Source organism: Mustela nivalis, assembly GCF_964662115.1.
Source record: "Mustela nivalis genome assembly, chromosome: 4".
Taxonomy (NCBI): Eukaryota; Metazoa; Chordata; class Mammalia; order Carnivora; family Mustelidae; genus Mustela; species Mustela nivalis.
In genome coordinates this window covers 122,660,710-122,732,798 of record NC_139023.1, presented here as the reverse complement: position 1 = coordinate 122,732,798, position 72,089 = coordinate 122,660,710, and positions in this window count along the sequence as shown.

The window sequence follows — 72,089 nt, the reverse complement described above, 5'->3', positions numbered from 1 at the left end:
AAGAGGAAGACCATATGACAATAACCAAGGCACTAGTCAAAATAAAAAAAGCTCTAAATGCAAAAAAAAAAAAAAATCTATTTCATAAGGTGGTTTTAAGTCTTTCAGTTGAGGGACACCTGGGTGGTTCAGTTGATTAAGCATCTGCCTTTAGTTCAGGTTGTGATCTCAGAGTCCTGGGATCAAGGCCCACAGGGTCAGCCTTCTCCCTCTCCTTCTGCCCCTCTCCCCATTTGTGTGCTCTCTCTCTCATAAGCAAATTTTTAAGAAATTCTTTAAAAAAGTCTTTCAGTTGAGCGGCTCATTTTCTCAAATGGTAGCCCATTTAGAAGACATATTATTAGCAGGACTTCAGGGGGAAAAAAACTATAAGAAAACAAAATATTTGAAATATTTCTTAAATATTTCATCAGTTCTAAGGATGTGTTTTCTTTATCTTCACATCACACAGTTGTGTCAGTTCCCTAGGGCTCCTGTAAAAACTACCACAAATTGGGTGTCTTGAAACAACAGATACTTATTCTCCCACAGTTCTGGAGACCAGAAGTCTGAAATTAAACTGTCAGCAGGGTTGGTTCCTTCTGGAGGCTTTGAACAAGAATCAGTTCCAGGCCTCTCTCCTCACTTCTAGTGGCTGCCCACAACTCCTGGTGTTTCTTGGCTGATACATGTGTCGCTTGAATTCTGCCTCCTGTGTATGGCCTTCCTCCCTGTACCACTGTGCATATTTGCCTCTTCCCTTATAGGGCCCACTCTGATCTGGAATGATCTTCTCCCAAGGGTCTTACCATAATTACATTTAAAAAGGCCCATATTCCAAATAAGGTCATATTCACAGGTTCTGGGTACAAATGTTTGGCAGGGGGGCATTCAACACACCGAGGCAGTAATGGTTCCTTCTCCTGGTAATCCTTGAGATTCATAATCTCACTTTCATCTCTAATCTCTTTCCTTTTCTCTTTGTTTGTTCTACTTTATACTTCCCTTCTCCTATAATACACGAAACAAAGTTTGTAACTTGATGACTCCTGCTCCATGACAGTGGTAGACAAATAGGAAGAAGGTATAGAAACCTATAAAATAAAAGACTCCCAGTATTGAATTTAACTATTTTTAATCTCATTTAAATGTGCACAACACAGAACTAGGCTCAAAGTTCCTTGGCATAAGGTTCTCAGTCAATCATGAAACAAGAACAAATCTATAAATTAATAAAACAAAAGCATAAAACCAATAAAATTTAGGGGCGCCTGGGTGGCTCAGTGGGTTAAGCCGCTGCCTTCGGCTCAGGTCATGATCTCAGGGTTCTGGGATCGAGCCCCGCATCGGGCTCTCTGCTCAGCAGGGAGCCTGCTTCCCTCTCTCTCTCTGCCTGCCTCTCCATCTACTTGTGATTTCTCTCTGTCAAATAAATAAATAAAATCTTTAAAAAAAAAAAACAATAAAATTTAAATGTAATCATTCCAAAAGGTTTTTATTGAGTGCCTATTATGTGTCAGACACTGTAAGAGGTGTTGGAGATACAGCAATAAACCAAACTGGCAAAAATACCTGCCCAGGTGGATTATATTTCGGTTATTTTAGCAATGAATGAAGAATCAGATATCAGTCATATGACAAAACCAAATTCTATTCACAATGTGACTATATATGACTAATTGCTACAGGGTAACATCATTTGAGTCCAGCATCTTTGCTACTGTTTACCATATGAGGACTCAATTCTGCAATCTCTTTCCTCTATTTTAACAATTATGAACATAATCACTCTTACAGTGAACTCCAACAACATTTGGCATAATTGTATCATCTACATATTAAGCCTACCTTTTTCTTTTCTCATTGGCCTCAACAATTAAACAGTAATTACTCTGTCACACCATACCACTTTCTTGTGTCCCAAGTCAACATATCAATATATTAAACAATTTAAGAAAGCAAAATCTTGCCCTATGGAAGCTCCTTTCAAGTACAAATTTCACTGCAAACAAATAATTTTGTCTTTGGAAAGGATTAAAAGAATTTGACATTCACAGTCTGGGATGGGGTTTTTTTTGTTTGTTTGTTTTTTGGGTTTTTTTGTTTGCTTGTTTGTTTGTTTGTTTGTTTTTGGTATGTCCAGACATAGAGCTTGATTGAGATTCCCTGTATTTCTAGAACCTTAGACCTAAAAGCATAGCTGCATGGAGAAACACTTGCTCCACCCCAGTGGTTCATGAATGCATCCTCTTGTCCTTTTGTTCCAGTATTTAGTTTAAGAAATGGGATACATAAACATATTTGCCCAAGTTCACTTTAATACTTTAATACTTTAGCTCAGTCGTTTCCTGCCAAAACTTGAACAACCCAGAACCACCACAACTCCATCTTATTAGTAAGGGGGGAAAGAAAGAAAAGGAGGAAGGGAAGCAAGGAAGAACATGACGGTCTCACAGTGACCATTTATGGCCATTCACATATCCCTTTTGCCCCATGCTACGTGGGCATCTGAATTCTCAAGGCCATCCACTAAAGCAAACACACTAGAGCTAATCATTCTTTATTGCCATAGAGATTTTTTTTTAACCATTATTTTAAAATCATTTAGAACAATTTTGTCCTTTGGGCACTTCCAGTGTTTAGACTCCTGGATAAACAAAACTTCTGAAAAGCAGTAAGTGAGGAATGGTTATTGGGATTTTCACATTAGAAGTTGCCAACCTAATAGCAGCCAGACATGCTTACCAGCATATTTAAAACTTCAATGCTATCATTTTGGTAATTATGTGGTGCCAACATTCAACCACAAATGCAAAGAAAACACAACACCTAAATCACACGGCAGGGTTCAGTTATAATGTGGTCATCCAGATGATCAAAAAGAAAAGGCAGCGTTTTCAAATTTTCAGTGAGAGCTTGCTGACCCTAAGAATATGCCTATAGACCCTGTTGCAAAACAGAGAGCTACAACATGCCTGAGACTTTCTTTGTCCATTACCATTGCTCCTGTCATGCCCACTCTAGACCCTTATCTCCTACTCGTGGTCACATATTCCCTCCTGTCTTTGTTCTCATCCATTCCAACCTGCCTCCTACATGACAGCCTGACTGGTTGCCCCATTTCAACCAATATTTTTGAGACCTATTTTTGGCACCTGTGTGCAGGTGCTATGCAAGGTCAGGATTACAAAAGTGAAAGATACATAATTTCTGTATGCAAGAAACTTATATCCCCTCAAAGGTTTCCTCTTTTCCAGTAAGTTTATTAGAAATAAAGTAACATTTTGTTTACTTTATTCATTTTTTCCCAGATTCATTCCTCCAGATCCCACTTCCAGTAACATGTTCAACAGTTCTTCTAGCCATGCGATAGATCTCTAACCCTCAGGGTTCACATGCAACTTCATTGTTATATTTATATTTATATCTACCTATACTTGTATACACACACACATATACACACACACACACACATTTTTTTTCTTGGAGTTTGTGCTCTCTTTTCTTCAGACTGTGAGCTCCTGAGAAGTCAAGAAGTCATGGGCCCTAGATTCATACTTTAAATAAATATTCCTGGTGCCTATCACTATTTCCCAGCAGGCAAACACTGTTCTCCTCTGCTCTTAAAATGAACTCTTTGCCACTCAGTTCAATCTGAAAATCAATCCAAGAATCTTTCAAAAGACAAAGCTCTTTGCTTCTGGAGCAAATAACATTTGAGATAAGCCAAAGGAGGCTGAGACCAGGATCTGGAATTTTAGAAGCCAACAGTCTAAGAGAGCTAGGCTGGGACTTCAGTGCACCCGAATCTCCATGTTGCTAGACCAGAGCCACCCTGTAGAGGCCCTTGTTCTTCTAAGAGTCTGAATCTAGGACTCCAGGCACAGTGGTCTGTGTGCTCTCTTTTACATTTGGTCAACCTTGGGACTGGAACCTGAATCACACCCTCCATTAGCTCTGCTTGGCTCCTTCTGTTCTGTTTATATTTTATCATCTAATAGGTAAAATGGACCCAGTTTTACACTATGGCTGCCTGGCATGATTCAAAGGCTTTGTAACTCCCATAATGTCCAGAACACAACAAAGTCAAAACCATCTGAATTGCTAACAGAGTAATGTATAAAATAACCCATGTCTCCAAGCAAGACAATTTGTAATGATAGAGAGCAAATGAACTGTAGAAGCACTTACTTTAATTCATTACATCCCAGAAATCATTCTCCAAGATTCTAGCCATGGCATAGGAGCATTGCACTCATGTTCATGCACCCACACATGAATTAACAGCAACACTCTTCTAAGACCCCTCAGTAAAATAACTCACTTAATCCTCATAACATCCCTATGAGGTAGATACTATTATTACTCACATCTTGATGGACATGGAGATGTATCACCAAGATCCCTCTTCAAGAAAGGACTTACTTCTCAACCACCGTGAAGAGTAGTCTGCAATGTCCATCAGCTGCAGAGCTGCCCTGTATGTGGTCATGCTCTTCTCCTAGGCAGCCTATGTCGGGGGTGAGTTGGAAAAGAAAGGCCAGCCCCATCAGCCTGCTGTGGGATAACTCTGGTAGACACTATTCCCCCAAGGCATCCCCATTGGGTCAGCTTCCACACTGCCAGGCTCGCATCGCTATTGGAGCTCTCCCTTTGCCCAGTATACTTCCTACCTCTTCTTTTTACAGGTGCTGACCTCTAACTAATACCCTGCACTTCAAACTATTCCTCTTCTGCTTCTGCAGATCCCAGCTCAGGACAGGCTGCCCAGAGATTCCCTTCTCTAGGTTAAACCTTCAACACTCAACCCACACTTCCCCTCCTCCAAGAAGCTTTTTCCAATTCCATTGACCTGGAGCAACCTGTCCTCTGAAGCCCCACCAGCCTTACATTCCACAGTCCTAAATTATATCCTGTCTTATGAGTCTCCTCTTTATCTGCATTCCTGACTCCTAGCTAAAATGAAGGCACCTTTGGCAGTGTCTTCCATAAATATTCTTTTTTATCATATTTTTAGAAATTTAAAAAATGCAAAAAGTACAAAGCTTTATGGTCATATCACTCAGAATTAACCAATGGCTCCCTTTCGAGAAATTGCTTCCAGTCTCTTAACACCACCCCATCCCATCACCCTCCCCATAGACCAGGAAGTTCCTGTCACATGAGGCTGATATGTCTCTTCCACACATGCAACATTGTATAAATGTTATTTGGTATTTTATGACTGAATAATTGCATTTCACATAGGGAGCATTATATTCTCTAATTGTTCTGGAGCTTGCTTTTTCTGCTCACCATGATGATTTTTCTACTGCTAACTAACTGCATTCCTAATACAAATATTGAACACCTAAAAATGTTATTGATAATAATGATGATGGTGAAAAACACACTGAATCTGGAGAGTAACTAGATATTCATGACCTTAAATTTTCATGATCTTAAGAACTGAGAGCTAAATGTAGACTGCAGAAAAGTGTGTGGCATGTAGTACGTATTCAAAACATTGTATTTAAGAATAATCATACTAATGATATTATCATAGCACACCAAGTATGTTGGCTCAACAAATTTGAATGATACAGATTTTGAACCTTAGAAAAATAGAGAAGAGAAAAAAGTCATTAAGAAGTTTATTATATTATAAACTGTCATTAGTTCTATCATTAATATTTGCCCAAAAACCCCAACTCTTAAAAGCCTAGGCATTTTGCTTCTTTTACCCAGTTAGCTTCAGGCTTATGGCCAATGGGCTGTCCATTATTTTAACCTCTTAACCTAACTCCACAGAACAGAATATTCTTAGAGAAATATGAAAAGTGAAATTGTTGGCTGCATCTTCACCTGCAGTTTCTCAGCTTGCACTTTAAAGAAATCTCAGTTGGTAACAAGAAATCCCCTATAAGCCATGTGACTAAGTTATTCTAGAGCTTCAGCAGTTTTTCTTTCTTTTAGCCAGGTTTTTGAAAACAAAACAAAACAAAACAAAAACCTGTTACCCTTACACTCTCTCTATTTATTTATTTTGGCCTTGGCAGACTAGACCACAGCTAAAACTTAATGGACCTCATAAAATTCCCAACATTCTCAGACACGGGTCGTGATGTTTTTGCACTGGGCAGAAAACAAAGGGGCATTTATGAGGAGAAGGGACATGCTCAGAGATTAATGAACTGAGGTAAGGCTCAGGCTGCTGCTACACTGCTTCACAGGCAACATGGGGCTTGAGTGTGTCCCTCTCTTTCCGTACTCCCTCTCCTATCCTCTATTCCCTGCAAGTGATGGGGCCCCAGTGCTGGCGCTATTCCTCGATTACCAAAACCTCCCACCATGACGCTGCCCATGACACTGTCAAGGGTTTGTCCTGCCTGAAATGAACGATGTCTGGAATTTTCCATCCTGCCCTCACGCACTCACTTCAAAAATTGTCTGTCTTGTGTCTCCTTTCCTCACAGCTTGGCTTTCTTGTAGGTGAAAGTTGGCTAATCTGATAAAATAAATTAATTTGTTACCCTATCGTGTAGGGAAGGTCTTTCAGCAGATGATTCCTAGAGCCAGGACCTCAGTCTGAAGCAGTGGTTCCGTTGTTGAAGAAGTGGATAGAGCTTGTAGCACTTTCAAAATTACATCATGCCTCATTTACCCACTACTATAGACTGAATGTGTGTTTCCCTTAAAAATTTATATGTTGAATCTCCATCCCCAAGGAGATGGTATTTGGAGGTGCGGAGGTAATTAAGGTTAGATGAGGTCATGAGGGTGGGGACTGCATGATGGGATTGGTGTCCTTTTTAAAAAGGAAGAGACACTGGATCTCTCTCACGTGCTCTGAAATGAAGCTTCTCAGACAGAGAGAGAGATGCCGTGGAAGGCCCTGTGAGGATATATCCAGAATGAGGATCCTCACCAGAAACTGACCATGCCAGCAACCTGATCCCACTTCTGGCCTCCAGAACTGTGAGATATAAATGTTTAATGTTTAAGCCCTTCAGTTTATGGTACCTTGTTTTGGTAAGCAGACAGATTAAGACACCCACCCACAGCACTGGCCCCCAAATCTTGCAGGAGTGGGCAATACTGTATCTCACTGAACCTTTGCACAATTAATCAGACATCATAATTTCACTTTTTACTTTATGTGCTTTATAATTTTCAATACACTTTTATATCACTTGATCTTTAGAATACCTCTCCTTTGCTAGATAACATAGCTCTTAACCAATTAGTTTTCTCTTACCCATACCAAAGAGAATTTCTCTTACCAAAAGGATTGCATGATACCAATTATTTAAGAGACTATATTATATAGGCTCAAAAACACAAAACTTCCCATAGGTGATTAATATGGAAAAGAAATAAGAAGTGGTTCTTAGTCCCTTGTAAGGATTAATGATTTACTATTTCGGTAAGAGTTACTGTTCCTGAAAGTATAAATACTCAGATGGTCAGTGTATATGGGGCCTTTCCATTTTTTAAGATCCAAAACCTCTGTGGGAATATATTACAAGATTAATTATGCCCAAAGCAAATAAGCATTGCTGTCAATCTTCAGATAAGATTAGGGGTTTTGTTTTGGTTTGGATTTTGCTCAAAATAATTTCGTCTATGCACTTTCTATCATGCATGATGTTTTTAAGAACTGCTTTCAGCATTAACATCTTGCCATACTTCCTGTCCCTATATTTTCTCCCTGGTTCCTTATGTCTGCACAAGTTTTCAATTTAGATTATATTTCCAGCAGATGTTATATCTTCTAGAGTGTTTGCTTTCTCTTCATTAAAAGAGACTTGTAACACATTTTATTATTTTGAAAGAAAATAGCCTGAATAAAGATGTTCAGAAATCCTGAATTATTGCTTCTTAATTGTGTGTGTGTGTGTGTATGTATGCACGCGCGTGCAGGTGCACAACGTTTCTGAGAAGAGGAAAGCTACAGGAAAGAAAGCTTGTTTCACAAACATTGAAGGAGAAGATTATCTTCCACTAGTTCCTAAAATTGTGATATAGACAAGCATTTAAAAACAAAATAAAGACCTGTACTAAAGAGTATTTTCAATATTCAAAATCATGTATGTGTAAAACAGGATGTTTATATTTTCTAAAGCATTCCCTTGATATAAATACTATAAATATTAGCTCATGATGCAAATGAACAATGCTATTGGGATTCTAAATATGTAAAAATCTGCATGTAGCTGTATTAACACAAGCTTAACTACAATTCATTTTAATAGGCTGGTAGCTCTTGAGTGAAACTGGCTGCATTGAAAATTTTGTTTTTGCCTTCTGAGTAGAAACTTTCACCCAAATATTAGTGCCTTCCAGGCCCTCCCTTCCCTCTCTTTTCTAAAAAGGGAAAGATTTCAGTTATTAACACCCTTTTTAGATTTGACTCTATGCTCTCTCTCTGAAGTAATTTGGATTTTTAAGCATCCCTAAAATACGTAATGACCTCAGTTTCCACTCGTAAAATCTTAGACATCAGTAAGCAAGGGTGGGGCGAATTTGGAGAGTCAGGAAAAGGGCACTTTCCCTTAGCTCCTGAGATCACCTAGGTTGCTTATTCATTTCCCAGAAAGACTGACCTTGTTAACTGTAACACAAACAGCAAAAAGCACTAAATGACAACAGAATCTCCATAGTGCTTGGACTATAAAAGTCTCTTAGTCTGTGAAATTGGCACACAGAATTATTCTTGCTTTCTCACCCCTCCTAAGCAGGAAAGCCATTTTCCATACATGTGGGGTATGTTATTCTGATTATCTTACTTTGGACTAGGTGACCACTAAGGTTGCCAACAATTATGAACTTCTGGGATTTCATGCAGTTTAGTAAAGCTGACAACATATAAATATCAAATGCTTGACTGATACACTAAACGAATGAAAGAACAAATGTCCATATCTGAGATTAAGCTGGGGCTGTAGTTCCTGGAGACAAGAGCTGGATTCACAGACTAGGGAAAATACCTGAAAGAACATTTTGAAGACTGATATAATTTGATAACCTATTATCAAATTAGCACTCTTTGGAGTGGTGAGAAGAATTTAGGTCCCCTGGGATTTTATGAAGAGTGTTCATCAATAAACATTCTCTGAAAATGGGATTATGGGATTGAATTTCCTTAGCAAACTATTGATGCAGCTTCTGAGCAAGGAATATCTATTCCATTACAGGAATAAGACAGAGAAATTGTTAGTTAGAATATGCTGTAATGAGATTTTCTGTTCTGCATAGAAAAATCCCAATTAATCACCCGCACAACTCATCCAGCACTTCAGCTGGAATTCCAGCACCTCAGAAAACCGTATTTTAGGGATTTACAACTTAAATTAAGCTTTTTAGGTTACGTAACAGTCTAAAGTCCACCAAAATAGACAAAACAAGCCTTTATCCCCCGCCCCATACCTCTTACTTGGTTTGATTAATAGCATACAAAGATTTTCATTTCACAATGAGAACTAAGTCTTAAAATAGATCTACCACCTCCCCCTAACAACAACAACAACAACAAAATATATATATATAGATATAGATATAAATATAGATAATAGATCTACCACCTCCCCCTAACAATATATATATATATTTATGTATATATATAATTGATATTAAGTTCTTTCCTGGGATTCTACAGATTGAGCAAGAGGAAGAGGACCTGGGGACTAGGAGTTGAGAAAGAAGTGTTAAAAGGAGACTGGAACAGATAAAAAAGTGAGAGACCTGGAAAGCAAAGTAAGGGGTCTGCTTACCCTTGAGTAGCCAGGGGAGTTAAATAGGATATCTCAACATCTGAGCACTCTTCCTCCCCTGAAGTTTTAGCAAACAACAGTCACAAGCTACAGCCAGGGGAATGGTCAAGAACCACTGACTGGAGACTCACAAGATCTATATCCTCCATCAAGGATATCAGCATCAAGACGCCAGCCCTAGTGCTGCCCACACCAATACCTCTCTCCTGCTCCCTACTTCAGGCCCACAAGAAGTCAGAAGAGCTAAACCTGTAAGAGATCTCCAGAAAGCCAAAACACTCTTCATAAAATCCCAGGGGACCTAAATTCTTCTCTTGTTGGCCCCACTTCATCACACCCAGCTTCAGAAGCCAGCACGTCAGGGAATAGGAAAGAGATCTACTGCCCAGGGCTGAGCACCATCTCAAGAGTTCCACAACTCCTCTTGTAGGTTTTAAAGTCAATGAGATGGCCATATTCCATGTGCTTCCCTGCCCTTCATAGGCTTTCTCATTTGCCCACAAGTACAGCAGCAAATGAAAGATAAATGATTATTCTCAAAGCAGAAAGGAAAATATATTTTTCAAAGGAGTTTGATGGTTGGTTTGATTTGAGAAAAACTGTTCCTGATTAGTTTATCTAGAAATTCTTAAATTTAAATTAAGCATTCATGAGTTAGGGGTTAAGGACAGATTTATTTGTCTATATGCTATAACCAAATTACTCCACTAAATTAAAAATTAATATTTTTACTAAAAAAAAAATTCAAAAACTTATATGAGACTTTTTCCCCTGAGATACATGCCTGTGTGTATGTGAGTTCTCCTTGATAACTGTATGATGAGTGTATGCTTACTATTAGAGAGTTATTAGACTACTATTAGAGAGTTATTCAAGTATTATCTTCAAATATTTTAAAGCCTTGATACCCTGCCTTCAATCAAACACGCTTTAATAAAGCCATAGGAACAAAACATGATTTATAAAATTTTAAAAAAGAAAAGGATTACTTAAAAATAATGAAATAAAGCCCAGGGGACAAGATGGCAGCAAAGTAGGAGGAGACACCGTTTCAACCTGTACCCTAAAATGAGCTGATTACCTACCAAAGAACTCCAATCACCCATGAAATCAGCCTGAAATTATAATTATACACATCTGGATCTCTACAGGGGCAGAAGAGGCCAGTGGGCAGTGTTCCAGGGTGCACCTTGACTGCACCACAGCTACATTGATTCAGCCATCTCTCACCAAAATGACTAGGAGGAGGAATGCCCAACAGAAGAAAAATTCAGAGTATGGGCCTTCTGCAACAGAGCTAATGGCTATCAATATTGACAATATTTCAGAAAGGGAATTCAGGCTAACAATTATTCAGGCAATAGCTAGGTTGGAGAAAGCCGTGGATGACAAAACAGAATTGATTAGGGCAGAACTGAAAGCCATGAGGGATGATGTTCACAATGTTAGGGCAGAACTGAAAGCCACCAGGGATGATGTTCACAATGCTCTCAATGAGTTCCAATCTAATCTAAATTCTCTATAAGCTAGGGTAACTGAGGCAGAAGATAGAATTAGTGATCTAGAAGACAAACAGATAGAGAGAAAGTATCAGGCGAAAGCCTGGAACAAACAGCTTAGAAGCCACGAAAACAGAATCAGGGAAATAAATAATGTCATAAAATGTTCCAACGTCAGAATTATTGAAATCTCTGAAGGGGAGGAAAAAGAAAAAAGTCTAGAAGATATAGTGGAACAAGTTCTCCATGAAAATTTTCCCAATCTCTCGAATGGAAGCAGTGTTCATGCACTAGAGGCAGAACGGTCTCCCCCCAAGATTATAGGTTCTCGAAAGTCCTTGAGACACCTAATAGTAAGAATGAGGAATTATAATTGTAGGAAGGCCCTCTTGAAGGCAGCTAGGAAAAAGAAGCTCCTTATGTACAGAGGAAAGCCCATCAGAATAATGTCAGACCTGTCCACAGAAACCTGGCAAGCCAGAAAAGGCTGGCAAGATATAGTCAGGGCACTAAATGAGAAGAACATGCAGCCAAGAATACTTTATCCAGCAAGATTCACATTCAAAATGGATGGAGAGATAAAGAGTTTCCAAGACCGGCAAGACTTAAAAGAGTATGGGACCACCAAGTCGACACTGCAGTAAATATTAAGGGGGGTTCTATAAAAGAGGAGAAATCCTAAGAATATCATTGAACAGAAATATAGAGACAATCTACAGAAAGAAAGACTGCAAAGGTAACACGATGTCAATAAACATGTATCTATCAATAATCACCCTCAACGTGAATGGCCTAAATGCGCCCATAAAACAGCACAGGGTTGCAGACTGGATAAAACAACAGGACCCATCCATATGTTGTCTAGAAGAGACCCATTTGAACTTAAGGATACACCCAGACTGAAAGTGAAGAGATGGAGAAGCATCTTTCATGCCAATGGGCCTCAAAAGAAGGACGGGGTAGTGATTCTCATATCAGATAAATTAGATTTTAAACTAAAGACTGTAGTCTGAGATACAGAAGGACACTACAGCATTCTTAAGGGGACTATCCACCAAGATGATCTAACGATTGTAAATATCTATGCCCCCAATATGGGAACAGCCAATTACATAAGAAAACTGTTAATCAAGATAAAGGGTCACATTGATATGAATACATTAATAGTAGGAGATCTTAAAACACCTCTCTCACTAATAGATCATCCAAGTAGAAAATCAATAAAGAAACAAGAACATTGAATGACACATTGGACCAGATGGACCTCATAGATATATACAGAACATTCCACCCTAAAACAATAGAATACTCATTCTTCTCAAGTGCACATGGACCCTTCTCTAGAATAGACCACATACTGGGTCACAAATCAGGTCACTCAACCAATACCAAAAGACTGAGATTAGTCCCTGCATATTCTCAGATCACAAGGCTTTGAAACTGGAGCTCAATCACAAGGAAAAGTTTGGAAAGAACTCAAACACCTGGAAGCTAAAGACTACCTTGTTTAAAAATGCTTGGATCAACCAGGAGATCAAAGAATAACTTAAACAATTCATGGAAACCAATGAGAATGAAGACACTTCAGCCCCAAACCTAAGGGATACAACAAAGGCAGTCTTAAGGGGGAAATACATAGCCATCCAAGCCTCCCCCCCAAAAAATTGAAAAACCCAGAATACACCAGCTGTCTCTACAGTTCTTAAAGAACTGGGGAATCAACAACAAATTAAACCAACTCCACACATAAGAAGGGAAATAACCAAGATTAGAGCAGAGATCAATGAGGTAGAAACTAAAGATACAGTAGAACATATCAATGAAACTAGAACCTGGTTTTTTGAAAGAATCAATAAGATTGATAAAACATGCGCCACACTAATCCAAAAGAAAAGAGAGAAAGCTCAAATTAATAAAATTATGAATGAAAAGGGAGAGATCACAACTAACACCAAGGAAATGGAAATAATCATCAGAAGTTATTATCAACAGTTATATGCCAATAAGTTAAGCAACCTAAATGAAATGGAGGCACTCTGGAAAACTATAAACTCCCAAAATTGAACCAGGAAGAAATTGACAACCTGAATAGACTAATATCTAGTAATGAGATTGAATAGTGATCAAAAATACCCAAAAAACAAGAGCCCAGGACCTGATGGATTCCCTGGGGAATTCTACCACACTTTCAAAGAAGAAATAACACCTATTCTCATGAAGCTTCAAAAAACTGAAGCAGAAGGGAAACTTCCAGACTCTTTTACAAAGCCAGCATTACCCTGATCCCCAAGCCAGGTAAAGACCCCACCAAAAAGGAGAATTTCAGACCAATATCACTGATGAATACGGATGCTAAGATTCTCAACAGGATCCTAGCAAACAGGATCCAACAGCACATTAAAAAGATTATCCACCATGACCAGGTGGGATTCATCCCTGGGTTACAAGGATGGTTCAGGATTTGCAAATCAATAAATGTGATAGAACAAATCAATAAGAGAAGAGAGAAGAACCACATGGTCTCTCAATTGATGCAGAAAAAGCATTTGACAAAATTCAGCATCTGTTCCTGATTAAAACGCTTCAAAGTAGAGGGATAGAGGGAACATTCCTGAACTTCATAAAAATCTATCTATGAAAGACCCACAGCAAATATCATCCCCAATAGGGAAAAGCTCACAACCTTCCCATTGAGATCAGGAACACGACAAGGATGCCCACTCTCACCACTCTTGTTCAACATAGTATTAGAAGTCCTAGCAACAGCAATCAGACAACAAAGAGAAACAAGAGGTATCCAAATTGGCAATGAAGAAGTCAAACTCTCTCGCTTCGCAGATGACATGATACTTTGTATGGAAAACCCAAAAGACTCCACCCCCAAACTACTAGAACTCTTATAGCAATTCCGTAATATGGCAGGATACAAAGTCAATGTACAGAAATCAGTGGCTTTCTTATACACTAACAATGAAAATACAGAAAGGGAAATTAGAGAATCGATTCCATTTACTATAGGACCAAGAACCATAAGATACCTGGGAATAAACCTAACCAAAGAGGTAAAGGATCTGTACTCAAGGAACTACAGAACACTCATAAAAGAAATTGAAGAAGACACAAAAAGATGGAAGACCATTCCATGCTCTTGGATCAGAAGAATAAGCATTGTTAAAATGTCTATACTGCCTAGAGCAATCTATACTTAATGCCATTCCAATCAAAATTCCACCAGTATTTTACAAAGAGCTGGAGCAAATAATCTTAAAATTTGTATGGAATCAGAAGAGACCCCTAATTGCTAAGGAAATGTTTAAAGAAAAACAAAACTGGGGACATCACATTACCTGATATCAAGTTTTACTACAAAGCTGTGATCACCAAGACACCATGGTACTGACATAAAAAGAGACACATAGACCAGTGGGACAGGGTAGAGAGTCCAGATATGAACCCTCAACTCTGTGGTCAAATAATCTTCGACAAAGCAGGAAAAAATACACAGTGGAAAAAAGACAGTCTCTTCACAGCACTCACCAGAGTGCTGTGAAGTGTGTAAACCTGGTGATTCACAGACCTGTACCCCTGGGGATAAAAATATATGTCTATAAAAAATAAAAAATTTAAAAAAAAGACAGTCTCTTCAATAAATGGTGCTGGGAAAATTGGACAGCTATATGTAGAAGAATGAAACTCAACCATTCTCTTACACCATACACAAAATTAAACTCAAAATGGATAAAAGACCTCAAGGTGAGACAGGAATCCATTAGCATCATAGAGGAGAATATAGGCAGTAATCTCTTCGATTTCAGTCACAGCAACTTCTTTCAAGATATGTCTCCAAAGGCAAAAGAAACAAAAGTGAAAATGAATTTTGGGGACTTCATCAAGATCAAAAGCTTCTGCACATAAAAGGAAACAGTCAACAAAACAAAGAGGCAACCCATGGAATGGGAGAAGATATTTGCAAATGACAGTACAGACAAAAGGTTGATATCCAGGATCTATAAAGAAATTCTCAAGCTCAACACACACAAAACAGATAAACACGTCAAAAAAATGGGCAGAAGACATGAACAGACACTTCTCCAATGAAGACATTCAAATGGCTATCAGACATGAAAAAATGTTCATCATCACTAGCCATCAGGGAGATTCAAATCAAAACCACATTGAGATACCACCTTACACCAGTTAGAATGGCCAAAATTAGCAAGACAGGAAACAACGTGTGTTGGAGAGGATGTGGAGAAAGGGGAAACCCTCTTGCACTGTTGGTGGGAATGTAAGTTGGTACAGCCACTTTGGAGAACAGTGTGGAGATTCCTCAAGAAATTAAAAATACAGTTTCCCTATGACCCTGCAATTGCACTACTGGGTATTTATCCCAAAGATACAGATGTAGCGAAAAGAAGGGCCATCTGTACCCCAATGTTTATAGCAGCAATGGCCACGGTCGCCAAACTGTGGAAAGAACCAAGATGCCCTTCGGCAGATGAATGGATAAGGAAGATGTGGTCCATATACACAATGGAGTATTATGCCTCCAACAGAAAGGATGACTACTCAACTTTTGTATGTAACTTTTTGTTGCAACATGGACAGGACTGGAAGAGATTATGCTGAGTGAAATAAGTCAAACAGAGAGAGTCAATTATCATATGGTTTCACTTATTTGTGGAGAATAACAAATAACATGGAGGACATAGGGGATGGAGAGTAGAAGGGAGTTGAGGGAAATTGGAAGGGGAGATGAACCATGAGAGACTATGGACTCTGAAAAAAACAATCTGAGGGTTTTGAAGGGGTGGCGGGTGGGAGGTTGGGGCAGCCAGGTGGTGGGTATTGAGGAGGGCATGCATTGCATGGAGCACTGGGTGTGATGCAAAAACAATGAATTCTGTTACCCTGAAAAGAAATTTTAAACAGCCTGGCGCTGTTCTCTGAGGGCACACTGAGGAGTGCGGCCCTGGGCTCTCGGCTCCTCCGGGCCGGAGACCAGGAGGCCGCCATTTGTATTCCCGTCCTCCGGAACTCTACGGAAAGCGCTCAGAAAACAAAAGCTCCTGAAAGCAAACCCAAGCGGATTACTCACCCCGGCCCAGGGTAAGGGCGGTGTAATTCCGCCTGGACAAAGACACTTGAGAATCAAGAAGATCAACAAGAAATCCAGCCCAGACCAAGTTCACCTACCAAGGAGTGCGGTTTCAATACCAAGGAGAGCAGCAGAATTCCAGAGGAGGAGAAAGCCAAGCACGGAACTCATGGCTTTTTTCCTGTGATTTTTTTTAGTCTTGCAGTTAATTTAATTTTTTCTTTTTCATTTTTTGTTTTTTTTTTTTTTCATCTCGCCTTCGGGTAAAATTTTTTTTTTAACTGTTACTTTTATCTTTTTTAACGATTTTTTACTAGTTTATCTAATATATATATTTTTTCTTTTTAATATTTTTCTTAGGTGTTTTCTTTTTTTTAATTCTTTTTTTTTCTTTTTTTTCTTTCTTCCTTTTTGAACCTCTTTTTATCGCCTTTCCCCCCCTCACGATTTGGGATCTCTTCTAATTTGGTTAAAGCATATTTTCCTGGGGTTGTTGCCACCCTTTTAGTATTTTACTTGCCCATTCATATACTCTTATCTGGACAAAATGACAAGATGGATAAATTCAACACAAAAAAAAGAACAAGAGGCAGTACCGAAGGCTAGGGACCTAATCAATACAGACATTGGTAATATGTCAGATCTAGAGTTCAGAATGACAATTCTCAAGGTTCTAGCCAGGCTCGAAAAAGGCATGGAAGATATTAGAGAAACCCTCTCGAGAGATATAAAAGCCCTTTCTGGAGAAATAAAAGAACTAAAATCTAACCAAGTTGAAATCAAAAAAGCTATTAATGAGGTGCAATCAAACATGGAGGCTCTCACTGCTAGGATAAATGAGGCAGAAGAAAGAATTAGTGATATAGAAGACCAAATGACAGAGAATAAAGAAGCTGAGCAAAAGAGGGACAAACAGCTACTGGACCACGAGGGGAGAATTCAAGAGATAAGTGACACCATAAGACAAAACAACATTAGAATAATTGGGATTCCAGAAGAAGAAGAAAGAGAGAGGGGAGCAGAGGGTATACTGGAGAGAATTATTGGGGAAAATTTCCCCAATATGGCAAAGGGAACGAGCATCAAAATTCAGGAGGTTCAGAGAACGCCCCTCAAAATCAATAAGAATAGGCCCACACCCCGTCACCTAATAGTAAAATTTACAAGTCTCAGTGACAAAGAGAAAATCCTGAAAGCAGCCCGGGAAAAGAGGTCTGTAACATACAATGGTAAAAATATTAGATTGGCAGCTGACTTATCCACAGAGACCTGGCAGGCCAGAAAGAGCTGGCATGATATTTTCAGAGCACTAAACGAGAAAAACATGCATCCAAGAATACTATATCCAACTAGGCTATCATTGAAAATAGAAGGAGAGATTAAAAGCTTCCAGGACAAACAAAAACTGAAAGAATTTGCAAATACCAAACCAGCTCTACAGGAAATATTGAAAGGGGTCCTCTAAGCAAAGAGAGAGCCTACAAGTGGTAGATCAGAAAGGAAAAGAGACCATATACAGTAACAGTCACCTTACAGGCAATACAATGGCACTAAATTCATATCTCTCAATAGTTACCCTGAATGTGAATGGGCTAAATGCCCCTGTCAAAAGACACAGGGTATCAGAATGGATAAAAAAACAAAACCCATCTATATGTTGCCTCCAAGAAACTCATTTTAAGCCCGAAGACACCTCCAGATTTAAAGTGAGGGGGTGGAAAAGAATTTACCATGCTAATGGACATCAGAAGAAAGCAGGAGTGGCAATCCTTATATCAGATCAATTAGATTTTAAGCCAAAGACTATAATAAGAGATGAGGAAGGACACTATATCATACTCAAAGGGTCTGTCCAACAAGAAGATTTAACAATTTTAAATATCTATGCCCCCAACGTGGGAGCAGCCAACTATATAAACCAATTAATAACAAAATCAAAGAAACACATCAACAATAATGCAATAATAGTAGGGGACTTTAACACTCCCCTCACTGAAATGGACAGGTCATCCAAGCAAAAGATCAGCAAGGAAATAAAGGCCTTAAACGACACACTGGACCAGATGGACATCACAGATATATTCAGAACATTTCATCCCAAAGCAACAGAATACACATTCTTCTCTAGTGCACATGGAACATTCTCCAGAATAGATCACATCCTCGGTCCTAAATCAGGACTCAACCGGTATCAACAGATTGGGATCATTCCCTGCATATTTTCAGACCACAATGCTCTAAAGGTAGAACTCAACCACAAAAGGAAGTTTGGAAAGAACCCAAATACATGGAGACTAAACAGTATCCTTCTAAAGAATGAATGGGTCAACCGGGAAATTAAAGAAGAATTGAAAAAAATCATGGAAACAAATGATAATGAAAATACAACGGTTCAAAATCTGTGGGACACAACAAAGGCAGTCCTGAGAGGAAAATATATAGCGGTACAAGCCTTTCTCAAGAAACAAGAAAGGTCTCAGGTACACAACCTAACCCTACACCTAAAGGAGCTGGAGAAAGAACAAGAAAGAAACCCTAAGCCCAGCAGGAGAAGCGAAATCATAAAGATCAGAGCAGAAATCGATGAAATAGAAACCAAACAAAACAATAGAACAAATCAATGAAAGTAGGAGCTGGTTCTTTAAAGAATTAATAAAATTGATAAACCCCTGGCCCGACTTATCAAAAAGAAAAGAGAAAGGACCCAAATAAATAAAATCATGAATGAAAGAGGAGAGATCACGAATAACACCAAAGAAATACAAACTATTATAAGAACATACTATGAGCAACTCTACGGCAATAAATTTGACAATCTGGAAGAAATGGATGCATTCCTAGAAACATATAAACTACCACAACTGAACCAGGAAGAAATAGAAAGCCTGAACAGACCCATAACCAGTAAGGAGATTGAAACAGTCATTAAAAATCTCCAAACAAACAAAAGCCCAGGGCCAGACGGCTTCCCGGGGGAATTCTACCTAAGATTTAAAGAAGAACTAATTCCTATTCTCCTGAAACTGTTCCAAAAAATAGAAATGGAAGGAAAACTTCCAAACTCATTTTATGAGGCCAGCATCACCTTGATCCCAAAACCAGACAAGGATCCCACCAAAAAAGAGAGCTATAGATCGATATCCTTGATGAACACAGATGCGAAAATACTCAACAAAATACTAGCCAATAGGATTCAACAGTACATTAAAAAGATTATTCACCACGACCAAGTGGGATTTATTCCAGGGCTGCAAGGTTGGTTCAACATCCGCAAATCAGTCAATGTGATACAACACATCAATAAAAGAAAGAACAAGAACCATATGATACTCTCAATAGATGCTGAAAAAGCATTTGACAAAGTACAGCATCCCTTCCTAATCAAAACTCTTCAAAGTGTAGGGATAGAGGGCACATACCTCAATATCATCAAAGCCATCTATGAAAAACCCACCGCAAATATCATTCTCAATGGAGAAAAACTGAAAGCTTTTCCGCTAAGGTCAGGAACACGGCAGGGATGTCCATTATCACCACTGCTATTCAACATAATACTAGAAGTCCTAGCCTCAGCAATCAGACAACAAAAGGAAATTAAAGGCATCCAAATCGGCAAAGAAGAAGTCAAATTATCACTCTTCGCAGATGATATGATACTATATGTGGAAAACCCAAAAGACTCCACTCCAAAACTGCTAGAACTTATACAGGAATTCAGTAAAGTGTCAGGATATAAAATCAATGCACAGAAATCAGTTGCATTTCTCTACACCAACAGCAAGACAGAAGAAAGAGAAATTAAGGAGTCAATCCCATTTACAATTGCATCCAAAACCATAAGATACCTAGGAATAAACCTAACCAAAGAGACACAGAATCTATACTCAGAAAACTATCAAGTATTCATGAAAGAAATTGAGGAAGACACAAAGAAATGGAAAAATGTTCCATGCTCCAGGAATGGAAGAATAAATATTGTGAAAATGTCTATGCTACCTAAAGCAATCTACACATTTAATGCAATTCCTATCAAAGTACCATCCATCTTTTTCAAAGAAATGGAACAAATAATGCTAAAATTTATATGGAACCAGAAAAGACCTCGAATAGCCAAAGGGATATTGAAAAAGAAAGCCAACGTTGGTGGCATCACAATTCCGGACTTCAAGCTCTATTACAAAGCTGTCATCATCAAGACAGCATGCTACTGGCACAAAAACAGACCCATAGATCAATGGAACAGAATAGAGAGCCCAGAAATAGACCCTCAAATCTATGGTCAACTAATCTTGGACAAAGCAGGAAAGAATGTCCAATGGAAAAAAGACAGCCTCTTCAATAAATGGTGCTGGGAAAATTGGACAGCCACATGCAGAAAAATGAAATTGGACCATTTCCTTACACCACACACAAAAATAGACTCAAAATGGATGAAGGACCTCAATGTGCAAAAGGAATCCATCGAAATCCTTGAGGAGAACACAGGCAGCAACCTCTTCGACCTCTGCTGCAGCAACATCTTCCTAGGAACAACGCCAAAGGCAAGGGAAGCAAGGGAAAAAATGAACTATTGGGATTTCATCAAGATCAAAAGCTTTTGCACAGCAAAGGAAACAGTTAACAAAATCAAAAGACAACTGACAGAATGGGAGAAGATATTTGCAAACGACATATCAGATAAAGGACTAGTGTCCAGAATCTATAAAGAACTTAGCAAACTCAACACCCAAAGAACAAATAATCCAATCAAGAAATGGGCAGACGACATGAACAGACATTTCTGCAAAGAAGACATCCAGATGGCCAACAGACACATGAAAAAGTGCTCCATATCACTCGGCATCAGGGAAATACAAATCAAAACCACAATGAGATATCACCTCACACCAGCCAGAATGGCTAAAATCAACAAGTCAGGAAATGACAGATGCTGGCAAGGATGCGGAGAAAGGGGAACCCTCCTCCACTGTTGGTGGGAATGCAAGCTGGTGCAGCCACTCTGGAAAACAGCATGGAGGTTCCTCAAAATGTTGAAAATAGAACTGCCCTATGACCCAGCAATTGCACTATTGGGTATTTACCCTAAAGGTACAAATGTAGTGATCCAAAGGGGTACATGCACCCGAATGTTTCTAGCAGCAATGTCCACAATAGCCAAACTATGGAAAGAACCTAGATGTCCATCCACAGATGAATGGATCAAGAAGATGTGGTATATATACACAATGGAATACTATGCAGCCATCAAAAGAAATGAAATCTTGCCATTTGCGACAACATGGATGGAACTAGAGCGTATCATGCTTAGCGAAATAAGTCAAGCAGAGAAAGACAACTATCATATGATCTCCCTGATATGAGGAAGTGGTGATGCAACATGGGGGCTTAAGTGGGTAGGAGAAGAATAAATGAAACAAGATGGGATTGGGAGGGAGACAAACCATAAGTGACTCTTAATCTCACAAAACAAACTGAGGGTTGCTGGGGGGAGGGGGTTTGGGAGAAGGGGGTGGGATTATGGACATTGGGGAGGGTATGTGCTTTGGTGAGTGCTGTGAAGTGTGTAAACCTGGTGATTCACAGACCTGTACCCCTGGGGATAAAAATATATGTTTATAAAAAATAAAAAATTTAAAAAAAAATAATAATGAAGACAAAATAAAGATTTTTTTGTGATAAGAAAACTAAGAGAAATTGTCACTCTCAGACTTTTAGTACCATGAATTCTAAAGAAAGTTTCTACTCAAACTTGAAAAAACTTGAAATCTCCAAAACACAAACATATACTTTATATTCAGTATGGTCTCTGCTAATACAAATATTATGTAGAGAAAAAAGATTAAAAAGATGACAGAATGCTAAAAAATAATGACCAAAATGTGATGCAATTGCTGTTGATTTTATTTCTATTCTCTGTATGTTTTTAATCTTTCCTATCTTCTATAATATAGTCATAAAACTAAAGTGATATTGATATTAAACATTATTTATAAATAAAAGTAAAGTTTAAAAAATAATATATTGGGTTAGCTGTGTACCTTAGTTTTTGGCTCAGGTCATGATCTTAGGGTCATGGGATCAAGAACCACATGGGGTGGGGCGCTTGGGCGGCTCCGTGGGTTAAAGCCTCTGCCTTCGGCTCAGGTCATGATCTGAATCAAGCCCCACATTGGGCTTTCTGCTCAGTGGGGAGCCTGCTTCCCCCTCTCTCTCTGCCTGCCTCTGTGTCTACTTGTGATCTCCCTCTCTGTCAAATAAATAAAAATTAATTAATTAATTAATTTTTAAAAAAGAACCACATGGGGCTCTGCCTTGTACAAGAATCTCCTTCTCCTTCTGTCCTCTCTCCTCACTTAGGTGCTATCTCTCAATAAATAAATAAATAAATTTATTTTTAAATGTATTACTAGGGAGATATTGTTCTTATTTTAGATGTATAAGAGAGAGTCCCTGTCATGAAGGATTCTGGACTCTGGTAATGCAAAATAAGACAAGTAAATAAGAAATTTAATGTAAGAAAAGTGTGGAAATGTACTAAACCACAAACCATGTGCTATGAAATTGTAGAGCAGGAGCTGCACATTCATTCAGGAGGATGAGGAAGAGTTTATACTGAGGATTGTCATAGATTTTGACTTACAAATATGATGAGAGTGTGGAGGGGAAAGGAGGAGGGAAGAATCAGTGGAGAAATAGTCCAGTGATTGCTCTAGATTAGCACAAAGCATGGAGACAGGAATGTTCAGATTATGTTTAGTGGATAGTGATTGTCCAGCGCTACTTGACAATCAAGTAGATTGTCAAGTAGATCCCTATATTGGGAGGATATATAGGGAGGTAAGGCTAGAAACATGGATGTTGTGGCAGTCCTGAGTGCCAGACTGAGAAATCTCAGTTATTAGTAATGGGGAGTCCTTGATGCTTTTCTGAGGAGAAATAAACTTTAAAAGTGTTGCACTTTGGGAAGATTAATCTAGAGGGTAATCAATAAGATTATTAAGGACTCTATACAATTATTCAAATAAGAGGTAAGAACAGTGTCAATGAAAATAAAAGGAGAAGATATCCATGGATTAAATACACATTTATTAAGCATCTATTATCTATTTTCTTTCAGGTCTTGTGTTACATGCTGCATCTATAGTGGCGAATGAAAAAAGCACAATCTCTGCTTGTCACATTATGGAAAATGGACAAGTAAACAATTACTCCAAAAAATGGCACTTGAAATAAAAATAACAAGGTTATGTAAGAGAAAACATGAAACTGTGCTGGAGGGGGGAATGCAATCTAGAGAGAAAACATGAAACTGTGCTGGAGGGGGGAATGCAATCTAGGTAGGAAAGGCATCGCTGACATTTAAGATGAGATGTAAAGATGAGGAGTTAGCAGTACACAGAATGGGAGAGGAAGCAGAAGAGCCAGCACAGGAAAATCCTATAGCAGGAAAAGCCTAGTTTATCTGAGGAGATAAAAGGAGGCCTCCCGTGACGACATATTGATTGGTGGTGGTGTGAGATGTGGTTGGACATGTAGGGAGATGTTTGGTCATACAGGGTCTTGAATGGCCAAACTCGGGATTATGAGATGACACTCTAAGGAAACACCTAGGCTGAATAGGAGTATAGGAAGTGCAAATGAACAAAGGAATGGTTAGAAAATGCTGGTATAATTTTGGATTCTCTGGGAAGCAGATGCCATGAGGAAGAGGAAGAGCTTCCTCAGAAGAGGAACAGCTTTGTTGCAGGGAACTCCTTGGGATAAGTAAAGGGTAGAGCAAGCAGGAGGAGTTGATTAAATCCTTTGGAGATGGCATGGGTCTCACATCTGTGACAGGAGAGGAGAAGTGCAACAGGAGTGGGAAGGAGGCATGTGAGAAGGCTGTGCATCTCTGAGAAAGTCTCCACTCAGTGGGGAACCCAGAACCAAGGCAGCCTGCAAAAGGAGCCTGTGTCATATAGAAGTACCTTGCCCTAGTACTCCTCCTGAACTTAGCCACTGGCTGGGGAGCGGGGCTCCAATGTGAAGTGGATACTGAAGGTACAGCAAACAGACTCTCCGCTGACAAGCTCCATTCAGGAAGTTCTCACTGAAGGGACATCTAAATGGGGCGTCCCCATGGCTCCCACACTGGGTAACTTGAAATATTCTGTTTCAGGGAGTTAGAAACCTAGGTTTTGCCAAAATATTAAAAAACAGTCACATTGAAGATGAGAAGACAGAGTTCGGGTTAAAGTGTTTTATGATTCTACCTTCTTTCAGAAGAGGATAGAGACATGGATTAATGCTAGGTGGCTGGCAGTAGGCATATTAACATTTTAAGGGTCACCCCTGAAAAGAATATAAAGTCTAGGTAATTACTCTTCAAGTCAGTAGAGAGACATGAAGGAGAGAGAAAATTTGATCACTATAAAGAAGGTAGGAAGAAAAGAGGGAAAGAATGAAAGGGAAAGTGAGAGGAGTAGAAAGAAATATAGAGCCCAGAGAAGTAAGCTGGAGGGGATAAAGTGGAGAGAGTACAGGTGTGTTCACCTCCTTGTCTGTTGTATCATCTACAGTTGCTAACATATCTGTGGGGGTTAGGATTTTATAAAGGTGAGCACTAGAAAAACTACAAATAATATAGCAAGAAAATGCGGAGGGAAGTATAAATAAGCTAATTCCTCTTCTTTCATAGTGAGGAAAAACAGATGTTATCTAAAGGTAACAAATCAGTTCACAGAGGTATAGAGTACTGAGGTAAAATGAGAGATTTAAAAAATACAAATGGTCAAAAGTAATTGAGTCTAAGGAAATCCTGAGGATGTGGGAGTAAGGTAAACTTTCATATTTATTTTTTCTTTATGTCCAATTCTTACCTTTTCAGTCAAGTGAATGCATTACCTTCCTAATAAAATAGTAACTACCTGAGAATGAATGAGAGCACCTAGCAAAGGTGGACAAGGGAGCCAAGTTCTGTTCATTAGAGGCTTGGGCAGAGGTGGAAGCAACAGCAATGGAGACCAAAAGGCATGGTCTATGGGGAAGGGAAGAGCCAAGAGAGGGTAACTGAGGGATGAGGATGTCTTGTAGACAGGGACCTTCAGCCACAGTGTTAAATTAGGCTGGGAGACAGCTAAGGTTGTCACCAAACTACAGTTTTTAGCCGCATGGGGGCCATTGATCACCTTGACAAAACCAACTGCAGAAGAGTGAAATATTAGAAGAATGATGGGGACATTAGGAAATGGAAATAGAGTAAGTGGAGCTGGAAAAAAGATATCTTGGCAGTAGACTATCTAAAAAATTGGAAACCATGTATGTTAAAAGCCAAAAGAGGAGAATTCACAGATGACTGCAGACCAAAGAAAGAGAACTACTTTTAAGAAAATCAGAAAAGCCAGGAGGAGTGGGTGTGGATTGTAGAAGGAGATAGTTCTGTCCTACCTCTTCAATAGCTTAGTCTGGTTTCTATTTACAAACACATTCAGTGAAGAGTTCTTAAACTCACAAAAAGCAGAGGCATAAGTTCAAAGGTAGGCTAAGAGACATGGAAGCTACAGAAAGTTGGTTTAATTTGTATTCCATTTGCTTGACAAAATACTTGTTAAAAGGTACTGGACTCCCAGCCCTCAGGCTGGCAGGATCACTCACAGTTATGCCTTTAGTTCTGAGACCCAAGAAATTTCCAGAAGGAAGATTTAGAAATCTGCTTTGAATTACAGCACAGCTAAGCAATATTCTTCTTAGCCAGTGAGGTTTTTCTCTTTAATGTGTTTCAGAACACATTGGAAGAGAAGGACATTTGGAACACTAAGAAGAGTAGGAGGTCTCTTAAATTCTCCTTTCCAAGTTTAATAACTTGAATATATTCTGGTTAAGTCATCTTTAATAACCTGTATCCATTTGACTGTGATTTTTATTTTCTGTAAAGTCATTTTCCAAATTTTAAACTCCTCATAATAGTGTGGTCCTCAGAACAACAAATTGAGAGTTTGTTATTGTCAGTGAGCCTTTATCATCTCCAGGTTCCAACATCCTTAAATTGGAAACACAGATTTAAGTGTATTCCATGGGGGCACCCGGGTGGCTCAGTTGGTTAAGCGGCTGCCTTCGGCTCAGGTCATGATTCCAGGGTCTTGGGATCAAGCCCCGCATCAGGCTCCCTACTTAACAGAGACCGTGCTTCTCTCTCTCCCTTTGCCTGCCGCTCTGCTTACTTGTGCTTTCTCTCTATCTCTCTGCCAAGTAAATAAATTTAAAAAAAAAAAATCTTTAAAAATAAATTAATTAATTAAATAAAGTGTATTCCGTGGAGGGCAGAAACTTTGGGAAGGCTATTTTGACCTTTGTCTTCAGTGATGATGCAAGTTGTTTACTGAGAAATAGTAAGTAAGTTCTAGGCTGTAAATAAATACATGGATGGAAAGGCTTAAAAAATAATGAATATAGGAAAACATCAATCATATAGGAGTGAACAGAGATATGAAAGAGGCCAGTGATCCAATGAAAAATATATGTGACACTAAACCCACACTGTCTGCTTGGATTGAGTCTTAGAATGTGAGCTTCATGAGAACAGACAACTCTTCTGTCTTCTTAACCTCTATGTCCCCCAAACCTAAAATATTCCCTAGAGTTGGGACTCAAAAAACTAAAACACAAAATGGAAATGACCATCATTTGACACTTGAGGAGGGGAATATTAAGGAACAAACAAAAATTCACCATAATTCACAAAATGGCATTTTCCCATAAATCCAGAATGCTCAGGATTGTCTTGAACAAAAAGCAGAACTTTTTAAAATTATTTTTTAGAACTATAACAGTAAGTTTGTGAACAGAAAGCAACAATGCATCTCTTTTAGCACTTCTCCTCCTCTGGGATTTACAGTCACTATTTTATACACAGTCCACACCACTCTTCTGAGACAGCCCCTGTAACTATTACATCTGTCATGAGCACACTATGAGGGCACACACATGAGTTGTGCCTTTCCACAACATCAGCTTGATTCAATCATAAGGCAAAGTTAAATCACAATTAGAAAGCAGGTTGAGGATTCCAAGCTCAGTAACAATTCACCATGTGACTAAACTTGGCTTCTTACACAGCACACACAGCAGGGCAGAACACACAACAAACAAGATAACAGAGGGTTCAGGAAGTTAAGAGCCAACAGGGAAGTCAGTCTGTGGAGGCGCAGTTGAGACAAAGCCTCGGTCTGGCCCAGGTCAGCTCTCTGCACTTGCTGCTTCTGATTGATGTTCAAGCAGGGAAGGCCCCTGGTCCTGGTCAGCGGAGAGCCATCGGGCACAGCCTTTGGCGGCAGTTGCCTTTTTTAAGTGGTCAAACATAGAGGGGTCACGTCTGAAGAGTCGGACAGCTTGCTGCCAAAATCCTTCCCTTTTTAAAGGGATTTCATCAGTGTCGGGGCCTGCAGACCTCCTCTGGTTCTGCTCATGAGCAGTTCTGGGGAGTCAGCTGACGTTGTCCCAGCAATATCTCTTAGAAGCAATACCTTAACTGCTTGTGTCATTGCTTGACATGGGCCCCTGCTTGACAGGAGAGACTCCACTTTGCTCTATGTAACATCCCTGACTCCTCCAATCTGAAGGGTTATAAGGCCCTGGAACACATTTCCCAGGGCTATTGAGATTTGCTTTTGCCAATTTATATGAAAAGTCATTCTGAGAGATGTTGAATTTCAACGTGTATGCAATTCTCACAATTTGTTTTCACTGTACACTTTATAACCCAACAAACCAGGGTGACCTCGCTCCTCCAAATGGCAAAGGATAAGGTTAAAACTCCTTTGCTACACGGGCTCGCATTAATCTTAAGACTTGGACTCTGAAAATGTTCAAAGCAGGGAAATCTGAAAGTGTTTGTATCTCTCTGCTGGATTCCACATGTCAATATACACATTTTCCATACAACTATGAAGATATCTGCCAAAGTATGCTTCAAATCTAGCACTATTTCTGTTGCCTAAGAAAACCAGAAGATATTTAGCCTCAAGTGATAATGACTTTAGGATATGGGAGGAGCTGGTTATGACCTGCAAATCAAACACACAAAAAACTCCACTGACACCCTTCGCCAACCCAATGCTGATACTTCCCAGGGAGCCCTCTGGTTACACCAACTGACGGCAGCCTCAGGCTTTCATAGGGAAAGTCCATCACCACTGCAATTGGTTTTTATCTTCCCATTGTTTCTTCCTGGGTAATAATAAAACAGGGGGCTATGCAGAGACAAATAGTACCAGCTGGCCCATGAAACCTACACTTATCAACTCCAAGAAATACAGACCAGGCTGTATTTCATTGATCTAACTTCACAAATCCAGCCAGTGGCTAGATACGTCTCTGAATTTCTACACATTGCTTTTCATTGCTGAACCCTGGGCACCTTTTCCCATTGTTCAAGTACTCATATTTGTACTTTTTTAAAGATTTTTGTAAAAATTCTTTGCCTAAGTCTGACTTGGATTTCATACTGTATATCTAAAATATCTTGCTTCATGAACTTGCTTTTTTTTTTTTTTTTTGGGTATTGGTCCTTTCTTTTTTTTTTTTTTTTTTATAAACATATATTTTTATCCCCAGGGGTACAGGTCTGTGAATCACCAGGTTTACACACTTCACAGCACTCACCAAAGCACATACCCTCCCCAATGTCCATAATCCCACCCCCTTCTCCCAAACCCCCTCCCCCCAGCAACCCTCAGTTTGTTTTGTGAGATTAAGAGTCACTTATGGTTTGTCTCCCTCCCAATCCCATCTTGTTTCATTTATTCTTCTCCTACCCACTTAAGCCTCCATGTTGCATCACCACTTCCTCATATCAGGGAGATCATATGATAGTTGTCTTTCTCTGCTTGACTTATTTCGCTAAGCATGATACGCTCTAGTTCCATCCATGTTGTCGCAAATGGCAAGATTTCATTTCTTTTGATGGCTGCATAGTATTCCATTGTGTATATATACCACATCTTCTTGATCCATTCATCTGTGGATGGACATCTAGGTTCTTTCCATAGTTTGGCTATTGTGGACATTGCTGCTATAAACATTCGGGTGCATGTGCCCCTTTGGATCACTACATTTGTATCTTTAGGGTAAATACCCAATAGTGCAATTGCTGGGTCATAGGGCAGTTCTATTTTCAACATTCTGAGGAACCTCCATGCTGTTTTCCAGAGTGGCTGCACCAGCTTGCATTCCCACCAACAGTGTAGGAGGGTTCCCCTTTCTCCACATCCTCGCCAGCATCTGTCATTTCCTGACTTGTTGATTTTAGCCATTCTGACTGGTGTGAGGTGATATCTCATTGTGGTTTTGATTTGTATTTCCCTGATGCCGAGTGATATGGAGCACTTTTTCATGTGTCTGTTGGCCATCTGGATGTCTTCTTTGCAGAAATGTCTGTTCATGTCCTCTGCCCATTTCTTGATTGGATTATTTGTTCTTTGGGTGTTGAGTTTGCTAAGTTCTTTATAGATTCTGGACACTAGTCCTTTATCTGATATGTCGTTTGCAAATATCTTCTCCCATTCTGTCAGTTGTCTTTTGATTTTGTTAACTGTTTCCTTTGCTGTGCAAAAGCTTTTGATCTTGATGAAATCCCAATAGTTCATTTTTCCCCTTGCTTCCCTTGCCTTTTGCGTTGTTCCTAGGAAGATGTTGCTGCGGCAGAGGTCGAAGAGGTTGCTGCCTGTGTTCTCCTCAAGGATTTTGATGGATTCCTTTCGCACATTGAGGTCCTTCATCCATTTTGAGTCTATTTTTGTGTGTGGTGTAAGGAAATGGTCCAATTTCATTTTTCTGCATGTGGCTGTCCAATTTTCCCAGCACCATTTATTGAAGAGGCTGTCTTTTTTCCATTGGACATTCTTTCCTGCTTTGTCCAAGATTAGTTGACCATAGATTTGAGGGTCTATTTCTGGGCTCTCTATTCTGTTCCATTGATCCATGTGTCTGTTTTTGTGCCAGTACCATGCTGTCTTGCTGATGACAGCTTTGTAATAGAGCTTGAAGTCCGGAATTGTGATGCCACCAACGTTGGCTTTCTTTTTCAATATCCCTTTGGCTATTCGAGGTCTTTTCTGGTTCCATATAAATTTTAAAATTATTTGTTCCATTTCTTTGAAAAAGATGGATGGTACTTTGATAGGAATTGCATTAAATGTGTAGATTGCTTTAGGTAGCATAGACATTTTCACAATATTTATTCTTCCAATCCAGGAGCATGGAACATTTTTCCATTTCTTTGTGTCTTCCTCAATTTCTTTCATGAGTACTTTATAGTTTTCTGAGTATAGATTCTGTGTCTCTTTGGTTAGGTTTATTCCTAGGTATCTTATGGTTTTGGATGCAATTGTAAATGGGATTGACTCCTTAATATCTCTTTCTTCTGTCTTGCTGTTGGTGTAGAGAAATGCAACTGATTTCTGTGCATTGATTTTATATCCTGACACTTTACTGAATTCCTGTATAAGTTCTAGCAGTTTTGGAGTGGAGTCTTTTGGGTTTTCCACATATAGTATCATATCATCTGCGAAGAGTGATAATTTGACTTCTTCTTTGCCGATTTGGATGCCTTTAATTTCCTTTTGTTGTCTGATTGCTGAGGCTAGGACCTCTAGTACTATGTTGAATAGCAGTGGTGATAATGGACATCCCTGCCGTGTTCCTGACCTTAGTGGAAAAGCTTTCAGTTTTTCTCCATTGAGAATGATATTTGCGGTGGGTTTTTCATAGATGGCTTTGATGATATTGAGGTATGTGCCCTCTATCCCTACACTTTGAAGAGTTTTGATCAGGAAGGGATGCTGTACTTTGTCAAATGCTTTTTCAGCATCTATTGAGAGTATCATATGGTTCTTGTTCTTTCTTTTATTGATGTGTTGTATCACATTGACTGATTTGCGGATGTTGAACCAACCTTGCAGCCCTGGAATAAATCCCACTTGGTCGTGGTGAATAATCTTTTTAATGTACTGTTGAATCCTATTGGCTAGTATTTTGTTGAGTATTTTCGCATCTGTGTTCATCAAGGATATCGGTCTATAGCTCTCTTTTTTGTTGGGATCCTTGTCTGGTTTTGGGATCAAGGTGATGCTGGCCTCATAAAATGAGTTTGGAAGTTTTCCTTCCATTTCTATTTTTTGGAACAGTTTCAGGAGAATAGGAATTAGTTCTTCTTTAAATGTTTGGTAGAATTCCCCCGGGAAGCCGTCTGGCCCTGGGCTTTTGTTTGTTTGGAGATTTTTAATGACTGTTTCAATCTCCTTACTGGTTATGGGTCTGTTCAGGCTTTCTATTTCTTCCTGGTTCAGTTGTGGTAGTTTATATGTTTCTAGGAATGCATCCATTTCTTCCAGATTGTCAAATTTATTGCCGTAGAGTTGCTCATAGTATGTTCTTATAATAGTTTGTATTTCTTTGGTGTTAGTTGTGATCTCTCCTCTTTCATTCATGATTTTATTTATTTGGGTCCTTTCTCTTTTCTTTTTGATAAGTCGGGCCAGGGGTTTATCAATTTTATTAATTCTTTCAAAGAACCAGCTCCTACTTTCGTTGATTTTTTCTATTGTTTTTTTGGTTTCTATTTCATTGATTTCTGCTCTGATCTTTATGATTTCTCTTCTCCTGCTGGGCTTAGGGTTTCTTTCTTGTTCTTTCTCCAGCTCCTTTAGGTGTAGGGTTAGGTTGTGTACCTGAGACCTTTCTTGTTTCTTGAGAAAGGCTTGTACCGCTATATATTTTCCTCTCAGGACTGCCTTTATTGTGTCCCACAGATTTTGAACTGTTGTATTTTCATTATCATTTGTTTCCATGATTTTTTTCAATTCTTCTTTAATTTCCCGGTTGACCCATTCATTCTTTAGAAGGATACTGTTTAGTCTCCATGTATTTGGGTTCTTTCCAAACTTCCTTTTGTGGTTGAGTTCTAGCTTTAGAGCATTGTGGTCTGAAAATATGCAGGGAATGATCCCAATCTTTTGATACCGGTTGAGTCCTGATTTAGGACCGAGGATGTGATCTATTCTGGAGAATGTTCCATGTGCACTAGAGAAGAATGTGTATTCTGTTGCTTTGGGATGAAATATTCTGAATATATCTGTGATGTCCATCTGGTCCAGTGTGTCGTTTAAGGCCTTTATTTCCTTGCTGATCTTTTGCTTGGATGACCTGTCCATTTCAGTGAGGGGAGTGTTAAAGTCCCCTACTATTATTGTATTGTTGTTGATGTGTTTCTTTGATTTTGTTATTAATTGGTTTATATAGTTGGCTGCTCCCACGTTGGGGGCATAGATATTTAAAATTGTTAAATCTTCTTGTTGGACAGACCCTTTGAGTATGATATAGTGTCCTTCCTCATCTCTTATTATAGTCTTTGGCTTAAAATCTAATTGATCTGATATAAGGATTGCCACTCCTGCTTTCTTCTGATGTCCATTAGCATGGTAAATTCTTTTCCACCCCCTCACTTTAAATCTGGAGGTGTCTTCGGGCTTAAAATGAGTTTCTTGGAGGCAACATATAGATGGGTTTTGTTTTTTTATCCATTCTGATACCCTGTGTCTTTTGACAGGGGCATTTAGCCCATTCACATTCAGGGTAACTATTGAGAGATATGAATTTAGTGCCATTGTATTGCCTGTAAGGTGACTGTTATTGTATATGGTCTCTGTTCCTTTCTGATCTACCACTTGTAGGCTCTCTCTTTGCTTAGAGGACCCCTTTCAATATTTCCTGTAGAGCTGGTTTGGTATTTGCAAATTCTTTCAGTTGTTGTTTGTCCTGGAAGCTTTTAATCTCTCCTTCTATTTTCAATGATAGCCTAGCTGGATATAGTATTCTGGGCTGCATGTTTTTCTCGTTTAGTGCTCTAAAAATATCATGCCAGCTCTTTCTGGCCTGCCAGGTCTCTGTGGATAAGTCAGCTGCCAATCTAATATTTTTACCATTGTATGTTACAGACTTCTTTTCCCGGGCTGCTTTCAGGATTTTCTCTTTGTCACTGAGACTTGTAAATTTTACTATTAGGTGACGGGGTGTGGGCCTATTCTTATTGATTTTGAGGGGCGTTCTCTGAACCTCCTGAATTTTGATGCTCGTTCCCTTTGCCATATTGGGGAAATTCTCCCCAATAATTCTCTCCAGTATACCTTCTGCTCCCCTCTCTCTTTCTTCTTCTTCTGGAATCCCAATTATTCTAATGTTGTTTCGTCTTATGGTGTCACTTAATTCTCGAATTCTCCCCTCGTGGTCCAGTAGCTGTTTGTCCCTCTTTTGCTCAGCTTCTTTATTCTCTGTCATTTGGTCTTCTATATCACTAATTTTCTTCTGTCTCATTTATCCTAGCAGTGAGAGCCTCCATTTTTGATTGCACCTCATTAATAGCTTTTTTGATTTCAACTTGGTTAGATTTTAGTTCTTTTATTTCTCCAGAAAGGGCTTTTATATCTCTCGAGAGGGTTTCTCTAATATCTTCCATGCCTTTTTCGAGCCCGGCTAGAACCTTGAGAATTGTCATTCTGAACTCTAGATCTGACATATTACCGATGTCTGTATTGATTAGGTCCCTAGCCTTTGGTACTGCCTCTTGTTCTTTTTTTTGCGTTGAATTTTTACGTCTTGTCATTTTGGCCAGATAAGAGTAAATGAAGGGGCAAGTAAAATACTAAAAGGGTGGCAACAACCCCAGGAAAATATGCTTTAACTAAATTAGAAGAGATCCAAAATCGTGAGTGGGGAGAAAGGGGATAAAAAGAGGTTCAAAAAGGAAGAAAGAAAAAAAAAGAAAAGAAAAAAAAAATTTTTTAAAAAAAGAAAACACCTGAGAAAAATGTAAAAAAGAAAAAATATATATATTAGATAAACTAGTAAAAAATCGTTAAAAAAGAAAAAGGTAACAGTTAAAAAAAAAATTTTACCCGAAGGCGAGAAGAAAAAGAAAAAAAGAAAAAAAAAATGAAAAAGAAAAAATTAAATTAACTGCAAGACTAAAAAAAATCACAGGAAAAAAGCCATGAGTTCCGTGCTTGGCTTTCTCCTCCTCTGGAATTCTGCTGCTCTCCTTGGTATTGAAACCGCACTCCTTGGTAGGTGAACTTGGTCTCAGCTGGATTTCTTGTTGATCTTCTGGGGGAGGGGCCTGTTGTAGTGATTCTCAAGTGTCTTTGCCCCAGGCGGAATTACACCGCCCTTACCCGGAGCCGGGGTGAGTAATCCGCTCGGGTTTGCTTTCAGGAGCTTTTGTTCCCTGAGTGCTTTCCGTAGAGTTCCGGAGGACGGGAACACAAATGGCGGCCTCCTGGTCTCCGGCCCGGAGGAGCCGAGAGCCCAGGGCCCCACTCCTCAGTGCGCCCTCAGAGAACAGCGCCCAGTTACTCCCGTCTGCCTGACCTCTGGCCGCGCTCCGAGCTCACCGAGCCTTTCAGAAAGTGGTTGTTTTTCTGTTTCCTGAATTGCTGTTCTTCTTCTCTTCGGTCTGCCGATGGATTTTCAGGTGTTTGCAGTCTTTAGATAAGCTATCTAGCTGATCTCCGGCTAGCTGAAGCAGTCTCAGCTTGCTACTTCTCCGCCATCTTGACTCCAACCCTCCATGAACTTGCTTTTTAAAGAAAAGCATTTATTGAGTAGCTATGATTTCCAGGCACCTTATAAATGTTATCATATTTATACTTTTAAGAAGTCTAGGTAAAAGATATCATTGTCTCTCTTATATGGATGAAGACAATGAAAGGAATAGAAGATACATGACTCACTCAAAATATTACATATTTGGTAAGTGGTGATTCAGGCATATGAACAGAGGTCTATCTTGCACCAAAGCCAACAGTCTTTCCACTCCATGGCACTGCGTCATGACAGATCTGGTTACATGGGGAGTAAAAGAAACATAACAAGCCTGCAAAGTGATCCATATACTAAATATCATCATTGAAGTGGGATTCCAGGGCACCTGGATGGCTCAGTTGGCTAAGTGTCTGACACTTGATTTCAGCTCAGGTCATGATCTCAGGGTTCTGAGATCTAGCCCCATGTCAGGCTCAGGGCTGGGTGGAGCCTGCTTAAGATTTTCTCCCTCTCCCTCCCTCTGCTCTTCCCCCACTCTCAAAAAAATTAAATAAAGTAGAATTCCACATAATATTTATAACAAGAATAATCAGGGTCATCCCTTATATTTTTTTCCAAAACATGTGTAAATATCATTGTCTCAATGTCTTCAGGGTTAAATGAGAGATTATTTAAATTAACAAACTAGCTACATTATTAAACTGTGTAGAGAGATGCCATTGTGTATGCTCATTGGAATTGTGGCCAAATGGCCTGCATAAAGACTCAGCTTCTCCATTTAATATCTGTGTGGATTAATATAAGTTACTAATTACTAAGGTTTTTGTATTTATAAAACTGTGTGTGACAGAGAATGGTAGAGGTCTCCGGAGACACTTCCCAGTCTTCCTGGCATGAGCTTGAGGCCACAGGACTACTCCAAGCCAATGAAACATGAAAACATGTGACCTGGGTCACCCTAGTTCAAGGCAGGTATAAACCAATGTACCCCCTCCATCTCTTCCTCTCTTAGCTGAAGCAAACTCAGAGGCCTTATGTTCTGAATGTTCAAGATGGATAGCTGCAAGATGGAGAGAGAAGGGTGGCCCAGTTGCCATCAGACTTTCCTTAAGTGAGAAAGAAATCTGTGTTGTTAAACCATTGAGATTTTGGAGTTTACTTGCTAAGGCTACTAAGTTAATTAACCCTAACTAGCACAAGGAGATACAGGCATACCTCATCTTGGGGATACTGGCATACCTTCACTTTACTGCACCTACTGCCTTTTCTGGGTATATTTTTGGGATTTTTTTTCTGTTTTTTTTTTTCCCCAAATTGAAGGTCTGTGGCAAGTGTGTATCAAGCATGTCTATTGTCACCATTTTCCAACAGCATTTGCTCACTTTGTGGCCCTGTGTCACATTTTGGTAATTCTGACAATATTTCAGACTTTTTCATTATTATCATATTTGAATTGCTACAATCTCATTATAAAGCTTTAACAGATAAGGAGTTGCTTCTTATGCATGAGCAAAGAAAGTAGTGTCTTGAGATGAAATCTAGCCCTGGTGAAGATTTGTTAAAATGAAAACAAGGAAGTTAGAATATTCCATAAACTTAGTTGATAAAGCAGCATCAGGGTTTGAGAGGACTGACTTCTATTTTAAAAGAAGTTCTACTGAGGGTAAGATGCCATGAAACAGCATCACACACTACAGAGAAATCATTCATGAAAGGAAGAGTCAATCAATGTGGCCAACTGCATTATTGTCTTATTTTAATGGACTCTTTTTTTTAAATTAATTTTTTATTTTTTATAAACATATATTTTTATCCCCAGGGGTACAGGTCTGTGAATCACCAGGTTTACACACTTCACAGCACTCACCAAAGCACATACCCTCCCCAATGTCCATAATCCCACCCCCTTCTCCCAAACTCCCTCCCCCCAGCAACCCTCAGCTTGTTTTGTGAGATTAAGAGTCACTTATGGTTTGTCTCCCTCCCAATCCCATCTTGTTTCATTGATTCTTCTCCTACCCACTTAAGCCCCCATGTTGCATCACCACTTCCTCATATCAGGGAGATCATATGATAGTTGTCTTTCTCTGCTTGACGTATTTCGCTAAGCATGATAGGCTCTAATTCCATCCATGTTGTGGCAAATGGCAAGATTTCATTTCTTTTGATGGCTGCATAGTATTCCATTGTGTATATATACCACATCTTCTTGATCTATTCATCTGTTGATGGACATCTAGGTTCTTTCCATAGTTTGGCTATTGTGGACATTGCTACTATAAACATTCGGGTGCACGTGCCCCTTTGTATCACTACGTTTGTATCTTTAGGGTAAATACCCAATAGTGCAATTGCTGGGTCATAGGGCAGTTCTATTTTCAACATTTTGAGGAACCTCCATGCTGTTTTCCAGAGTGGCTGCACCAGCTTGCATTCCCACCAACAGTGTAGGAGGGTTCCCCTTTCTCCGCATCCTCGCCAGCATCTGTCATTTCCTGACTTGTTGATTTTAGCCATTCTGACTGGTGTGAGGTGATATCACATTGTGGTTTTGATTTGTATTTCCCTGATGCTGAGTGATATGGAGCACTTTTTCATGTGTCTGTTGGCCATCTGGATGTCTTCTTTGCAGAAATGTCTGTTCATGTCCTCTGCCCATTTCTTGATTGGATTATTTGTTCTTTGGGTGTTGAGTTTGCTAAGTTCTTTATAGATTCTGGACACTAGTCCTTTATCTGATATGTCGTTTGCAAATATCTTCTCCCATTCTGTCAGTTGTCTTTGGATTTTGTTAACTGTTTCCTTTGCTGTGCAGAAGCTTTTGATCTTGATGAAATCCCAATAGTTCATTTTTGCCCTTGCTTCCCTTGCCTTTGGTGATGTTCCTAGGAAGATGTTGCTGCGGCAGAGGTCGAAAAGGTTGCTGCCTGTGTTCTCCTCAAGGATTTTGATGGATTCCTTTCGCACATTGAGGTCCTTCATCCATTTGGAGTCTATTTTTGTGTGTGGTGTAAGGAAATGGTCCAATTTCATTTTTCTGCATGTGGCTGTCCAATTTTCCCAGCACCATTTATTGAAGAGGCTGTCTTTTTTCCATTGGACATTCTTTACTGCTTTGTCGAAGATTAATTGGCCATAGAGTTGAGGGTCTATTTCTGGGCTCTCTATTCTGTTCCATTGATCTATGTGTCTGTTTTTGTGCCAGTACCATGCTGTCTTGATGATGACAGCTTTGTAATAGAGCTTGAAGTCCGGAATTGTGATGCCACCAACGTTGGCTTTCTTTTTTAATATCCCTTTGGCTATTCGAGGTCTTTTCTGGTTCCATATAAATTTTAGAATTATTTGTTCCATTTCTTTGAAAAAGATGGATGGTACTTTGATAGGAATTGCATTAAATGTGTAGATTGCTTTAGGTAGCATAGACATTTTCACAATATTTATTCTTCCAATCCAGGAGCATGGAACATTTTTCCATTTCTTTGTGTCTTCCTCAATTTCTTTCATGAGTACTTGATAGTTTTCTGAGTATAGATTCTGTGTCTCTTTGGTTAGGTTTATTCCTAGGTATCTTATGGTTTTAGATGCAATTGTAAATGGGATTGACTCCTTAATATCTCTTTCTTCTGTCTTGCTGTTGGTGTAGAGAAATGCAACTGATTTCTGTGCATTGATTTTATATCCTGACATTTTACTGAATTCCTGTATAAGTTCTAGCAGTTTGGGAGTGGAGTCTTTTGGGTTTTCCACATATAGTATCATATCATCTGCGAAGAGTGATAATTTGACTTCTTCTTTGCCGATTTGGATGCCTTTAATTTCCTTTTGTTGTCTGATTGCTGAGGCTAGGACCTCTAGTACTATGTTGAATAGCAGTGGTGATAATGGACATCCCTGCCGTGTTCCTGACCTTAGCGGAAAAGCTTTCAGTTTTTCTCCATTGAGAATGATATTTGCGGTGGGTTTTTCACAGATGGCTTTGATAATATTGAGGTATGTGCCCTCTATCCCTACACTTTGAAGAGTTTTGATCAGGAAGGGATGCTGTACTTTGTCAAATGCTTTTTCAGCATCTATTGAGAGTATCATATGGTTCTTGTTCTTTCTTTTATTGATGTGTTTGATCACATTGACTGATTTGCGGATGTTGAACCAACCTTGCAGCCCTGGAATAAATCCCACTTGGTCGTGGTGAATAATCTTTTTAATGTACTGTTGAATCCTATTGGCTAGTATTTTGTTGAGTATTTTCGCATCTGTGTTCATCAAGGATATTGGTCTATAGCTCTCTTTTTTGGTGGGATCCTTGTCTGGTTTTGGGATCAAGGTGATGCTGGCCTCATAAAATGAGTTTGGAAGTTTTCCTTCCATTTCTATTTTTTGGAACAGTTTCAGGAGAATAGGAATTAGTTCTTCTTTAAATGTTTGGTAGAATTCCCCCGGGAAGCCGTCTGGCCCTGGGCTTTTGTTTGTTTGGAGATTTTTAATGACTGTTTCAATCTCCTTACTGGTTATGGGTCTGTTCAGGCTTTCTATTTCTTCCTGGTTCAGTTGTGGTAGTTTATATGTTTCTAGGAATGCATCCATTTCTTCCAGATTGTCAAATTTGTTGCCGTAGAGTTGCTCATAGTATGTTCTTATAATAGTTTGTATTTCTTTGGTGTTAGTTGTGATCTCTCCTCTTTCATTCATGATTTTATTTATTTGGGTCCTTTCTCTTTTCTTTTTGATAAGTTGAGCTGGGGGTTTATCAATTTTATTAATTCTTTCAAAGAACCAGCTCCTAGTTTCGTTGATTTGTTCTATTGGATTTTTTTTTTTGTTTCTATTTCATTGATTTCTGCTCTGATCTTTATGATTTCTCTTCTCCTACTGGGCTTAGGGTTTCTTTCTTGTTCTTTCTCCAGCTCCTTTAGGTGTAGGGTTAGGTTGTGTACCTGAGACCTTTCTTGTTTCTTGAGAAAGGCTTGTACCGCTATATATTTTCCTCTCAGGACTGCCTTTGTTGTGTCCCACAGATTTTGAACCATTGTATTTTCATTATCATTTGTTTCCATGATTTTTTTCAATTCTTCTTTAATTTCCCGGTTGACCCATTCATTCTTTAGAAGGATGCTGTTTAGTCTCCATGTATTTGGGTTCTTTCCAAACTTCCTTTTGTGGTTGAGTTCTAGCGTTAGAGCATTGTGGTCTGAAAATATGCAGGGAATGATGCCAATCTTTTGATACTGGTTGAGTCCTGATTTAGGACCGAGGATGTGATCTATTCTGGAGAATGTTCCATGTGCACTAGAGAAGAATGTGTATTCTGTTGCTTTGGGATGAAATGTTCTGAATATATCTGTGATGTCCATCTGGTCCAGTGTGTCGTTTAAGGCCTTTATTTCCTTGCTGATCTTTTGCTTGGATGACCTGTCCATTTCAGTGAGGGGAGTGTGAAAATCCCCTACTATTATTGTATTATTGTTGATGTGTTTCTTTGATTTTGTTATTAATTGGTTTATATAGTTGGCTGCTCCCACGTTGGGGGCATAGATATTTAAAATTGTTAAATCTTCTTGTTGGACAGACCCTTTGAGTATGATATAGTGTCCTTCCTCATCTCTTATTATAGTCTTTGGCTTAAAATCTAATTGATCTGATATAAGGATTGCCACTCCTGCTTTCTTCTGATGTCCATTAGCATGGTAAATTCTTTTCCACCCCCTCACTTTAAATCTGGAGGTGTCTTCGGGCTTAAAATGAGTTTCTTGGAGGCAACATATAGATGGGTTTTGCTTTTTTATCCATTCTGATACCCTGTGTCTTTTGACAGGGGCATTTAGCCCATTCACATTCAGGGTAACTATCGAGAGATATGAATTTAGGGCCATTGTATTGCCTGTAAGGTGACTGTTACTGTATATGGTCTCTGTTCCTTTCTGATCTACCACTTGTAGGCTCTCTCTTTGCTTAGAGGACCCCTTTCAATATTTCCTGTAGAGCTGGTTTGGTATTTGCAAATTCTTTCAGTTTTTGTTTGTCCTGGAAGCTTTTAATCTCTCCTTCTCTTTTCAATGATAGCCTAGCTGGATATAGTATTCTTGGCTGCATGTTTTTCTCGTTTAGTGCTCTGAAAATATCATGCCAGCTCTTTCTGGCCTGCCAGGTCTCTGTGGATAAGTCAGCTGCCAATCTAATATTTTTACCATTGTATGTTACAGACTTCTTTTCCCGGGCTGCTTTCAGGATTTTCTCTTTGTCACTGAGACTTGTAAATTTTACTATTAGGTGACGGGGTGTGGGCCTATTCTTATTGATTTTGAGGGGCATTCTCTGAACCTCCTGAATTTTGATGCTCGTTCCCTTTGCCATATTGGGGAAATTCTCCCCAATAATTCTCTCCAGTATACCTTCTGCTCCCCTCTCTCTTTCTTCTTCTTCTGGAATCCCAATTATTCTAATGTTGTTTCGTCTTATGGTGTCACTTATCTCTCGAATTCTCCCCTCGTGGTCCAGTAGCTGTTTGTCCCTCTTTTGCTCAGCTTCTTTATTCTCTGTCATTTGGTCTTCTATATCACTAATTCTTTCTTCTGCCTCATTTCTCCTAGCAGTGAGAGCCTCCATTTTTGATTGCACCTCATTAATAGCTTTTTTGATTTCAACTTGGTTAGATTTTAGTTCTTTTATTTCTCCAGAAAGGGCTTTTATATCTCTCGAGAGGGTTTCTCTAATATCTTCCATGCCTTTTTCGAGCCCGGCTAGAACCTTGAGAATTGTCATTCTGAACTCTAGATCTGACATATTACCAATGTCTGTATTGATTAGGTCCCTAGCCTTCGGTACTGCCTCTTGTTCTTTTTTTTGTGTTGAATTTTTCCGTCTTGTCATTTTGTCCAGATAAGAGTATATGAAGGGGCAAGTAAAATACTAAAAGGGTGGCAACAACCCCAGGAAAATATGCTTTAACCAAATTAGAAGAGATCCAAAATCGTAATGGGGGAGAAAGGGGATAAAAAGAGGTTCAAAAAGGAAGAATTGAAAAAAAAAGAAAGAAAGAAAAAGAAAAGAATTAAAAAAAAAGAAAACACCTAAGAATAATATAAAAAAGAAAAAATATATATATTAGATAAACTAGTAAAAAATTATTAAAGAAAAAATATATATATTAGATAAACTAGTAAAAAATCATTAAAAAAGTAAAAGGTAATAGTTAAATAAAAATTACCCGAAGGCGAGAAAAAAAAACAAAAAATGAAAAAGAAAAAAATTAAATTAACTGCAAGACTAAAAAAAAATCACAGGGAAAAAGCCATGAATTCCGTGCTTGGCTTTCTCTTCCTCTGGAATTCTGCTGCTCTCCTTGGTATTGAAACCACACTCCTTGGTAGGTGAACTTGGTCTCGGCTGGATTTCTTGTTGATCTTCTGGGGGAGGGGCCTATTGTAGTGATTCTCAAGTGTCTTTGCCCTAGGCGGAATTACACCGCCCTTTCCCGGGGCCGGGGTGAGTAATCAGCTCGGGTTTGCTTTCAGGAGCTTTTGTTCCCTGAGCGCTTTCTGTACAGTTCCGGAGGATGGGAATACAAATGGCGGCCTGGTCTCTGGCCCAGAGGAGCCAAGAGCCCAGGGCCACACTCCTCAGTGCGGCCTCAGAGAACAGCGCCCAATTACTCCCGTCTGCCTCACCTCCGGCCATGCTCCGAGCTCACTGAGCCTGCGACCGGTTCAAGGTCACCCCGAGCTGCGAGCTTACTGTTGGCTCTGTCTCTGTAGCCGGCTTTCCCGTTCCAATACCCGCAAGCTCTGCGACACTCAGACACCCCCGATCCTTCTGTGACCCTGCGGGACCTGAGGCCACGCTGACTCTGTGTGGGCTTTGCCCCCGGTAGCCTCTGGAGCGATGTCCCTCAGCGGAACAGACTTTTAAAAGTCCTGATTTTGTGCACGGTTGCTCCACCGCTTGCCGGGAGCCGGCCCCTCCCCCCGGGGTCTATCTTCCCGTCACTTTGGATTCACTTCTCCGCCGGTCCTACCTTTCAGAAAGTGGTTGTTTTTCTGTTTCCAGAATTGCTGTTCTTCTTCTCTTCGATCTGCTGATGGATTTTCATGTGTTTGCAATCTTAGATAAGCTATCTAGCTGATCTCCGGCTAGCTGAAGTAGTCTCAGCCTGCTACTTCTCCGCCATCTTGACTCCTCCCTCTAACTACTTTTTTAATGAGGCTTTTATTTTCTAGGAAATTTCTCTCTTTTTTTCTGATCACATACACAGTAGAAGAGAGGAAAGACTGGTACAAACGTTGGCTTTCATCCCCATCTACATTAACATGGTAGCATTCCTGGCTTTCAACACCCCATAACTATTGGCCTTGCTTGAACAAACCCAACTCTTTTACTAGGTACCAGAAAAATCAGCATTCCAGGAAGGGCAAATGAATATTATCATGGCCCCTTTCTCTCCATCCCCAGATGCCTATAAACATGAATTCAGAAGTGAGAGCGGAACTACGGTCAGAGATCAAAGTAGGACAATGATCTAAATTCAGACACAAAAAGATGCTACTTAAAGCTATAAAATAGGCTGGTTGGAGGCATGGTGGGGAGAGAGAGAGAGAAAAAATGTGTGTTTTGGGAAAGATAGGATATACAAAAATGTGTATATATTTGTCCATTGATGGATGAATGGATAAAGAAAATGTGGTAAATATATACAATGGAATATTACTCAGCCATTTAAAAAAAGAAAAAAATCCTGCCATTTGCAACAACACAGATGGACTTTGAGGGTATCATGCTAAGTGAAACAAATCAGACAAAGACAAATATCATATGATTTCACTTATATGTGGAATTTTAAAAAAAACTGAACTCTTAGATACAAAGAACAGATTGTCTGTCAGCAGAGACAGGGGTTTGAGGGGGTGAAATGGGTAAAGGTGGTCAAAATGTACAAACTTCCAGTTATAGAATAAATGAGTTCTGGTGATGTGAAAAAAGATATTTATCAAATATCACCTATGAAACCTCTCTTAAAGGCTGCTTTGTTTCACTCTGTAGAGGAGGATTCCAATCTCAAACAATGGAAACCACCTATCAGAGATGAAATCTGTTTCTTTCCCAGACTTCAGTTATTAGTTCATATAAATGGCCAAGTGAGAGAGGGAACACAGTTAAGAGACTATGATACTATTCACACACACACACACACACACACACACACACATAAATGCAAACTATAAGTCTGTTTTCAGTCAAACTGTAAGTATGGTTAAGCTTTAATATTCTTGAGGCGCCTAGGTGGTTCAGTCGGTTTAGCGTCTGCGTTCAGATCAGGTCATGATCCCAGAGTCCTAGGATCGAGCCCCGAATAAGGCTCCCTACTCAGCAGGGAGTCTACATCTCCCTCTGCCTCTCCCCCTGCTTGTGCTTGCTCTCTCTCTCTCTCTCTCTCTCTCTCTGTGTCAAATAAATAAATATAATCTTTAAAAAAAAAAAGCTTAAGTATTATCAAGAACCATGAAAAGTGGTTCACAATGCAAAGCGGCAGAACTTTTGAGAACAGAAACGGAGAAAGGGCAGTGGGGATGAGCAGAGGAGGGCAAAAGGAAGGAGAAAGGGAAGGAGGTCAGGGGAGGAAAAGGGAAATTGAACCAAACACAGGCTCGGCTTCTGCCTTACCGGGCGCTTCAGACCTCTGCAGTCAAACCACAGCGTCTTTGCATATAGAGATAATAGGAAGGTAAGAAGGTAAAAGATTATCTGGGAAACCATGTATTCTCTTAAAAAGAATATATGAATTAGGAATAAAAACATTCTCCACTTACCAGCATATTTTACAAATAAAAACGTCTTTTTATAAGTCGGCCAGCAATCTAGCTGAAGAAGATCCAAAATTTCAAGGTTCATTTTTTTTTCCCTAAATTATTATGTGCACATAGGTTTTTTTAGAAAAATAAGGCAATCATTAAAAGGATTTTTGAATGTTGGCAGAAGAAACATCTCATTGTTACAAGAAAACTCAGGAGAAATGCTTTACAAAGTGGGAGCTAAGGCAGCTAAAAATTGATTTTCAAAGTGGTTTGGTTTTGTCCTAACTCACAAGCTGACCCTCACAACCCCGGGCCTCTTGCTTTCCAATGTGCAAGCCTGGCCAGAGAAGCTGTCCCAGGGATTCAGGGTCCCTGGGGTCCCACAGGGTCACTCTAGGCAGTGACAAAGAGAGACTGGTGAAAGACATAGGTAAAAAGATCTGGTTCTCCCCAACTCCCTTCTCCTCTCTAACACCCCTTGTCCTCCATGCTATTTGTTAAGCTCCACAAATGAGTGATACCATATGATAATTGACTCTCTCTGCTTGACTTATTTCACTCAGCATAATCTCTTCCAGTCACGTCCATGTTGCTACAAAAGTTGGGTGTTCATCCTTTCTGATGGAGGCATAATACTCCATAGTGTATATGGATCACATCTTCCTTATCTATTCGTCCGTTGAAGGACATCTTGGTTCTTTCCATAGTTTGGCGACCGTGGCCATTGCTGCTATAAACATTGGGGTACAGATGGCCCTTCTTTTCACTACATCTGTATCTTTGGTGTAAATACCCAGGAGTGCAATGGCAGGGTCATAGGGAAGTTCTATTTTTAATTTCTTGAGGAACCTCCACACTGCTCTCCAAAGAGGCTACAATTGGAAGGGGAGGTGAATCATGAGAGACTATGGACTCTGAAAAACAATGAGGGGTTTGAAGTGGCGGGGGGCTGGGAGGTTGGGACACCAGGTGGTGGGTATTATAGAAGGCACAGATTGCATGGAGCACTGGGTGTGGTGAAAAAATAATGAATACTGTTATGCTGAAAATAAATAAATTAAAAAAAAAAAAAGATCTGGTTCTCCTGGCAATTAGTGAGTGAACAGCCAGGAGATTAGAAAGCAGCCAGCAGGTACCAATAAGTGCTTACATCTGAATCAACCCCCTTACTGCTGACCCAGTGCTGATCACTCACATCTACAAGCAGGTAGTATCCCCCTAGCAGCCCCTAAATAAGACCTCTGGAAAAGTTGTAACAGAATATGCGGACATAGGAAAAGACAGAGCATCTTCACCTGGTTTGTAAAACTCACTGCTGTTTTCAGTTAGCTAACAGAGTGGGGAGCTTCCCTAATGGAATCTCTTTGACTCCCTAATTCTTGAATCTGCCTGGTTTTCCCTCTGGCAGCCACAGATCCTTAGACTATATCCAAACATTGAATAGGAAAAGAAGACTATAAGCAGTACTTCAAGACCTTCTCCTTACCCTTAGGTGTGATTTCTCAATATACACGTAACCACTAAAGCTGGCCTTCTGCTCCAGTCCTGTCCTGTCCTCTATACTGCCAAGTCTAGATGGTGCCGTGTGACATGTGATTCCACTGCTTGACTGGTCTCTGACCAGTTCTATTTTGGTCATAAATAGTGACGGCAAATAAGTTTCCTCTTGTGGGACCATTCTGATCAGTCTTTTGTGCCTAAAAATCTGTGTTAATAAGGATTCTGAGGATATGCCTGCATTCATGGAGAGAATGAAAAATAAGGGGAAATATATCAGCCTGTAGCCACAATTTCGTAAAGAAATATCAAGTCAAAAGGGAAAAGTGGGTGAGCCAGCTGGAGGTCAAATAAAGGAAAAGTCAGGGTTAATTGGCTGATGGAGATGGCACTTTGTGTAGATTTTTCTGGAAGGCAATTTGAAAATATACAGAAAAACCTTGGCAGTGTTCATGTTCTCTGGCTCAACATTTTTACTTCTAGGAATTACACTAAGGAAATCAATATGGATGCAGTCAAAGACTTGTCTGCAAATGTTCAAGAAGGATTGTTTTTAATAGCTGGAATTAGAATCCATATAAATGTCTGAAAAGTATTTTCTAAATTATGTAATATACTTACAACAAAATAATCAGTCTTTTAAGTTATATGGAAGATATGGGAAAATGGTCACAATATACTATCATACGAAAAATTTTCCAAAATAGTATGCATTGTACAATCAAAATTCATTTTAAAATACAGAATATAGGGGCACCTCATGTCTTAGATGGTTGAGTGCATCCAACTCTTGATTTTGGCTAAGGTCATGACCTCAAGGTAATGAGACCAAGCCCTGTGTCAGGCTCCACACTCAATGTAAAGTCTGCTTGAGATTCTTTCTCTCCCCTTGCCCTTCCCCAACTCATGCTTGCTCCCTCTCTCCTTCAAATAAATAATCTTCTAAAATAAAATATAGGGTATAAAGATATGTATATATATTTATGTATGCATATGTGCCCTAAAATGTTAACTCTGAATATCCTAAGTCCTCTACAATAACTAGGTGTCACTTTTGTAATAATAATTTTTAAAACTTGCTTGTTTTTAAAGAGAATAATGATTCCTTAATAAATTAAAAATAGAGCTACTCTATGACCTGAAATTGCACTACTCGGTATTTACCCCAAAGATACAGATGTAGTGAAAAGAAGGGCCATCTGTACCGAAATGTTCAGAGCAGCAATGGTCACAGTCGCCTAACTATGGAAAGAAATCAAGATGCCCTTCAATGGATAAAGAAGATATGGTCCATATACACTATGGAATATTATGCCTCCATCAGAAAGGCTGAATACCCAACTTTTGTATCAACATGGACGGGACTGGAAGAGATTATGCTGAGTGAAATAAGTCAAGCAGAGAGAGTCAATTATCATATGGTTTCACTTACTTGTGGAGCATAAGGAATAACACAGAGGACACTGGGAGAAGGAGAGGAGAAGTGAGATGGGGGAACTCGGAGCGGGAGATGAACCATGAGAGACTGTGGACTCTGAGAAACAAACTGAGGGTTTGGAAGGGAGGTGGGGATTAGGTGAGCCTGGTGGTGGGTATTAAGGAGGGCACGTATTGCATGGAGCACTGGGTGTGGTTCATAAACAATGAATCTTGGAACACTGAAAAATAATTAAATTAAAAATGAATAAAAATAAAGACAATAATGGACTACCTAAATAAGTCCTGCATGTGACCATCCAATTTCATTGCCCCAAAACTGTAACTTAGGTGAAAATGTAACTTAGGATAGAAAGTGAAAAATGTTATACAAAATAGCTATACTTGTGGTGAGTCACTATGTTTTATGTTTAGACAACTATGCTGTGACCTGAAACTAATGCAACATTGTGTGTCGACTCTACTCAAAAACAAACAAAAAGCAAAATCACTTTGGTAGTTGGTCCCAATAAATAAATGAATAAATAAATAAATAAATAAGAGAAAAGGGTGAGTTATTTAACATATAAATAGAAAAATATTTAAGTCTCCCAGAGGTGTATTCACTGTCCAAATGGCTATGTCAGGATTTGTGAGCAATTGAGTAGACCAAGCAAGACTGGTCTCACTCTCATTAACAATATGAATCTTTTTTTTCTGATTGGTCCTGAAGTGTCTGATACAGCCACCATAACACACTTGGAATTATCGCTTTATCAGGACCACCACTAAGTGACTTAAAAAATAAATTGGCCATCATGTCAAGGGAATCTGAGCACATGTTTCTTGGAAATGGTCACACAATCACTCAAATGTGAACCACATGGTCTTCTTTGAGAAGAATGTGTCCTGCTTTTTTTTTTCTTTTTTTTTTTTTTTTTTTAGCAAGACAACTCACAGGTCAACCGACACTCACCATATAAGCCCAAGATCTGGAATCTGCATCTCATTTTGAGCACTATTGCACCCCAAGATGTTTGGCTGCGTGCTGTCTCTCCCTTAGCTCTGGTCTTTCTATCCTGAAAGTAGGGTGAATAATCCTTGGTCATCAACTCATTTAACCCCAAAGAATGAATATCGTTGAGAGCATGTCTGGAAAAACACTCTTTGGAAGTCTGTAAACAATGGCTGTGTCTTTGTGAGTCAGAAAAATTCTCTTTTCCTCCTGTTGTCATTTGTACAAAAGTCCAATGAAAGAAACTTGTTTTCTAACTTACTCATTTCCAGAAGAACCGAACCCTTCAATAATTGATATAAGTACATTGGTACACAATGATTCAAAGTTGTACTCGGTCTGTTTACCAATGAAGCGCAAGCTAGTTTAATCTTTACTTTCCCAAGCGGAGAGAAAAAAAGCAGCCACCTTGCTGATTTCCAGTCAGATTCCCACTAGACTGTTTCCAAATGAATGGCCAGTACAAGCATTTGCCCCTATGATTAAAGCAAATAATCATTAAAAAGTAAAGAAAAGTAAAAAAAATATCCAGATATCCTGAATGAAGAAAGGTAAGTTAAAGAGAAAGAAATCTTCTGTTTCCCAGAGTCCCAATTAGCAGGAGAAAAATAAAATTTCCAATTTTAAAGAAACACAAAGACATGAAACCTTAGAATGCAGAACTTGAAGATGAAATAAATGAAGTTAGCTTTGCTGGCTAGCAATTCATTGTAAAGTAAGATACTTTGAGTGAACTATACGTAATACGCTTTTATTTAAATTTTTTATTTTTTATAAACATGTATTTTTATCCCCAGGGGTACAGGTCTGTGAATCGCCAGGTTTACACACTTCACAGCACTCACCAAAGCACATACCCTCCCACATTTTATTTGAGAACTTTCTAGAGAAGAGAACTGTAGCCCCAAACCCTTAAACTTGTTCTCATGCATCCTGACAGGAAAGAAACTTCAAGGACCAATGAGTGCTTATTTCTCCTTCCAATGACCCTGACCCCACTGCTAAGTGTCTCTAAGATGAGGATCCCACAGCCCCACCCATGTATTCACTCCATGGTCTTTACTGGACACATGTTTGTTGGACAAGTTTGTTGGACACATAAAATGAGGTTGTTTATGCTTGACACCAGACTTGGAACCAACAGCTTAATGCTACACAAGAGGGAACAGTCCATGATATTTGGAAACAGAGGTGCTACCTAGGATTTAAGCTACACATAACATTTTGCTTCTGTATCTGGCACAAGCTTATACCATTCAAATATTTTTAAAGCTTCTTTTCTCTGATAGTAAGTAGTATGGAATTTTCATGCATGTACCCACATACACAGATATTGTGATTTCATGCTTGTACCCACATACACACTTTAACTGCATTAGTCACCTTGTGATCATGCTTCTGTTTTGTCTTAAAACAACATTGATCATTTTTAAATACTTGACATTTGCTTCTTCCAAAACTATTTCCCCAACCTTCCTTTAAAAACATGAAATACAGGTGGAACAGACAAAAATAACAGAATGTATGTGCAGCTGACAAAGAACCACATATGTGTGTATTTTTGTAAGTTGTTGGGTGTGTGGATGTGAACGAGAGAGAACTACAGTACAGAGAACTACACTTCAGATAGGATTGAAGCACAGGGCTTGCTCTGAAGGAGCTCAGTTGGGAAACTTAGACTACAGTTTGTTATATGTCTCCACACGCCTGCAGTGGAATTCTATTGCTGTTATGGAAAAGCAGTTAAGTCCATGTTGCTTAGTCTTCATGAAAAACTATAGGCATGGCCACTACTCAGAAGAACTTCAAAGAGAACCTTAAGAAACATTCAACTCTCCTTTTGAGAAACAAATCTCATGAAAGCGATATAGTAGTTTGTCAGTGCTGCTACTTACTCTGATCAAGAAACAGCCACTACCTCCGAAGAGACCCAGCCATCCCTAAAAGTGAATAAATCGGAAGGCACTGGCCTTTTCTCTTTTGGCAGCCTGACCCTTGACCCCTTTCCTTCTCCCAGGCAGAAGCCTTTTAAAATTTCTTTTCATTTTTCTTCTGGATCACTGCTTCCATTTCTTCTCACTCCAGAGTGGCGGAGCTCATCGCCAAATCCAAAGGCTCCAGGAAAAAGCCTGAAGCTTCTCTAGACCCAGAGAGTTTCACCACACCCTTCTCTTTGTAAGGAAAGATGCTCTTCAAAATCTTTTCTCATAGAGGCATTATATAGCCTATTGTTTTATCTGGAAACAATAAAAATTATTCTAAGAATCCCAAAGAAACAGCTCATAAGAAGTGGCAAATGCAGTCCAGCAACAGAAGAAAACAAAAAGTTTTCCTAAACCAAAAACCACCCCCCCATACACTCACACACACATATACTTATACACATATCATCATAACAAATTTATCTGTTTCCATCAAAATGCTAGCAGAAGCTTCTTAATCTGATGGAATTTGAGAGATCAATACATTTTCATTTAATTTGAAATTAATCTTTACTTTCACTATTTTCTACCCAAAACTTAGTATTTTCTTTCTCATTATTTCATTATTTTGGGGGGGGGGGTGGTCACAAAAAAAAAAAAAACAGGTATTTTCTTATTTCTTAAAGTTTACCCTTTGCTTACCACTATTTCAAAATTATGCTTATTGTTAGACCCATTGCAAAATATTGCTATCTGATACCTTTAACAAAGAAGTAAAAATGTTAGTATAACTCATATTTGTTTTTCTTTATACTTTGAAAATTTCCTTTCAATACAGTTTGTTTCATCTTAAATGTATATATATTTTTAGTATGCAATTTTAAATGTCATTCTGAGGAAACTTCCATAAGTTTCACCAGACTGCCGCGAGGGTCCATGGCTCTTTTTTTAAAAGCAAGGGACCCTGGCAGTAAAGGCTTTAGACCAGAGTTTCCTCACTGTTTAAATGGATGCTGATATGATTGGGGGAGGACACTACTTTCACTTAACTTCTTTTCCTTTAAGTGGTGTTCAGTATTGTCAAATTAATGTTGCATTTTCTATTCAAACCTACATTTTCTATCTTTTTCTGGTGAAACAAAGAACCAAAAGGAAAACTGTGTTTCCTGAGTTTGGAGTGAGAAATGATTTCCCCAAAACAAACGCTTCTCAAGATTCACCTGCAAAACACTGCCCCAGCCCTCACTATTCCCTTAAACAATGCCTCTTTCTCTGTGCCTCTCTGGTAAAGGGCAGAGCTCATGTGTCCTCACAGTCCTTTTGAGCTCTCCTGGTCCGGGTCACATTACGAGGCTTTCTTCTGCACAGTGTCTGACAAAGATGGCTAGATGTGCCCTCAAAGAGGGAAACAGAACTTGCCTTTATTTACATAGTCAGGCTTCACAATGAGTACCTCACCTGACCTGTGCTAATGTCTTTCATGGTAACTTCTGGGTTACATTCACTGTTACCATGTTCCTTTATCGGCTGATCTATAGGATAGGCATGAGTTTCCTGCTTCAACACTTGGAGACAGGAAATCTTAGATTCATTTATTTCTCTGAATCATTAAATCTCCCGCCAAGGAAACCAGAGGCAAACTCTAGTACTGAGTATCTAGTCCTCAGTCCTAAGAATCCCTCCCCACCCTCAAAGGAATCCTACTCAAATCCAGGGCTCTCCCAGGGCCAGGAAACCAAATGAGGTATCAGTTTTGGAACTGCTGTCATCCCACTGTCCTTTCTCGTAGTTGATGGAGGAAATGCATCTTGGTTCCCAGGAAATGCAGAGATGTCCTTTCAGTGGACACTGGTCCTCAGAGAGCCTCACTGCAGTTTTCAAGTCCACACAGTCCACCCTTTCCAGGTCTCCCAATTCCTCACAGTGGGGCTCCTGCCCCACACTCAAACAGCCTCTAGCCCAACTCTACCCTTGCTCAGCTCAGCGACTCTAACCTCCCTCTGGTTTGCCTGCAATGGCTTCCACCTCTTGAAATACTCTCCTCTGTCTTCTCCTCACTGAGGATCTAACATTTTTTCTCTCAATAAGCCTAGACTTTCAGAAGCCAAAGATGAGACAGGCATTTGCCTTGCAGATGCCTGGCCTTTTCTCCTCTTGACCTGTAACCCCAAAGTCCCTGAGTTAAGGGAACATAAATACCTCACTACATTTATGATGATAAAAGCAAAACCTGGGTGACTGGTGGCTCAGTCAGTTAAGCAGCTGCCTTTGGTTCAGGTCGTGATCTCAAGGTCATGGGACTAAGTCCCACATCCGGCTCCCTGCTCAGCAGGAAGTCTGCTTCTCCCTCTGCCTGCTGCCTCCTCTGCTTGTACTCTCACTCGCTCTCTGTGTGTCAAAAAATTTAAGTAAAATCTTTAAAAAAAAAAAAGGCAAAACCCTACATCAACAGAAATAAAACACAAATTAATATTTTTTAAGATTTATTTATTTATTTGAGAGAGAGAGAGACTGAGTGCACGAGTTGGGGAGGAAGGGCAGAGAGAAAGAATCCTCAAGCAGACTCCCTGCTGAGTGTGGAAACCATTGTGGAGCTCGGTCTTCTGACTCATGAGATCATGACCTGAGCTGTAACTAAGACTCAGACTATCAAGCAATTGAGCCACCCAGGTGCCCCAACACAAATTAATATTCTGATCAGATATCCTGCATATAAAAGTAAGCATATCTGCTAGAGATGTATTTCTAAAGAAAAGAGATTAGTTTAGGTATTAGTGTATATTTATATAAATGGAGTTGTTTCATGTGGCAACTATAAATGACATTTTTGTAGTTACTTGGTCCATCAGGAGTTAACTACCCCTCTCTCCCTCTGCCATGATACATTTTAGCCTTCACCAATCTCAGAGTAGAGAAGAAATGAAAGCCATTTATCAGGCAAAGGTTACCATCATTTTCAACAAAGCACGCTGGAGATTCTGCATAACTCATGACCCGCCAGGATATCACATCAAGTAACACCACAACTGCTTTAAAGATAATAGTGAAAACCGTCTTCGAGCCACATGACCTGTTCCACAGGTCTCTGCTATTCTGGCAAGGGCACGTTGAACTTCTGACTGCATTCCCACTCACGGAGGAAAAATATTCTAATTCTTATGGTCATTACTCACTCTTAAAAGATTAATTTAACAAAAATGAATACCCACCACAGTAATGAATGTAATTCACTGGGAGAGTGACTTGAGGGAGCTAGCCACACTGGAAAACATTACTTCTTAAATTAATGACAGAACTGAAGATTATTTTCAGATTTGGTCAGCATTTTTGAAAAGTAATGATTAACTGGGTGGGAAAAATCCAGATTAGTATTAAGTGTTTGCATCTTATGAGGCAGAATAAGTTAAATCCAAGGCTGGGACTTGTTATTCAGCCTCTCACCAACAACTTGACTAGCCAAAAGGGACACAGGAGGTCAGACTGTGCTGTAAAATCTGGTAATAGAACTGGTACATGAAGGCCTCAGTTATTTGGAGCCACCATAACAAAAACTAATAATAATAGCTAACATTCATTAAGTGCTTACTCTGCTAAGCCACTGGGAAAAGCGCTTTATATGTACTATTGCATTTATGCCACAAAACTATGCAACTATGATTATTATTATTATTATCCTCACTTTACAAATAAATGAAGCCATTTAGAAACAGAGAGTTTGAGTAATTTGCCTGTAGTCACACAGCTGGTACACAGGGATCAGAATCTGATTCCAAACAAGATAGCTACAGAGGCCATACCTTCAACCACTATTCAGTCCTTTTTTTTTTTTTTAATAAATACTTTTATTTATCCACTTGACAGAGAGAGATCACAAGTAGGCAGAGAGGCAGGCAGAGAGAGAGGAAGGGAAGCAGGTTCCCTGCTGAGCAGAGAGCCTGATGTGGGGCTCCATCCCAGGACCCCGGGACCATGACCCTAGCCGAAGGCAGAGGCTTAAACCACTGAGCCACCCATACACCCCTATTCAGTGCTTTGATAAGGACAAAAAAAAAAATGCACATCCCACACATACACACTTAAAACTTCCTCTACATTTGTGCGATGTGATAAATCACTTTCACAGGCATTATCACAGTTCATCCTCCTTTAATAATAGTAACAGCCACACTTTACAGAGCCCTGGTGACGTTCAGCCTCTGTCCTTGCACTTTACATCTATTCACTTACTGCATTCTTAACCCTACAGGGTATTATCACCTCATTTTACATATGAGGAAACTGAGGCACAGAAAGACTGCTATTTGTCCAAAGTCCCATAGCTAAAATGTAGCACAGCCAGAATTTGAACCCACTAGGCTTTACTGACTCTTCTACCAACGTGATGAAGAAGGTATTACTATGTTTATTTTATAGATGAGGAAAAAAATTCATTAAAACTGGATGTGATTTGGGCGCCTGGGTGGCTCAGTGGGTTAAGCCGCTGCCTTCGGCTCAGGTCGTGATCTCAGGGTCCTGGGATGGAGTCCCGCATCGGGCTCTCTGCTCAGCAGGGAGCCTGCTTCCTCCTCTCTCTCTGCCTGCCTCTCTGCCTACTTGTGATCTCTCTCTCTGTCAAATAAATTTAAAAAAAAAATCTTTAAAAACTGGATGTGATTTGTCCTGGAAAGGTATTGTTACTCTATTGCTAGTTTTCTTTAATTCCAGGATAGTTAACATACATTGTTATATTAGTTTCAGGTGTACACTATTATGATTCAACAATCATATACATTAACCAGTGCTGATCATGATAACCATGCTCTTAATCCCCTTCACCTATTTCATCCATTTCCCCTGCTCTGGTAACCATCAGTTTGTTCTCTATAGTTAAGAGTCTGTTTTCTGGTCTTTTTTTTTAATTTGGTCATTTTTTTGGTATCTTAAATCCCGTATACAGGTGAAAACATATGGTATTTGTCTTTCTCTGACTTATTTCACTTAGTATTCATTATACCCTCTAGATCCATCCATGTTGTTGTAAATGGCAAGATTTCATTCTTTTTTATGACTGAGTAATATTCCATCATTTATATATTTCATGAAATATATATATTTATAAAAAATAAATGTGAATTTATTTATATATATTTAAATTTATTTTAAAATTTATAAATATATTTATATATTTATGATATATTTATAAATATAAATTTACATGTATTAATGTTGTTTACATTATGAATATTTATAAATATTTATATTTATTTATATTCATGTATTTATTGTATATAAATTTATAATGGGGTGCCTGGGTGGCTCAGTGGGTTAAAGCTTCTGCCTTTGACTCAGGTCATGATCTCAGGGTCCTGGAATGAAGCCCCACATCGGGCTCTCTGTTCAGCAGGGAGCCTGCTTCCTCCTCTCTCTCTCTGCCTGCCTCTCTGCCTACTTGTGATCTCTGCCTGTCAAATAAATAAATAAATAATCTTTTTTTAAAAATTTGTTTATATGTTTTTAATTTATTTATAAATTTATATATTTACAAATATTTATAGATATTTATTACAATGTTTCATATACATATATATTTCATATATTTCATATAAATGTGTGTATACATATATACACACACACATATGCACACCATCTCTTCTTTATTCACTCATCTATCAATGAGCACTTAGGATACTTGCATAGTTTGTCTATTATAAATAATGTTGCTATAAACATCAGGGCACATTTTTCCCTTTGAATTGGTATTTTTGTATTCTCTGGGTATCTACCCAATAATGGAATTACTGGCTTATGTGGTAGTTCTCCTTTTAATTTTTTGAGAACCTCCATACTGTTTTTCACAGTGGCCACACCAGTTTGCATTCCCACAAAGAGTGCACCAAGATTCCTTTTTCTCCACATCCTCATCAAGCTTGTTGTTTCTTGTGTTTTTTATTCTTTTTGGTACAATTGTAAATGGGATTTCTTTCTTAATTTCTCTCTTTGCTGCTTCATTATTAGTGCATAGAAATGTAATAGATTTCTGTATGTTGATTTTGTATCCTGTAGCCTTGCTGAATTCATTTATCAGTTCTAGTAGTTTTTTGGTAGAGTTTTTACAGTTTTCTACATATAGTATCAGGTCACAGGCAAATAGTGAAAGTTTCACTTTATCCTTATCAATCTGGATGCCTTTTATTTCCTTTTCCTGTCTGATAGCTATAGCTAGGACTTTCAGTACTATGTTAAATAAGAGTATAATAATGGACTTCCTTGTCTTGTTCCTGATCTTAGGGAAAACCTCATAGTTTTTCACCATCAACTATGTTTGCTGTGGGTTTTTCATATATGTCCTTTATTATTTGAGGCATGTTCCCTCTAAACTTACTTTGTTGAGGGTTTTTATCATGAATGGATGTTGTGCTTTGTCAATGTTTTTCTGCATCTATTGAAATCATCACACGGTTCTTATCCTTTCTTTTATTGATGTGACATATCACATTGATTGGTTTGTGAATATGAACTACCCTTGTATCATAGGAGTAAATTCCATCTGATTGTCATGAATGATTTTTTAAAATGTGTTGTTAGATTCAGTTTGCTAATATTTGGGGGGGGGGGGGTGTTTGTTTTTGCATCTATGTTCATCAGAGATATTGACCTGTGGTTCTCTTTTTTTGTAGTGTCTCTATTTGGATTTTGTGTCAAGGTAATGCTGGCCTCATAGAATGAATTTGGAAGATTTCCTTCCTCTTCTATTTTTGGCATAGGTTGAGAAGAATAGGTATTCACACCTCTCTAAAAGTTTGGTAGAATTCACCCGTGAAGCCACCTGGTACTGGACTTTTGTTTGTTGGTAGTTGATTATTGATTCAATTTCATTGCTGATAATCAGTCTGTTCAAGTTTCTATTTCTTTCTGATTCAGTTTTGGAAAGTCACATATTTCTAGGAATTTATCCATCTCTTCTAGGTTGTCCAGTTTGTTGGCTTATAATTTTTCATAACATTCTCTTATAATCCTTTGTATTTCTGTGGTCTCAGTTGTTCATTCTCCTCTTTCTTTTCTGATTTTGTTAATTGAGTTCTCTCTCTCTCTCTCTCTTTCTCTGAATCTGGCTAAAGATTTATCTATTTGGGTAATTTTTCCAAAGAACCAGCTCCTGGCTTCATTGATTGTTTTTTTATTTTGCTTGTTTGTTTTGTTTTTAGTTCTTATTTCATTTCTTTATGCTTTACTCTTTATTATTTCATTCTTTCTTCTGGTTTGGGTTTTTTTGTTTTTTTATGATTTTGTTTATTTATTTGAGAGAAAAAGAGAGTACAAGCAGGGGGAGGGGCAGTGGGAAAGAGGGAAACAGGCCCCCCACTGAGTAGAGAGCCTGACCTGGGGCTCTATCCCAGGACCCAGGAATCATGACCTGAACTGAAGGCAGACGCTTAACCGACTGAGCCACCCAGGCACCCCTGGTTTGGGGTTTCGTTTGTTCTTCTTTTTCTAGCTCTTCCAGATATAAGGATAGGTTGTTTATTTGAGATTTTTCATGTTTCTTGAGGTAGGCCTATATTGCTATAGACTTTCCTCTTAGAACAGCTTGCTGCATCTCAAAGATTTTGGGCCATGTTTCATTATCATTTTTATTTTTTTATTTCCTCTGATTTTATGATTTACCCATTGGTTATTTAGCAGCATGTTATTTAACCTCCATGTATTTGGGCTTTTCCCAGATTTTTTCATGTGATTGATTTCTAGTCTCATAGTGTTGTGGTTGGAAAAGATGCATGGTATGGCTTCAATCCTTTTGAATTTGTTGAGACTTGTTTTATGGCCTAATATTTGATCTATTCTGGAGAATGTTCCATGCACACTTGAAAAGAATGTGTATTGTGATATTTTAGGATGGAATGTTCTGAATATATCTGTTAGATCTATTTAATCCAACCTGTCTATCAAAGTCTTTCTTTCCTTGTTGATTTTCTGTTTGGGTGGTGTATCCACAGACATAAGAGGGATGTTAAAGTTCCCTACTTTTTTTGTCTTCCTATTAGTTGTTTCCTTTATGTTTGTTATTAGTTACTTTATATATTTTGGAACCCCCAAATGTGAGGTGCATAAGCATTTACAATTGTTTTATTTTCTTGTTGGGTTATTCCCTTTATGATTATATAATGTCCCTTTTTGTCTCTTGATACAGTCTTTGTTTTAAAGTCTATTTTGTCAGATGTAAGTATTGCTATTCAGGCTTTCTTTTCACTGCCATTTACATGATAAATGTTTTTCCATCCCTTCATTTTTAATCTATATGTGTCTTTAGGTCTGAAATGAGTCTCTCATAGGCAGCATGTAGTTGGGTCCTGCTTTTTTTATCTATTCCATCACCCTACATTTTTGATTGGAACCCTTAATCTATTTACAGTCAAAGTAATTTTTGATAGGTATGCAGTTATTGCCATTTTGTTACTTGTTTTATGGTTGTTTTTCTAGTTCTTCTTTGTTCCTTTCTTCTCTTCCTCTCTTCTCTCACTTTGGCTTTCTTTGTGGCTTTCTTTAGTGATGTACCTGGATTCCTATCTCTTTATTTTTTACATACATGTCTATCACCAGTTTTTATTGTGGTCATGGTTACATTTATATATAATATTTTATGTATATAGCAGTTCATAATATGTGGATGGTCACTTAAGTTTGAACCCATTCTTTGCTTCTCTCTTCCCGACATTTTAGGTATATGGTGTCATAGTTTATATCCCTTTATTTTGTGGATCCCTTGACTGATTTTTATAGATATACTTAATTTTACTGCTTTTGTCCTTCTTACTTTTCTTACTCTTACCCACAGGGTTTCCTTTACACTCAAAGAGCCCCCTCTAACATTTCTCTTAGAGCTGGTTTAGTAGTCATAAATTCCTTTAACGTTTGTTTGTCTGGGAAACCCTTTATCTCTCTTTCTATTCTGAATGATAACCTTGCTGGATGGAGTTTTTCTGGTTGCAGGTTTTTGTCTTTGTTTTTGTTTTTTCCCATTTGGGTACTTTGAATATATCATGCCACTCTCTTCTGGTCTGCAACTTTTCTTCTGAAAAATCAGCTGATAGCCTTACTGGGTTTCCCCTGTATGTAACTATTTTCTTTTCTCTTGCTGCTTTTAAAATTGCCTTTCTCACTACACTTTGACATTTTGATTACTATGTATACTACTATGCGTCTTGGCATGACCTCCTTGAGTTCATTGGGAGTGGGGGGGTCTCTGTCTCCTAGAACTGGATTCCTGTTTCCTTCCCCAGATTTGGGAGATTTTCAGCTATTATTTCTTCAAATAAACTATCTGCCCCCTCTTATCTCTCTTCTCTTTCTGGAATCCCTATAATGCAAATATTATTATGCTTGATGGTGTTGCTAAGTTACCTTAGTCTATTTTCATTTTTTATTATTTTCTCAGTTTGACTACTTTCCATTACTCTGTCCTCTGGGTCAGCAATCCATTCTTCTTATTCTTCTATTCCCTCCTTCTATTCCCTTCTTTTTTATTCCCTCTAGTGTATTTTTAATTTCATTTATTGGGTTATTCATCCCTAACTCAATCTTTATGCTTTCTCTCTCTTACTTGAGGTTCTCACTGAGGTTCTCCACTCTTCTCAAGTCCAATGAGTATCTTCATGATCATTCTTTTGAATTCTCTATCAGATATATTACTTTATCTCCATTTTGTTTAGTTCTCTTGCTATGATTTTGTCCTATTATTTCATTTGGGACATAGTCCTCTGTCTCTTCATTTTGTCTATCTATTTCTATGTGTTAGGAAACTCATTATATTTCTTATACTTGAGAGTAATGGTCTTATGAAGAGGTGGTCCTGTTGTGCCCAAAGTGCAATGTCTTTTGTTCACCCAAACCTGGTGCTTTAGAGGTTCCTCCTATGTGTCTCATGTGTACCCTACTATTGCATATTTTCGTGGCTGGGCCACAATTGCCTTCAGTCCAGACATCTACAATGGTCCTCTTTGCCTGTTGTGAGCAGGATTTGGTCCCTGTGTTGTAAATGAGCTGGTCTGGGGTTGTTTGGGGCTTGGGTTGAGTCAAACCAGGCATTTGCCAAGATGCAGTAGAACCAAACCAAGGGCGTATTGGAAGGGGGCAGATGTGAATGAGAAAGTGGGGACAAGATACCTGGTGCCAGTAAGATCTGAGCACAGCAAGGTCCACTGTGAGAGGGGATCAGCAGCCACCTGGAAAATGCCTTCCTAAGCCAGGATGGACAGGAATAATCCTCAGGAGAACACAGGAGCAGGGGACACTGTTAGCAAGGTCCCCATTGGTCTGCTCCAGGAAGAGAGTTGCAGCTGCCTGGGAAAACTGATGAGGAGGGGTCATGTCTGCCAGAGAATGCAGGAGCAAGGTGCAAAGTGCCAGCAAACTAGGTGGAGAGTGTTAATTCTCTGCTGGTTCCCACAGGTGTCTGTGTATCTAGGGTGGTGTTTAAGAGAGGTAAATGTTGCCCACCAGCTCTTTTGTTCATGGAGAAGTCTCACAATGATCCCTGCCCCTCCAGTACATGCTCTGAGATTAATAAATAAAACTCCTTCCCATACACCTAGGACTTTTTCAAACTTCCACTTCTCTGCTATAACTCAGCAGAGCTGTTTGTTGTGCTGTCTCTTTAAGGGCAGGGATTCTGCCCTCCCATAGCCGAGGCTGATGATTTTTAAAGTTCCAGGTGTTAAGCCTCTCCAGTTATTAGGCTCCTCTGGGTTTCAAAGCCAAATGGTATGGGGATTCATCTTCCCTATGCAGATTGCTCTGGTATGGGGGTTCAGTCCTCTCCCCTCTCCATGTCCATGAGTCCTTCCCTCCCACAGACAGTCCCACAGTTCTGTTTGACTCCTGACCATATCTCTGGCCTTCCTTTCCTCTTCAATGTGGTCTCTTCTCTGTATTTAGTTATAGAGAATCTTTTCTGTCAGTCTTGGAGTTGTTTTCTTGGTTATTTGCACTGATATGAATGTTACCTAGTAGTATACGTGGGACAAGTTGAGTTTAGTATCCTTCTACTTCACCACCTTCCGTAGAAATCTACTGTTAGTTTTTAAAAGTTACAAAACATTTAATAAACTAATATGCTATTTTGAAAATATATGTGTGTGTGTATTCTTTACCTTTGTGGTAAGAACAAGCAGTGGTTAAAAGTATATAGGAATACAGCTCAAACATATAAATAGATATATTCTTGAAACCTTGGCCTCCTTCCCACCCCTCTGCCACAGCTCACACTGTTCTTCTATCAAATCCTTCAAGAGCTGGATCAAAATGCTCTTGCCTGCAGAAGTTGTGCCTGACTGCATGAGCTTTCCAGGATATATCCCTAACTCCACCCATGAAAATCATTGTTGTGTCATGTGTATTAGAATTGTTTTACAAGCCTAACAAAAAAGTTCTTTAAGAGGAGTGACTTAAATGGTTTTTGAAACCTCCTCGCATCTCCTCTATACCCCGAGAAGCTGGCAGGCACATCCAATGCTTGGTCCACAGAAGAGTCCGAAGCCCTTGGGTTACAGATTTCAGGTTGGTTTATAGCTATATAAAATTCATCAATCAGTCGGTCAGTGATTCAACAGTGAATGAACAGATAAAGTTCCTAACTGCATGAAGTTTATAATACTTGCAGTGAGGAAAAAATGTATAATAAGAAAACAAACAAGTAAATATATCTCATGACTGATAATAATAATACTTATGGGCAGAAACATAGTTAAGAAGATAGGGAGATCAAGCACCTTGGTGGTGCAATCACTTAAGTGCCCAGCTCCTGGTTTTGGCTCAAGTCGTGATCTCAGGATCATGAGCTGGAGCCTCATATTGGGCTCCATGCTCAGCACAGAGTGCAGAGTCCACTTGAGAATCTCTACCTCTCCCTCTGTCCTTCCTGCTTGTTCTCCCTCTCTCTCTCTATCCTTCAAATAAATAAAGCATTTAAATAAAAAAAAAAGTTAGGGAGATGTAGGAGACACAAAGGGAGGGGATTGTTTTTGTATAAGGAGTCAGAAAGAGTCTTTCTGGCAAGAAGATTGAGCAGAGATCTGAAAGAAGAACATGCGGATGAAACGCATTCATATCTGCAAAGCACTTGGAATAGATAGATTTTGCTCATTTTGAGCACAACATAAGTGCTATCTCTCCTTATGGGAAGAACATTCCCAACAGAGGAGTTAGCAGGTGCAAAGATCCCAAGATAGGAATGTTCCCAACATCTTTAAGAAAATACAAAGAAATGTGAATGGCTGGAGTTGAGTGACCAAAGACAAAGTAAGGAGAATAATGTGTTCAGAGAAGTAATGGGTTCAGGGAGTAGGGGAGCAGATTATAGAACCTACAAGCCTATAGTAAGAACTCTGGCTTTTATTCAAATGAGGGACTTGTTGGAGAGATCAAAATCAAGCAGTTAACTTGATATTTTTAATGAATCACTCTACTTGCTGTATTGAGGTTAAAAATGAAGGTGGTAGGCAATTGCAAATATCACCAGATAGAAGCAGGAAAGTTAGGTGGCAATTGCAATAATCTGATGAGAGAAGTTGGAGGATTTGGACCAGAGAGGTGATGGTGGAGGTAGTGGTAAGAAGTGGTCAGATTCTGAATATATTTGGAAGGTAAATTCAGCAGGATTTGCTTCTAGATTATATAAGCAGAATGAGAGAATGAGAGGATTCAAGGATGACCCTAAGATTTTTTGTTTTGTTGTATTTTCTGTCATTTGCATGGACAATTGGAAAGATGGAGTAGCTTCTGTGAGATACAGAAGACAGTGGGAGAAAAATATTTGGGTTTTTAGGGGATGGAAGCTGAAAATAAGGAGTTCAGTTTGGGTCCTATTAATTTCAAGGTGGCTACTAGACTTCTAAGCAGAAGTACTGAGTGTGCAATCAGATATTCAGTTAAGGATGGACAAGCAGTTTCCCCCTTTTTAATAATGACCTGAGGTACAGAGAGAGATCTAAGCAGGAAAGATGAACTGAGTTATTGTTAGCTTGTGGATTGTGTTTAGAAAACATGAGACTAAATTAATTCACGTAGGGAATAAGTATGGAAAGAAAAACAGAAAAGTTAAAGGACTAAGTTCTGGGAGGCTTAGGGATCAGAAAACATGGTAGAAGAGAAACTAGGAGAATAGGAGAACAGGAAGTGGAGAGTCAATAGAAAAGCTCAGTTGTTCTGTAAAGAAACAGGAAAGAAGAAGCAAATTCTGGGAAATGAGGAATCAAGAAAGGGTCAGGTTGTTTAAGGTAATAGAAATTACAGTATGTATGTAGGCTTGTACTGGTTTGCTAGGGTTACCATAATAAAGTCCTATAGACTAGAAGGCTTAAACAACAGAAATCTATCACAGTTCTTAGTGATAAAGTTCCAAGGTACCAGCAGGATTGGTTTCCTCTAGGCCTCTCAGCCTGATTTGTAGCTGGCCATTTTCTCCTTGTGTCTTCACACAGGTTTTCCTTTGTCTGTGTCTGTGTCTGTGTCCTTATCATTCTTATTATAAAGACAACAGTCATATTAGATTAGGGCCCACCCTAATCATCTTGTTTTAACTTGATTATCTCTTTATTGGCCCTATCTTTAAACACAGTCACATGCTGGGGTATTAGGGTGTGGTGGAGAACACATAGTTCTCTTCTAATTTCCCCCATTTTTCTTAGTGAGCTTGGTAGCAAGGCCATCACCAGAGCATCTGGTTGGAAAGGAGTTGTTATGGAAGAGATAACAGAAGGTGTATAGTGGTCATTTCAGATAGTAGAAGCATAAATGGACACTAGGGAAATGTGGTATGGTAGCTGAGCATCATGATGGGCCTAGTTGAGGTTAGCCAATTTCTATTACAAGTGAGACCAGTAGGCATGGATGTATTTTGCTTTCATGGTGTTCTGCTGCAAAAGTTCAGGTCCAGAGTCGACAAAGAATTAGACTAAACCAGAATGGTAAGGAAAAGGTAGTCTGCCAGACAACTATGACAAACATAAACTGTAATAAGGGATTTGTGGGGTAATAATGATGACAGAAAATGACATCTCTGCTGGTAGGGAGACACATAGTTTCCTGAGGCTGTTGTAACAAAGTACCATAAACTCTGTGGTTTAAACAAGAGAAACTTATTGTGTCACTGTTCTGGAGGCCATAAGTTCAAAATCAATGTGACAGAGTTGGTTCTTTCTGATGAATATGAGGAAAGGGTGTGTTCCAAACCTCTCTCCTTAGTTTCTAGTTCATTATCTTCATGTTAACATGGCATTCTCCCTGTGAGTGTCTGTGTCCAACATGTCCCTTTCTATAAGGATATTAATTTTATTGGATTGGAACCCATACTGATGACCTTACTTTAATTTGATTATTTCTATAAAGGTTCAATTAAGGTATAATTCTGAGGTATTAGGAAAACTTTAGCATACGAATTTGGGAGGGACACAATTCAACTCATAACAGAAAGGAAACCAAGACATAGGTTAGCCACAGGAGAAAGACACCTTAAAAATGGTAGATCATCCACTTAGGAACTGAAAAAGAAAGGGGAAATTAAAGCCAAAGTAAGCAGAAGAAAAGAAATAATAAGAATTTTTGAAACCAATGAAATCAAAAATAGGAAATCAACCAAAAAAAATTGATAAAATGAAACCTGATATTTGAAGAGATCAATAAAAGTCATAAGCCACTCACAAGGCTAAGTAACAGGAAAAAAAAGAAGGTATAAATTACCAACATCAGAAATGAGAAAAACAGACATCCTTACAGATTGTGAATATTAAACAGATAAATAAAGGAATGCTGTAAAAAATTTTATGCCCACAAATTTGATAATATAGATAAAATGGACCAATTCCTCCAAAGACACAATTTTCCAACTCACACAAGAAACATTCAGGGGGAGCCTGGGTGGTTCAGTGGGTTAAAGCCTCTGCCTTCAGCTCAGGCCTTGACCCTAGGGTTCTAGGATTGAGCCCCAGATTGGGCTCTCTGCTCAGCAGGGAGCCTGCTTCCCTTCCTCTCTCTCTGCCTGCCTCTCTGCCTACCTGTGATCTCTGTCAAATAAATAAATAAATTCTTTTAAAAAAAAAGGGGGGGGGGGAGAAACTATCAGAATAGGTTTATGTCTGTTAAAAAACTAAATTAATAATTAACAACTTTCCAAAACAGAAAGCACCAGCCCTAGATGGGTTCACTGGTGAATTCTACCAAATATTAATGGAATAAATTGCATCAATTCTCTGTGATCTCTTTCAGGGGATAGAATCAGAAGAGATACTTTCTAATTTATTCTGTGAGGTCGGTATTACCCTTATACCAAAACCAGACAGACATTATAAGAAAAGAAAACTACAGAGCAATATATCTCATGAACATAGATTCAAAAATCCTCCACAAAATAGTAACAAATCAGATCCAACAAAATAATTATGCACAATGACCAAGTGAGATTGGTCGGAGGTATGCAAGACTGGTTCAACATTCAAAAATCAACTAACATAACTCATTACATCAACAGGCTAAAAGAAAAAAAAATCACATGGTCATGTCAATAGATGCAGAAAAAGCATTTGAAAAAATCAAACACCTATTTATGATAAAAACACTCAATTAGAGATAGAGGGAAACTGTCTCAACTTGATAAAGATTATTTATCAAGAAACCTACAGCTAACATCATACTTAACCATGAGAATCTCAAAGCACCACTAAGATTAGGTATAAAGCTAGGATGTCCCCTCAACTTCTCTTTTTCAACATCATACTGTAAATTTTAGCTAATTCAATCAGAGAAGAAAAAGTAAATAAAATGTATGCAGATTGGAAAAGAAAAATAGAACTCTTTTTCTTCATGGTAACATTATCATTTATGTAGAAATCTGAACCAATCAACAAAAAAACTCCTGGATACACATACCCCTTTGGATCACTACGTTTGTATCTTTAGGGTAAATAACCAGTAGTGCGACTACTGGGTCATCCTAGGGTAGCTCTATTTTCAACTTTTTGAGGAACCTCCATGCTGTTTTCCAGAGTGGTTGCACCAGCTTGCATTCCCATCAACAGTGTAGGAGGGTTCCCTTTCTCCACATCCTTGCCAGCACCTCTAATTTCCTGCCTTGTTAATTTTAGCCACTCTGGCTGGTGTGAGGTGGTATCTCACTGTGGTTTTGATTTGTATTTCCCTGATGCTGAGTGATGTGGAGCACTTTTCATGTGTCTATTGGCCATCTGGATGTCTTCCTTGCAGAAATGTCTGTTCATATCCTCTGCCCGTTTCTTGATTGATTATTTGTTCTTTGGGTGTTGAGCTTGATAAGTTCTTTATAGATTTTGCATACTAGCCCTTTATCTGATATGTCATTTGCAAATATCTTTTCCCATTCTGCAAGCTGTCTTTTGGTTTTGTTAACTGTTTCCTTTGCTGTGCAAAAGCTTTTGATCTTGATGAAGTCCCAATAGTCCATTTTTGCCCTTGCTTCCCTTGCCTTTGGCAATGTTTCTAGGAAGAAGTTGCTATGGTTGAGGTCAAAGAGGTTGCTGCCTGTGTTCTCCTCAAGGATTTTGATGGATTCCTTTCTCACATTGAGGTCCTTCATCCATTTGGAGTCTATTTTCGTGTGTGGTGTAAGGAAATGGTCCAGTTTCAATTTTCTGCATGTGGCTGTCCAATTTTCCTAACACCATTTCTTGAAGAGACTGTCTTTTTTCCATTGGATATTCTTTCCTGCTTTGTTGAAGATTACTTGACCATAGAGTTGAGGGTCTATTTCTGGCCTCTCTATTCTGTTCCACTGATCTATGTGTCTGTTTTTGTGCCAGTATCATACTGTCTTGGTGATGACAGCTTTGTAATAGAGCTTGAAGTCTGGAATTGTGATGTTGGCTTTCTTTTTCAACGTTGGCTTTTTTTTTCAACAGTCCTCTGGCTAATCAAGGTCTTTTCTTGTTCCATATAAATTTTAGGATTATTTGTTCCATTTCTTTGGGGAAAAAATGGATGGTATTTTGATAGGGATTGCATTAAATCTGTAGATTGCTTTAGGTAGCATAGACATTTTCACAATATTTGTTCTTCCAATCTATGAGTATGGAACATTTTTCCATTTCTTTGTGTCTTCTTCAATTTCTTTCATGAGTACTTCATAGTTTTCTGAGTACAGATTTTTTGCTTCTTTGGTTAGGTTTATTTCTCGGTATCTTCTGGTTTTGGGTGCAATTGTAAATTGGATTGACTCCTTAATTTCTCTTTCTTCTGACTTGCTGTTGGTGTATAGCAATGCAACCAATTTCTGTGCATTGACTTCTATCCTGACACTTTACTGAATTCCTGTATAAGTTCTAGCAAATTTGGAGTGGAGTCTTTTGGGTTTTCCACATTACAGCAGCAATGTCCACCATAGCCAAACTATGGAAAGAACCTAGATGTCCACCAACAGATGAATACATAAAGAAGATGTGATACACACACACAGACACACACACACAATGGAATACTACACAGTCATCAAAAGAAACGAAATTTTGCCTTTTGCAACAACCTGGATGGAACTAGAGGGTATTATTCTGAGTGAAATAAGTCAATCAGAGACAGACAGTTATCATATGATCACCCTGGTATGAAATTTGAGAGACAATGTGGGGGGCTTGTGGGGTAGGGAAGGAAAAAAATGAAACAAGATGGGATCAGGAGGGAGACAAACCATAAGAGTCTCTTAATCTCACAAAACAAACTGAGTGTTGCTGGGGGTGAAGGAGGAAGAGGGTGGTGGAGATACCTTTGGAGATGGTATGTGCTATGGTGAGTGTTGTGAAGTGTGTAAACCTGGCGATTCACAGACCTGTACCCCTGGAGCTAATAATACATTACATGTTTATTTTTTAAAAAAATAAAAAATTATTTTAAAAAAAGAAAACTCAATGTTGTCAAGATATAAATTTTTCTCAACTTGAACTATGGAGTCAATGCAATACCAACTAAAATACTAGCAAATTATTTTGTGAATATTGACAAATTGATTCTAAAGTTTATATGGAGAGTCAAGAGCTCCAGAATAGCAAACACAATATTGGAGAATGGGGGACTGACCCTACCTAACTTTGAGACTTACTATAAGGCTACAGTAATTAAAACACTATGATATTGGCAAAAGAATAGTCAAATAGATCAACAGAACAAGATAGAGAGCCCAGAAATAAACCCACAAAAATATAATAAATTAATCCTTGATGAAGGAACAAAGGTTAAAAATGTAGTCTTTATAGCTAATGGTGCTGGAACAATTGAATATCCATATGTAAAAAACCAATCTAGACACAGACCTTACACACTTCACAAAAATTAACTCAAAATTAACCAAAGTTTTATAAAGAGGACTAAACTAAGTCAAAGAAGATTATAAAAATTCCTATCCTATATAAAATCAATGCACAGAAATCAGTTGCATTTCTCTACACCAACAGCAAGACAGAAGAAAGAGAAATTAAGGAGTCAATCCCATTTACAATTGCACCCAAAACCATAAGATACCTAGGAATAAACCTAACCAAAGAGGCACAGAATCTATACTCAGAAAACTATAAAGTACTCATGAAAGAAATTGAGGAAGACACAAAGAAATGGAAAAATGTTCCATGCTCCTGGATTGGAAGAATAAATATTGTGAAAATGTCTATGCTACCTAAAGCAATCTACACATTTAATGCAATTCCTATCAAAGTACCATCCATCTTTTTCAAAGATGTGGAACAAATAATTCTAAAATTTATATGGAACCAGAAAAGACCTCGAATAGCCAAAGGGATATTGAAAAAGAAAGCCAACGTTGGTGGCATCACAATTCCGGACTTCAAGCTCTATTACAAAGCTGTCATCATCAAGACAGCATGGTACTGGCACAAAAACAGACACATAGATCAATGGAACAGAATAGAGAGCCCAGAAATAGACCCTCAACTCTATGGTCAACTAATCTTCAACAAAGCAGGAAAGAATGTCCAATGGAAAAAAGACAGCCTCTTCAATAAATGGTGCTGGGAAAATTGGACAGCCACATGCAGAAAAATGAAACTGGACCATTTCCTTACACCACATACAAAAATAGACTCAAAATGGATGAAGGACCTCGATGTGCGAAAGGAATCCATCAAAATCCTTGAGGAGAACACGGGCAGCAACCTCTTCGACCTCTGCCGCAGCAACATCTTCCTAGGAACAACGCAAAAGGCAAGGGAAGCAAGGGCAAAAATGAACTATTGGGATTTCATCAAGATCAAAAGCTTTTGCACAGCAAAGGAAACAGTTAACAAAATCAAAAGACAACTGACAGAATGGGAGAAGATATTTGCAAATGACATATCAGATAAAGGACTAGTGTCCAGAATCTATAAAGAACTTAGCAAACTCAACACCCAAAGAACAAATAATCCAATCAAGAAATGGGCAGACGACATGAACAGACATTTCTGCAAAGAAGACATCCAGATGGCCAACAGACACATGAAAAAGTGCTCCATATCACTCGGCATCAGGGAAATACAAATCAAAACCACAATGAGATATCACCTCACACCAGTCAGAATGGCTAAAATCAACAAGTCAGGAACTGACAGATGCTGGCCAGGATGCGGAGAAAGGGGAACCCTCCTCCACTGTTGGTGGGAATGCAAGCTGGTGCAGCCACTCTGGAAAACAGCATGGAGGTTCCTCAAAATGTTGAAAATAGAACTGCCCTATGACCCAGCAATTGCACTATTGGGTATTTACCCTAAAGATACAAACGTAGTGATCCAAAAGGGCACGTGCACCCGAATGTTTATAGCAGCAATGTCCACAATAGCCAAACTATGGAAAGAACCTAGATGTCCATCAACAGATGAATGGATCAAGAAGATGTGGTATATATACACAATGGAATACTATGCAGCCATCAAAAGAAATGAAATCTTGCCATTTGCGACAACATGGATGGAACTAGAGTGTATCATGCTTAGTGAAATAACTCAAGCAGAGAAAGACAACTATCATATGATCTCCCTGATATGAGGAAGTGGTGATGCAACATGGGGGCTTAAGTGGGTAGGAGAAGAATCAATGAAACAAGATGGGATTGGGAGGGAGACAAACCATAAGTGACTCTTAATCTCACAAAACAAACTGAGGGTTGCTGGGGGGAGGGAGTTTGGGAGAAGGGGGTGGGATTATGGACACTGGGGAGGGTATGTGCTTTGGTGAGTGCTGTGAAGTGTGTAAACCTGGTGATTCACAGACCTGTACCCCTGGGGATAAAAATATATGTTTATTAAAAATAAAAATTTTTTTTAAAAAAATTCCTATCCTAGAAGATAACAGAAGAACACCTAGATGAACTTGCATGTGAAAATGACTTTTAAGATATAACACTAAATGCACACTCCATGAAAAAATTGATAAGCTGGACTTCAATAAAATTTAAAACTTCTACTCTGCAAAAGACCCTGTCAAGTGAATGAGAAGATAAGCCACAGAGTGGGAGAAAACATCTACAAAACATACATCTAGTAAAGGACTGTTATCCAACATATACAAAGAACACTTTAAACTCAACAATAGGGGGTGCCTGGGTGGCTCAGTGGGTTAAAGCCTCTGCCTTCGGCTCAGGTCATGATCTCAGGGTCCTGGGATCGAGTCCCGCATCGGGCTCTCTGCTCAGTGGGAGCCTGCTTCCCCTTCTCTCTCTGCCTGCCTCTCTGCCTCCTTGTGATCTCTGCCTGTCAAATAAATAAAATCTTTAAAAAAAAAAAGGTAAAAAAATAAACTCAACAATAAGAAAGCAAAAAACCTGAGTAAAAAATAGGCCAAAAACTTTAATAGACATCTCACAAAAGAACATATACAGATGGCAAACATATGACAAGATGCTAAACATCATTTTTCATCAGAGAAATGCAAATTAAAACAACAAGATAACACTACATATCTATTAAAATGGTCAAAACCTATCACACTGACAACACTAAATGTTTGTGAGGATGTGGAGCAATAAGAACTCTCATTCACTGGTAAGGGGAATGATCATGGGATTGGAACAGAGTTCCTTTCAGAACCTTTCAGAAGATGAGTGAATTAATAAACTGTGGTACATCTAAACAGTGGAATATTGGTCAGCACTAAAAAGAAATGAGTTATCAAGCCATGAAAAGATGTGGAGGAAACTTAAATGTGTATTATTAAGTAAAAGAAGCAAATCTCAAAAAAGTACATAGTTCATGATTCCAACTATATATGCCATTCTAGAAAAAGCAAAACTATGGAGACAGTAAAAGATTAGTGGTTGCCAGGGGTTGGATGTAAGGAGGTGAACAGGCAGAGAAGAAAGAAATTTTAGGGCAAACTACTATGTATGATTACTGCAAGCATGGATACATGTCATTATACATTTTCCCAAACCCAAAGAATGTACAACAAGATTGAACCCCAATGTATACTTTGGGTAATTATGATATATTACTGTAGATCATCAGTCATAACAAAGATACCACTCTGGTGGGAAATGTTGATGATGGGGAAGGCTATGTACATGTGGGAGCAG